The sequence below is a fragment of the Vigna unguiculata genome, chromosome 2, assembly GCF_004118075.2.
Source record: "Vigna unguiculata cultivar IT97K-499-35 chromosome 2, ASM411807v1, whole genome shotgun sequence".
NCBI lineage: Eukaryota > Viridiplantae > Streptophyta > Magnoliopsida > Fabales > Fabaceae > Vigna > Vigna unguiculata.
The window spans coordinates 9,056,284-9,128,372 of record NC_040280.1 but is presented as its reverse complement, the minus strand read 5'-3'; the positions used below and the strand labels follow the sequence as shown (position 1 = coordinate 9,128,372).

Sequence of the window (72,089 nt, the reverse complement as noted above, 5' to 3'; positions counted from 1 at the left end):
AAATGATGTGTGGCCATGTTTCTTTATCATTAAAAAGAAAAAATGCCATCCTTTGTTATTACCCCTTTGAGCCTTAAAGGAGCAAATATTTTTCTTTCAAATTACCTTGAACAAGGGTCACCTCACATCGATGGTTTGCACTTTTGTTTGACAGACGGTTCACCAATAAAAAACATTCATGAGAATAAAAAAGTTTGAAAAAGAGAAAAAAAATGATGATGATGATTTGGTTACATCAAGAAGAAAAAAAAAGGAGAATTGATGTTTAGAAAAACAGAGAAATGGTGAACACATAAGAGGCAAATGAATTTATGATGCAGCATTATTCAAAGATCTATCTTCCAAGATACCATCACATCTTTTTGAGTTTTTACTATCCACATTTGCTTTCATACCCTTAGCCTTGACCACGATACAAGCATAATAAAGCCCACACAGATCCAAGACTGATTGTCGATACCTTTCAAAAAGTTTAATTCATGGAAATCATATTGACGTGCTGAAAGGTTTGTCCAAAATCCAAAAAAAAGGGAAAAATAAAATTGAAAAGTATGTTTTGAGATTTACTTTCAGTGATTCAGACAGTTTTTCATTCACATGTGCCTAAAGCTCCTTAAAATAAGCCTGTTTAATCAATTAGATAAGGGGCATCCTCCTTCGTTGTTTCATTCTCACCCTCTTCATGGATTTCATCTTCATTTCCTACCATTTCCTTTGCTCTCAGCCCAAACCTTGTCCAACCTTTTCATACAATTGTCCAACATTTTTCTCTAAAATCCAAACTAGACAATTGCTTCATATCACCATTCATATGACCAGTCATGGTCACGCTAGGGGCAACTTTTGATGTCCCCATCTTTTTCAACCACTCCATGCCTTACCATAATTGGGGCAGATCAGACACAATTTGTGCGTCAATCCAGGTCCTCAAATCAGAGAAATCTTTGAACACCCTTTAATTTGTCTAACCCTTTTCATCATAAATGGAGCAAGTCAAACACATTTTGTACCCTGAGGCCAATCTATACTCTCACACTGGGTCAACTTTTGAAGTCCATATCATTTTCTTCATGTCATCAATAGCTGGGGCAAGCCCAAACATACTTGGTGCCCTAAGACTAAATCAAACTAGTTCAGCTCCCTAATCAGTCCTCGTCATCTCATCAAACTCCTTCTAAGCCATCGAAAATTTCATACATGTTGTTTACATAATGCTTCAAAAGAAATAAAATAAAAAAATTTTCAATAAATTGATCAGACCAAAGAGTTGATTTCAAAAGTGAAGAAAAAATGAAAGAAAAATAATGTCTCATGAAGAAGGGAACACCCTATTATCTGACCGAAGGCAAGTGAAAGAAAAATAAACCAACTGGGGCAATCCTTTTCACCCAATCCTTTCCATTTCCACTACCCCTTTTGAAACAACATCCCTCGTTCATTCAAATTCTTCTCCAAACACCAAAATTGGGGCAGTTTTGTGAGTCTCATATGAATTTCTCACCCCCAATGCTTATAAATCCCCATCTTCTGAAATAAAATCCATTGTTTGATCAAAATCTTTTGTGTATACCAAAACTGGGGCAGTTTCGTGGGTTTCGCGTGAATATCTCACCCTAACATTCATTGATCAATATCCTTATGCCCTTTTTCTCATACACCATAACTGGGGCAATTTTTTGGATTCTTGTGTTTTTCAACCTGATATTCACATATTGCTTCTCCTTTGAAGGGTGTGTGGAGACAACGTGCCCGCACGACTTTCTCAGTCTCCTTCAAACTCTTCCCAAACATTTCTAGCTTTCACCCACTTGTGAATTCAAACATGCGTGCACTAATATCATAAAAGAGAAAGTCAGAGATATACTCATTTCAGATGTTAGACCTCGATAAATGTGACATTCCTCACTTTCATGAAACAGTGAAAATAAATATGAGTTTGATGATTGCAAATGAAACAATTGGCTCATACTTGCATAGGATAATCAAAGGACAAAACATCATCAGGCATTCAACTTTTCATGCATATCTAGGTTTCGACACCCTCATCCTTGCATCAAGGTTTTGACACCTTGTTTCTCTTGCATATCGGGGTTACGACACCCTGATCCCTGCACTAAGGTTATGACACCTTGTTTCTCATGCATATCGAGGTTACGACACCTTGATCCCTGCACTAAGGTTTTGACACCTTGTTTCCGATGCATATCAGGGTTACAACATCCTGATCCCTGCACTAAGGTTTTGAAACCTTGTTTCTGATGCATATCAGGGTTACAACACCCTGATCCCTGCACTAAGGTTTTGAAACCTTGTTTCTGATGCATATCGGGGTTACGACACCTTGATCCCTGCGCCAAGGTTACGATGCCTTGTTTCTCCTACATATCGGGGTTACGACGCCTTGATCCCTACACCAAGGTTTTGACACCTTGTTTCTCCTACATATCGGGGTTACAACACCCTGATCCCTGCACTAAGGTTTCGACATCTTCTCTCTCTTGTCTAAGTTAGGGTTCCTTTGCTTTGCCAAGGTTCTACATCTTGTTTTTCTCCTTATTAAGTTGGGGTTTCAACATTCTGTCAAAGTTTCAACAACTTGTTTTTCTCTTTGAAAACATGGCTACCAATGTTTGAACGCCTTGTCAACTATCTCTTGCAATCATTACTCCATTTCAAAATAGGTTGATTTTCATCCTACATATCTCCACAACAATGAGTTTGATGATTGAAAAGAGAACAATTGACTCTAGCAAAAATTTTCAAAAGGCAGAGCATGACAAGTTTTTCATCATGCATTCATACATTTCAAGATCTTGATCTCTACAATAATGTTTTGATCCCTTGTGCTTGAAATAAGAAAACATGCTTTTTATCTTGAATAACCATTCGCATGATATATCATCGTTCATGTATTGACACCAGATTCGAAAAGCAAAAACCTTGACATCATGAACAAGCGAACATTTTCATGCATCATACATCTTCAACCATTGTTTCTTCTGAAGGAATCAATCTACAAAAATCATCTTAAGATTTCTCAAATTGAGGATCATCTTCAAAGACCTATATATCCTCTAAGCCCAGTCCCGTACTGGCCCATCAAGCCCAGTTTTGTCTAGCCCACCAAGCCCATATCCGTACTGACCCACCAAGTCCAGTTCCATACTAGCCTAACAAGCCCAGTTCCGTACTGGCCCACCAAGCCCAATTTCGTATTGGCCCAACAAACCCAGTTCTGTACTGGTCTACCAAGCCCAAATCCGTATTGGCCCACCAAGTCCAATTTCGTATTGGCCTCCAATCCTAGCTTAATCTAGCCCACAAAGCCCATCTCACTTGGCCCGCTAAGCCTATCTCGCGACCCTCTCCTTAGGAATGGTCAACTCTTGTGTTCTCCTTTCAGACAACGACCCTCTCCTTGGGATTGGTCAAGTCCAGATCCTCCTTTCATCGAGACCCTCTCCAATGGAATGATAATTTCTTTCTTTCTTCACATCAAGGCCCTCTCCAATGGAATGGTCATTGATTTTCTTATATTTACATCAAGGCCATCTCCGATGGAATGGTCATTGATTTTCTTATGTTTACATCAAGGCCCTCTCCGATGGAATGGTCATTGATTTTCTTATGTTTACATCAAGGCTCTCTCCGATGGAATGGTCATTGATTTCTTTATTACAGCAAGACCCTCTCCAACGGAATGGTCATTGATTTCTTTGTCACATCAAGGCCCTCTCCAATGGAATGCTCATTGATTTTTGTCACATTAAGACCATCATCTCCTATGAAATGGTTGAGTCTTTTTTTTACTTTCCATGTCATGACCCTCTTCACGGAATTGATCATCGTACCCGCTTGAGTTGGTTTCTACTCATCCTCTTCCTCCTTAAAATTCGGACAAAATTGGTGTCTCTATCTTTACTTATCTTTTACTGCGATAATTTTGAAATGTCACATTTTCATATTATCTAATAAAATCTAAGTAAAGAGGGGCAGTTGTCAACACCCAATTTTGTCCGGGTAATACCTTTTTTAATTTTTTCTAATTTATTTATTCTTATCTTATTTTACTTTTATTTTGATTTGTCATTTCATCTTCTTTTACTTTACTTTTATTTTTATTTTGTTTTATTCTTATTCTTATTCTTATTTTTGTTTTTAAAGTTAATTTTTTAATTTTCATTTTAATCATATTTTGTTTACTTTTTTATTTTTTATTTTTTTATTTTGTTTTATGCCTTTTTCAAAAAATATGTATATAAAAAAATGTAAAAAAAATGTAAAAAAAGAAATAGAGGAAGAGGTTAACGTAATATCTAAGGTCTCTGATAGGTAGGGATGGTAGCTAGCTGGCCATGGTCATGATGGCTGAACAAGGAAAGAGCAGGAAGCAACATCTGCTTTCAACCTTATCCCACGTCTCGAGGTAGGAAATGAACATAGGAGAGGCACAACAAATATCATCAAGGTCCCTTCATTCAAGGGGACCTTCCCCTTCTTCACTCAAGGGGGATTTTTCTCATTTTGTTCTCTACAAGATGAAAAAACAACACCTTCACCCTCTTCATTCCAACTAAAACACCATAACCCATTGTTTCCCTTGATTCACTGAACAAATTCACCTCCTCTCAATCCCTCCATTATCACTTTCATCTTGAACCTGTACAAAACCACCATAACAGAATAGTAAAGTAAGGTTCAGTGGCGTAGCTTCCAAACCCGGTGTACCTCGTGTGAGAAGAGGATCGAGAACCTTGGAGCACCACAGGGGGCCGGTGTCGCTTCTGGTATGGTTTAGCGTCGTCGTCAACGACTTTGACAGACTGGGGAGCTAGTGTCGTCGCGACCTTGGGGCTGTAGTGGTGGCTCGTGTGAAAGGAAGGGGTACCGTCATGTGGTCACGCGGGGGGAAGAAAGAAGAAAATAGGCGATTCGGGAGGCTTGTTCTCGCCAGCGACACCTTTGACGGTGACCGGCAGCAGCAGCGGCGTCTTTCGCCAGCGGTGGGACGTGCAGTGATGGCAGTTGCTGTTGGAGTCGTGGTGGTGGTGTGCGGTGATGAGGAAGGACGCTGTTTGTGTTTGTGAAGGAGAGCTCACTTCATTAGGGTTAGAAAAATTGGATCTGTTTTACTCTGCGCACCCCCTTTTTCCTTTATCTCGCACCCATATTTAATTTTATGCTGCAAGTACCCCTAATATTTACTAACCTCACACCCCTGCCACACTTGTTTCATGTTTACTTCATGCACCCTCACATTTACTTCACGCACCCCGCCTGCTTACTGCGTGCACCTCCCGTATTTGATAACTCGCACCTCCTATGTCTTTGTTTCTCATTTTTTGTCTTTGTGTTTATGCATTACTTGCTACACCTCCCACATTACTCATGCAGCCTACTATTGTTGTTGTTTTTTATACTATCTTTTTTGTTATTATTTTTTTTTCTTTTCTTAAAAAGAGAAAATGAAAATATTTTAAATTATATAAAATTACAAAAAAATAGAAAAATCTAAAAAATGAAAAATATTTTCTTTTGCTTTATTGTGTTTGTCCGATCGCTCGCACCGTGTGACACTCATTTTCAAAATACCAAAATACCAAAAATAGTTTTCTTTATATTTTAGTGTCTGTTCGATCGCTCGCATCGTATCACACACGTTTTCAAATAATTCAAAAACACCAAAAAAATATATAAAATTTCAAAATATAAAAACATCAACGTTTTTAAACAAGATATCTTTTTAAGAACTACATGATCCTTGATTCTTTACCGAGAAATACGTAGGAGCAAGGTCAATCCTTGTCAGGTTCACCTCTAAAAAATCAAATCTTTTTCTCAATTGTTTTTCAAATATCTTTTAAAGAACTACGTAACCCTGATTTCTCATTTGTAATGAGAATACGTAGGACCAAGGTCAATCCTTGTCGGGCCCAAAAATTAAAAAAATATTTTTGTTCCTTTTATATATTTTTGTCTCATTATTTTCGGAGAAAATTAACATTTTGAAAACCACATCAACTTTGCATTTTTAATTAAAGGTACCGCCCTCGGACGGGCGCGGTAGGGTGCTAACACCTTCCCTACGCGTAATCGACTCTCGGATTCAAAAATCGGGTTTCTTTCGCAGACTTGTCTTATTTTCATGGTTTTCCATAGTTTTCCAAAATAATTGTGGTGGCGACTCCCAATCTCTTTTTAAACCTGTTTGTTTTTTAGTTCGCCGTCCCGATTCCGGTTGCGACAAGTGCCACATAGACACAGTTTCAAATTGGTCCCTACATTTGTTTCTTATATTCAATTTAGTCATAATTTTTTTATAAAAATGAAGCAATATTGTCTCTATTTAAATTGAAACAAAATTTATTTTTTGTATTAATCTTATGATGTTATTTTTTTGTATTAAATATTCTTGAAAATATTTTTAAATTAATTTTAAAATCTATATAAATTCCTTAAAATCATGTTAGTTAGAGTTTGAATGTATTTATTAAATTTAATGTGAAACAGAACACAAATCATACAACAAAAAAGATATGAACAAATTAAATTATTAAGTTGAATAGTGTATATATACATATATATATATATATATATATATATATATATATATATATATATATATATATATATATATATAAAAGCATAAACGCAGAATATGATCTTAATATTGATTCTAATAATCAATCATAAGCAATATCCCATACTGATAATAATGTTGTAAATAGTAAACGGAAGCGTACCTGAATTAGGCATAACGATGTCCTTTAGAGCACTACTGATCAGTGATCTTCCTCCTGTAGAGCACCTTTATTTCCCTTTGATTTTCTCTCTTAATGGGGATAGGGAGAAAGGAACAGGAAGAGTACGTTATGACTTTGTATGTGCTCTCAGAAGGGGACCACGACCATTTATAAACTGAATTACTTAAGTTTTAGTATTTCTAATTTGGCCCCTCATCAAATTAGAAATTACTAAGTGGTCTCTACACAATATTTATTTTCATGACATATGCCTTTAGCCAAATCTTTAATTTAGTCAGATCACTTTATTATTTGGCTTTATAAATAATGGCCCTAACACATTTAATTATGTATCATATATATGCATGACCCAAAATTACTAACAATCTCCCACTGGTCACAAATATATATGTCCTTACAACCTCATAAATGTGTTAGACTTTATGAGCTCAAAATTGCCATTATATTACTCGAGCATACTTCAAAAGTCCCGTCCATTGATTATATCAGTATGTAGAACCAAACCAGTTTTTCATTGCATCAATCGCAACTAAAACCAACAATGATCATTAATCCTGACACAACCAAATGACATGGATTCATCATGAAATGTGTAGCATGAAAAATTATGTGAAGGTGATCTGTATATACATATCTATTTTCAAATGGTCCAAACTTTAACTTAATGAGATCAATATAAAAACTTAATGTACAAAGTGTAAAATTAAAACCACATATATAAATAACCAAATATGTCTTAAAGTTTAATGTATGCATACAAGAAATTAAACATAAAACATAAAACATATAAAAATCACTATCTCCCATTAAACCTTAGATTCCTCAAACTGTAAAACACCCATGTGAGCAACATGCTCATGAAAGACCTTGGGTGGAAGTCCTTTAGTTAGAGGATCTGCAATCATGGAGTTTGTCCATAAATGTTCTATGGAAATCTGTCCACTCTATACTCTTTCTTTAACAACTAGGAACTTAATGTCGATGTGCTTCGACTTAGTCGAGCTCCTATTGTTGTTGGAATACAATACAACTGATTTATTGTCACAATATAACTTAAGTGGTTTTTCAATGCTTTGCACAATTTTCAGCCCTGTGACAAAATTTCTCAGCCATATCCCGTGATTAGATGCCTCATAGCATGCTACAAATTCTGCTGCCATGGTGGATGAAGCTGTAAGGGTTTGCTTGACACTACGCCAAGAAACCGCACCACTTGCCAACATAAAAATGTAACCTGAAGTAGATTTTAAGCTATCTTGACATCCTGCAAAATCTGAGTCAGAAAACCCAGTGATCTCCAACTAGTCTGACCTCTTGTAAGTGAGCATATAACCTCTTGTTCTCTTTAAATATCTCATGACCCTCTTTGCTGCTTTCCAATGGTCCATTCCTGGATTGCTTAAGTATTTGCCTAGAACCCCAACTATGTATGCTATGTCTGGACGCGTACATACTTGGGCATACATCAAACTCCCTACAGCTGACGCATAAGGAATCTTCTTCATTTCCTCAATTTCCAAATTTCCCTTTGGACACTGATTGAGACTGAACTTGTCTCCCTTAGCAACTGGAGTATCCCCGGATTTACATTCATGCATGCTAAACCTTTTAAGAACTTTATCGATATAGCTCCTTTGTGATAATCCTAGAATACCCCGAGATCGATCTCGGTGTATCTGAATTCCTAATACAAAGGAGGCGTCACCAAGATCTTTCATTTCAAAATTCTTTGACAGAAATTTCTTAGTTTCGCGCAATATGTCTATATCATTAGTGGCAAGCAAAATGTCATCAACATACAAGATCAGGAAAATAAACTTGCTCCCCTTAAACTTGTGATACACACAATCATCAACAAGATTCATCTCGAAGCCAAATAAGAGAATTACTTGATGAAATTTATGGTACCATTGATGGGATGCTTGTTTTAGTCCATAAATGGATTTAGTCAATTTACAAACCATTTTTATGTGCTTTTGTGTCAAAATTCGAACTTGTTCGACTAAATTAAGAACCTATTTAACTATGTCTGCAAGAAACTTGGTTTGGTAAAGTTTTTTAGATAACTTTCAAATTAATTTCAAAAGCCATAAACAACACTACCAAATCCCTAAATAAGATCAGAACCTTAAATCCTCATTCTCTAATTGTTTTTAAAATTCCCAATCTCTTTAAAACCCTAATCTTGAGAAGTTGTAGTAAGTTACCTATATCCCTTTTCATTGTGCCATTTGAATTGTGTTGTTGTTGTTCATCCTTCTTGCAACCTTCATATGCTTTTGAGGAAGAAGAAGAGAAATTTGTCAGTGTCATTGTTGATGATGAGGAAGGATCTCCACAAGTTGAAATGTCCGATTAATGAATCTTGCTATCTATCTCCTTTTGCTTTCATTTTTGGCTTCATTTGGTTTTAATCTTTACAATGCCTAATCTAATTTGATAGTTGATATAGGGTATCTCTTTTGCCTATATGTTGTATGACCTGAATGTTGCATACATGTTTTATATCTTGTTTGTCCTTGCTATGCTGCATCTTTGTCTGAACAAATATTTGTGGTATTGGTATTGAATTTGTCTCATCATTTGCATAGTTTTCATTTTCATTCCCTTATTTTGTTGAATGCCCAAAAAGGGGGAGAAGTGTGTGTGTTGCTGCTATGGAATTGTTGTTCCTTTGATAAAAATCTAATAAAGAGATATGGTGAACACAACTTGCTTAGTATCATTCATATTGATTTGGACAACTCATCTTTTGGATTTATTGCATGTTTGTTCACTAAAACGGAAGAACCATGACTTTGACATACTAAACATAACTTACTTGAAGTAAAATGTGCATTTTTCATATTTTTCAGCATAAAATAATCAATTAGATAATCGACTAAAATATTGTTTTCTCTAAATTGTTGTGCTTATGTTTTTGCTCTATGATAATCATTTATGCCAAGTTCCAAATCAATTAATCTTCTGCAAAATTGATTACATGATGCTTTGATAATCCATCTCTCACCAACACTTTTAACATTTCAATCTTTGAAAATCTATGATGAGAAAGTACATATAGGTGTTGGGTGTTTGTTCCTAGGGGGAGTAATCATGCATCTAGATTTTAGGATCAAGATTGTTTTTTTGTGATTGATTGTACTTTGAACTAATATGATACAATTTGATGTTTTCGTTTGCCTATTAAGTCCATGATGTTCTTTTCTTAGTACTTGATTGAACAATGTTGCTTGAACCTTGATATTCCAATTTCTCCTATTCGCATCTGCTGCATTTTACTTTGATACCATATTATATAATGACATGCATTTCATAGTTATGACATTCTATGCTTTCAATGGCCTCTTCATCACATAAGGGGTTTCAAGTTAGGGGGAGCAAAGGTAGCCCATGGTTTTGAATGTTTTTGGCTATATACTGCATTATGATTGGCTATTTTCTACATTCTTTTCTCTTCATTTTTATCCCTGTTTTGATCATGTCTAAAGCGGGAGAAAGGTTTTGTTGTTGTATATAGGTTTGGCCATTATAAAAAAAGGGGAAGATTTTTGTTCCTATTTTTCAAAGTGAATCTATGTTATCTTTTATGATGTCCATAGGAAAAATGATAGCATAAAAATTATGGAATTCAAATAAGACATATGTGTGTGTGTGTGTGTGAACATGATGTGTGACATGTTGTATGTGGTAAATGCCCCACATAGTTGATTAGATCATTAGATCATGTTTGGTATGTGTGCGATGGTTAAAATTGTTATGTTGTCTCGCTTGTCGACTAGAATACTAATCTAGTCAACTAGATGTTGTTCTGGAACATGAATCTAAGCTTTTATAATCTAGTTGACTAGCCAAAAAATCTAGTCAACTAGGTACTTCCAAACAGTAGCTGATTTATATAATTAGATCACTGCACCTGTTGAGAAGAACATTTTTCAACCAAAAGAAAGAGGAAAGAGTGTTGGAAATTTTCTTGGAGCAGATTCTGCAACAAGGGCTTAAGTGTTCATCAAGAATGATCACCAAGATCCAATGAAGAGGGTGTAATCTTGACACAAAAGTTGTGTACTGAATTAGGTGTAATTGTTCCATCATTGCTACTATTTTTTCACTAGTTTCTGTAGTTTCTTGAATCTGAAATTTTGTGTATTATCACTGATTGTGGTAATTGTGTGTAATTTCTTGGAGCATTACAGTTTTCATATTTCTTGAAGGGGTGTTTCAATAAATGTGGTTTTGAAGTTTAGACATTTCATAGGTGTTTCTTGTATTCCTTCTATTGATGTTTTAGTGAAATTTCTAGTGTGGATAGCTAAAGACTGGATGTAGATTCAATTGAGTCGAACTAGTATAAATCTCGGTGTCTCTTGTGCTCTCTTTCCTTTGTAAGACCTAGGAAATTCATACAAATAATGATTAATAAAGTATAAGTAATGGTGGGTTGGAAATACCCTAAGGGATTTCCTTGATAAACCCTAGACAAGGAATAGTGTTAGCTTAAGTGGTTGAGAGCACTTGATTATGTTGAGAGGACTTGAGTTCAAGTTCTGTGTATGCCATTAGTATGTTTATTTAATTCTTTTTATTTTGCAATTATATTATGAATGTGGAAGAATGGCTTAAGGTGGTATGTATAAATCATGTGATAGCTTGTTGGTTATGCATAGACTTGGTGGGTGGAAGGGTGTGAGTTTGAGTCTTGGTTAGCATGAGTTATTCTTTTTAATGTTTAATAATTTTGCTAAAGAAGGAAAAACCTAGAAACTCTAGAGCACCTCTGAGAAAACGTAGAGGCAACTGTTTGTTGGTATCGCGCAGCAGAATGAGTAAAGAATGGTAAAAAATCAAGAGGGGGTGAATTGGATTTTTAAAAATCTTGACAGGTTTTAAAATTTTTCTCAAAATTTAATTAATTAACTTAAAGTAATAGTTACTTTAAATGCAAGTGCAGATAAATAAGGAGTTTAAGGGAAGAAGATGCACACTGATATTTATACTGGTTCGGATCAAAAGACCCTACGTCCAGTTGTTAATCTCTTAAACAAGGAGATTAACTCAATCACTATAATAATCAAAATTACAACAGATTATATAAGAGAAAAGATTAGAAAACACCTCTCTTGAACAACCACAAGAGATGAACAAAACTTCCCCTGAATCTCACAGAGGATGACCAGCTTTCCTAGCAACAGCACAACACTCAATCTTCTAAGAACTCACTTAGAAAAAGTTATCGCTCACTCACACTAGGTTTTTCAAAGCTTTCTTTAAGAATCTCACAGAGCAACACTTTGCAGTCACAGCCAAAGAACTCTGAATCTTAAAAAGGTATGTTTGAAGTTGAACTGTAGTTCCTTAAATAGAGTTTTCGAAAATTAGGTTAAAAAAAGAGCCGTTATGTTCCAACTGCCAAGGATAATCGATTATTCCAGTAGGTTTTCGAAATTTAAGTTAAAAACTGAATCATTATGTTCCAACTGCCAAGGATAATCGATTATCACTAAGGATAATCGATTATTCCAATAGGTTTCCTGAAAAGCAAATTTTGAACAGGATAATCAATTATTTCAGGAGATAATCGATTATTCCAGTAGGTTTTCGAAAAATACAAGTTCTGCACAGATAATCGATTATCACTACTGTAGTTTTTCTAAAAATAAGAAACCTTCTAGAAAGACGAATGCCATGCTGCTGATTCTAAGTTTAATTAAACTATTCTACAATACACTTATTTTATTTTACAAGATAACATTTGCATAATTGAACACTTTGTCTTCATTAGTGCTTGATCATCATTCAAAATCACTTGACTTCCTTCTTTTTGCCAACAATCTCCCCCTTTTTTATGATGATCAAAAATATGTTTAATGACTTGTTGCTTCCTGCAATTTAGAGACTTGCAAAGAGAATGGTTAAAATAAAATAATGTGTCTTTATCATTTCAACTTATTCTCCCCCTTTTTTGATCATATGAGAAAAGGGTAGAGCTCCCCCTAAATGAAATAATGCTTGAGGGCACACAGTAGGAGATAAAATACTTAATCATTTATTGATTCAGAAATTAAAAGAGACTACAAGCAGTGGTAAAACATATGTTAGAAATCCTCCCCTTAAAATTCTGCACTCATGTCATCATCATGAGTGAATTCCTCATCAAACCTATGTTCTAAATGGGAAATTCTAGTATCAATCCCCCTAATGAGCCCGACAACTTCTTCATGCGAGAGTTAGACAGAAGAAATAATTCTTCTAGTCGTTTGTTCATGTTGGCTATGTTGTCTTCTATAGAGAAAGATGAGCCAGCACCACTTGAAGAGCCAACATTTTGTGTAGCAGGAGGTATGGGATCAGTAGGAGGAAGTTCTTCATCTTCAGCGTCATAGTTGGGCATATCATCTCTATAGACATAGGTATCACCAAGAGGAACAAGCTTTAGCTGTTTGAGAGAACTTTCAACAATTTCATTTGTACGTAAGGTACTTTGACAAAGCTCCCCTGTGGTATCAACTCCCTTGTATTCGCAAATCCTTGAAATTAAGAGGGAATATGGGAGAGGATATTGTGGGTACCTCTTTGCTTTGAGCATAGTGTCAAGGATTAAACTAGACCATTTTATCGGAACACGATTTAGAATCGCATACATGATGAGAAGGTCAACCTCTGAGCACTGAGCATGATTGGTTCCTCTAGGACACAAAATCCAGACAATTAAGTAATGGATGAGTCTTTCATCCATTTTTAGTCCTCCAGCCAATAATTGTCTCCCAACATCCTGTGCTGGGTTGCGTAAGAAAGATTGATAGGCCAGGATTCGATTGAAGCCATCAATCCCATGGAGAATTGATTCCGCAGCATCATTGATGGGAAATTTCGCCACATTTTCCCAAATATCATTATCGATGATAATGTCCACTCCTTTCACCTTTGATAAAGCAACTTCATCTCTGATCTTGAGATTGTAGTAGAAAACTCGTACAAGATCAAGATAGTAGTTTCCTTGCATTTCACAAATGGTCTGATGCCTTGAAAATTAAAGAGAACAGGAAACTCAAAACCTGCAGTTGTGAATTTTCGAAGAGTGATGTACTTGGGAGAGATGAGTGCTTTGTTTTTCTAAATCTGAACGAATTCATCCCTTCGATCTTTGTCAGAGATCCAACCTTCAATGGATGCTGATCTAATGGAAGGTTGAGTTCGACGTGGAGCAGTTCGTCTACGTGTTAGAATCTTTCTGCAAGATGATTCTGCCATGGCACTGATTGTTAAGAGCAAAAGATGACATTGAAGGGGTCATTAGGGTTTTAAAAGAAAAAGAGGGCAAATGATGAGAGGAGTTCATTTTTTGCGTGAATAGTTGAAATTGGGACTCTTAATTTATAAAGAGTAGACTCCCAACGGCTAAAATGCGGAAATCAAGGCAAATCTAGCCGTTACAACGGCTAATTTTTCGAAAATTTTTACATAACGTCGTGCAATAATCGATTATCCTGAGTGATAATCGATTATTGTTTCATAATATGAATTCCATAAATGATTGGTATGAGCAAATAATCGATTATTGTGAGTAATAATCGATTATTTTAGAACGATTTTGAGTATTTTGATCAGGGTCATGATAATCGATTATTCTGCTTGATAATCGATTATTCCAGGAATTTAGAACTTATTTTGGGAGAAGATAATCGATTATCATGAGTGATAATCGATTATTGAGCGCTGTTTTACGAAAATATGAAAAATGAAGGTTATTGCTCTTTCAAGAGACTTCTAATATTCCTAAATCTCTCCTAAGCTCATAAAATCTGTCTTTGGCTAAAGGCTTTGTAAAGATGTCTGCCAATTGATGCTTGGTGTCTACATAGTCTATCACACAATTGCCTTTACTTATGTGATCCCTTAAGAAGTGGTGTCTAATTTCTATGTGTTTTTTCCTAGAATGCATTATGGGATTTTTAGTTAAGTTTATGGCACTATTATTGTCACATATTCTAGTATTGTCACATATTAGAGGTATATGATTTAGATAGATATTGTAATCCTCTAATTGTTGCTTCATCCATAGGATTTGGGCACAACAATTGCCAGCAGCAATGTATTCGGCTTCTGTAGTTGACAAAGCCACACAGGCTTGTTTTTTGGAGTGCCAAGAAACTAATGAGCTTCCTAAGAGGTGACAAGTACCACTGGTACTTTTTCTATCTATTTTACAGCCACCATAATCAGCATCAGAGTACCCTATTAAACTAAGTGATGCCCCAGAAGGATACCAAAGTCCAAAAGATATAGTTTCTTTAAGATATTTTAAGATTCTTTTTACTGCTATAAGATGTGATTCCTTAGGATTAGCTTGATATCTAGCACAAATGCATACAGATTGCATAATATCAGGTCTACTTGCAGTAAGATATAAAAGAGATCCTATCATACCTCTAAACATGGTTTGATTTACTTCAATACCTGATTCATCTTTATCCAAATAGCAGGAAGTTGCCATAGGAGTACTTGCTGCTTTAGCATTATCCATTTCAAATTTTTTAAGTATTTCCTTACAATATTTAGATTGAGATATGAATGTCCCTTCATCCATTTGTTTAATTTGCAAACCAAGGAAGAAGTTTAATTCTCCCATCATTGACATTTCAAACTCACCTTGCATTATGCTTGCAAAACCTTCACATAGAGATTTATCAGTTGATCCAAAAATTATATCGTCAACATACACTTGAACCAATAAAATTTGTTTACCTACTCTTTTAATAAACAAAGTTGAGTCTATTTTACCTCTTTCAAAATCATTTTCGAGCAAAAATGTGCTTAAGCGTTCATACCAAGATCTAGGTGCTTGTTTTAAACCGTAAAGTGCCTTTTTCAATTTATAAATATGATTTGGAAATTTGTAATCCTCAAAACCAGGAGGTTGTTCAACGTACACATCTTCTTTGATAAAACCATTTAGGAAAGCACTTTTGACATCCATTTGATATAATTTAAATTTCATAATAGAGGCATAAGCAAGAAGTAAGCGTATAGCTTCTAACCTTGCAACAGGGGCGTATGTTTCATCATAGTCTATACCTTCTTCTTGTCGATATCCCTTTGCCACAAGCCTAGCTTTGTTCTTAGTAATATTTCCATCTTCATCCATCTTATTTCTGAAAACCCATCTTGTTCCAATCACTTGAAGTGATTCATTTCTTGGAATCAACTCCCATACTTTATTTCTTTCAAATTGATTGAGCTCCTCTTGCATTGCAATGCACCATTGATCATCTTGAAGAGCTTCTTGAACATTTTTTGGTTCAATCTGCAAAACAAAAGCAACATTCGTGCAGAAATTGTTCATATTTCTAGTGATTACCCCTTTTGAAATATCACCAATGATGTTGTCTAGAGATAGTCCTCTTGGTGACTTCCAGCATTTTTCAAGATCTTCAAATTGATAAGGTGGATTCTCATTTAAATACATCTCATCAAGGGCCTCCTGAATATATTCTTCATCACCTGTAATTTGCTTATTTGACTCAAGAGGGTTCACCTCAAGGTCTACAACTTCATCAAAGACAACATGCATGGATTCTTCAACATTCAAAGTTCTTCGATTAAAGACTCTATATGCTTTACTAGTAAAAGAATATCCTACAAATATTGTCTCATTAGCTTTAGAATCAAATTTTTCTAAATTTTCTTTTCCATTATTTAAAACAAAACACGTGCATCCAAAATTTTTAAGATGAGCAATATTTGGCTTTCTACCTTTAAATAATTCATAAGGAGTAATTTTTAAAATAGGCCTAATAAGCATTCTATTTAAAACATAACATGCAGTACTCACAGCATCAGCCCACAAATATTTAGGAACATTATATTCATTTAGCATTGTTCTAGCTAGTTCCTCTAAGGATCTATTTTTCCTCTCTACAACTCCATTCTGTTGAGGTGTCCTAGGTGCAGAGAAATTATGCAAAATTCCATTTTTATCACAAAATTTTTCAAATGACTCATTTTGAAATTCCCCACCATGATTACTTCTTATAATCTTAATTTTCAAATCTTTTTCATTTTGAACTAATTTTGCAAATTTTTTAAATGCTTTAAAGGCTTCACTTTTTAAGGTAAGAAAGGAGGTCCAAGTAAACCTAGAGTAGTCATCCACAATAACAAGAGCATAATAATTTCCTCCATAACTCTTAATCCTAGAGGGACCAAATAAATCCATATGCAAAAGCTCTAAAGGCTTTGAAGTAGATAAAATATTTTTTGAATGAAAGGATGATCTTACTTGTTTTCCTTTTTGACAAGCAGCACATATTTTATCTTTTTCAAATTTTATTTTTGGTAAACCAATCACTAATTCCTTAGAAATCCACTTATTCAAATGTTTCATGTGAATATGAGCAGCCCTTTTATGCCACAACCAAGGATTTTCTTCTTTTGCAACGAGACATGTTATATCACTAGATGATGCACAATCAAGATCAATTAAATAGATATTGTTGTGTCTCATACCTTTCAAAGCAATTTCATTAGAATCCTTTTGGTGGATAGTGCAGTAATCACTTTCAAAGATAACTTTGAGACCTTTGTCGCATAGTTGACTAATACTGAGTAGATTGTGCTTCAGTCCTTCTACAAGTAGCACATCCTTGATCTCCAAGGTATCCCCTCCACCAACATCTCCAATTCTAATTATTTTCCCTTTGTTGTTATCTCCATATGTAACAAATCCTTGATCTTTTCTTTTGAGATTCTTGATCTTCCTTTTATCACCTGTCATGTGTCTTTAGCATCCACTGTCAAGGTACCACAATGATTTTCTAGCTTTGGAAGTTAACTACAAAATAAGAAAAAATAATTTCTTTAGGTCCCCATTAACTTTATTGGGTCCTTGGGGTTAGAGAGATATAAGAATTATCTAGCAATAGGCATCCAAGTATACTTCCCATTTGGAACATCATAGTGTTTAATATTGCATTTATTTGATGTATGCCCCTTTTTCATGCAATAAAAACAAGTAGCTAAACAAGTATTTCTATAGTGAGCAATTCCTTTTTCTACCACACTTTGCGAGTCCTTTTAATTTTATTTTTAGGAACATATTTATTTCTACTTAGATTCTTCTTCTCAAAAGCATGTTTTTCAAAAGATTTATTTTCTAAAGCATCTTTAAGTTTTTTTTCTAAAATCATTAACTCAAACATATAGCTTTTGCAAGATTCACATTCAACTGCCTCAATTTCTCTATTTTCTAAACTTAAGATTTTATTTTTCAAAACATTTTCTTCTTCAAGAGATTTTTCAAGATTGTCTTGTAATTCTTTAAAATTCTTTTTTAATTTTTTGTGAGCAATATCTAGTTTACTGGATTTAGCAAGCAATTCTTGAAAAGCGTCATAAAGAGAATCATAATCATTTTCATTGTCAGAGGAGCTTACCTCACTGTCAGAGTGATCATTATTGGCCATTAAGCAAAAGTTTGCTTCTTCCTCATCGGATCCTTCAGAGTTGGATGAACTTGAGGCATTATCTTCCCACGCTATGTATGCCTTTTTCTTATAATATTTCTTGCTTTTCTTTTCATCACTCCTTTTTGAATTTGGGCAGTCTACTTTTACATGACCAGTTTCTCCACATCCATAGCATTTAAAGTTTGAGGAGCTTCCTTGATTCTCCTTCTTATTACTCTTGAATTGATTTCTTCCTTTGGACTTCATGAACTTTGTGAACTTCTTTATCATGAGACTGAGATTCTCATCATCATCAGAATCTTCTTCCTCTTTTTGCTTTTTGCCTTTGATAACCTCGGTTTTGAATGCAATATTCTTCTTTCTTCCTTAATCTTCTTCATCATTCAGTCTTCCTAGCTCAAGCTCGTGCTCTCTCAGTTTTCCAAACAGAGCCGCCATGGTCATTGTTGCAAGATTCTGTGACTCCGTTATAGCCGTCACCTTTGGCTGCCAAGTCCTATTCAAAGATTTAAGAATTTTTATGTTAAGTTCATCAGTCTCAAATGTTTTACCTAGCCTTTTGAGATGGTTGACAATGTGTGTGAACCGCTTCTGCACATCGTAGATGGTTTCTCCCTACTGCATTCGAAACATCTCATATTCTTGTATCAAGGAGTTCTTTCTAGCCCGTTTAACATCGTCACTTCCTTCATGAGTCACTCGAAGGATTTCCCACATCTCGCGTGCACTGGTGCAGACAAAAATTCTGTAGAACTCATCAAGAGTTAGAGCAGATGATATAATGTTTCTGGCTTTAACGTCATATTGAGCTCGCCTGTTTTCATCAACAGTCCATTGAGCAAAAGGCTTTGGTTCCTGCACTTCATTAACAACGTTAACAGGCACAAATGATCCATTCAAAACAGCATCCCAAATACCCCTATCAACTGATTCTAAAAATATTTGCATTCTGACTTTCCAAAAAGGATAGTTTTCACCCGTGAAAAGTGGAGGTCTATTGATAGACGCACCTTCAGCAAAAGTTTGATTTGACCCTACCATTTTCGAAAAATTTGAATGACTATCAAAGCAAGCTCTGATACCAATTGTTGGTATCGCGAAGCGGAATGACTAAAGAATGGTCAAAAATCAAGAGGGGGTGAATTGGATTTTTAAAAATCTTGACAAGTTTTAAAATTTTTCTAAAAATTTAATTAATTAACTTAAAGTAATAGTTACTTTAAATGCAAGTGCAGATAAATAAGGAGTTTAAGGGAAGAAGATGCACACTGATATTTATACTGGTTCGGATCAAAAGACCCTACGTCCAGTTGTTAATCTCTTAAACAAGGAGATTAACTCAATCACTATAATAATCAAAATTACAACAGATTATATAAGAGAAAAGATTAGAAAACACCTCTCTTGAACAACCACAAGAGATGAACAAAACTTCCCCTGAATCTCACAGAGGATGACCAGCTTTCCTAGCAACAGCACAGCACTCAATCTTCTAAGAACTCACTTAGAAAAAGTTATCGCTCACTCACACTAGGTTTTTCAAAGCTTTCTTTAAGAATCTCACAGAGCAACACTTTGCAGTCACAGCCAAAGAACTCTGAATCTTAAAAAGGTATGTTTGAAGTTGAACTGCAGTTCCTTAAATAGAGTTTTCAAAAATTAGGTTAAAAAAAGAGCCGTTATGTTCCAACTGCCAAGGATAATCGATTATCACTAAGGATAATCGATTATTCCAGTAGGTTTTCGAAATTTAAGTTAAAAACTGAATCGTTATGTTCCAACTGCCAAGGATAATCGATTATCACTAAGGATAATCGATTATTCCAGTAGGTTTCCTGAAAAGCAAATTTTGAACAGGATAATCGATTATTTCAGGAGATAATCGATTATTCCAGTAGGTTTTCGAAAAATACAAGTTCTGCACAGATAATCGATTATCACTATCAATAGTGATAATCGATTATCACTGTAGTTTTTCTAAAAATAAGAAACCTTCTAGAAAGATGAATGCCATGCTGCTGATTCTAAGTTTAATTAAACTATTCTACAATACACTTATTTTATTTTACAAGATAACATTTGCATAATTGAACACTTTGTCTTCATTAGTGCTTGATCATCATTCAAAATCACTCGACTTCCTTCTTTTTGCCAACACTGTTGGGGGAGTAAAAACATTAGTTAATAGCCACAAACCTTAGCTAGTAATTAATTTTCGTTTTAGTATTTTTATTTATTTATTTTGGGGGCTGGAAATTGAGAGGGAGAAGAGAGTGAGTGAGAAAGCAGAAAGTCATAAAGTGTGGCAGCAAGGAAAGGCAGAGGGAGACAAAATTTACAATTGAGGGAGAGAAAAGGGAGTGCTGGAAAGGAGTTTTCAGAGTGGGAACAAAGGTTGAAGCGTTGGGGACAAGAAAGGATCAGTGAGAGTACATAGGGAGTAAGGAAACCAGGTAAGGAGAGCTATCTTTTTTTCCTTAATATTGTTTGATTATGTGCAAAACAATAATTGTAAGTTGAATTATAGAATGATAAAGTGAGTTTTATGGATGATTTTAATATGATCTCTAAGTTCTTCATGGATGAATCCATGGTGAAATTGTGAAATACAATTTTGGATTAAGTTTATGTGTAATGGGAGCTAAGTCTTTTTTTTTATTTGTTATAATTCAAACTAATTTCACTTATATTTGGGATTTCTTTATTAAAGGCAATATTTTTTTGGTGAAGGATTTCGTATATTATGTTAAGAAAAAAAATGGCAGTAGTGGTTTGTATATCTTTATAGTTTCCATAAAAAGTTGCCAAGATTGTTGTTTGGTCTTGTTATACATATATATGGCTATGGTGTTTTTCTTATATTATATAAGGTTTATGATATACTATAAGCATCACGACATTTTCATTGCGTTGGTAATTTTATAAGGCATAAAAAGTTAGATTAAGAGTTTTGCGGTGTGGAAACAATCATTACGTGATGTTCTTGTTAATTGCAGGTCCAATATTTTTTTATTTAGGAATTAGTGCACTGAGATAAAGATAAAAAGGGTTTTGTGATTGGAGTTGGAGGTTTGATATTTTGTTAAATTATTATGTTTGGGTAGTTTAATAAATTTATAGTTATAATTTGTAAGGCTGAGAACTATAGTTCGAAATTGTTGTGTTTGGTGATGTGAAAGTAAATTAAAATATTTAAGGTTTGGTGGTTATTTTTGCTTTGGGCTAAATGCATTTTTCATGGATGACTATATGCAGAGTTTTATATATATATATATATATATATATATATATATATATATATATATATATATATATATATATACATTGGAACTAATACTGGTTGATTTGCTTAATTTATATAATGAGGATAATTTTTGGAGTTTCGTACTTCTAGTCGTTTTATAATTCGGTATATGGTAAGCGTGGAGTATATTATTATTATTTTCGGTGCATGTAGCGTCTTTTAGCTACTTGACATACATTTAGTTCTTTTTTTTAACATGAGGGAAGAGTTTAATCAGATGAAGTTAGGGTTGTTTGGCATTTGCTTGGTTGAGTTTTGTTATAGATGTTTTATCATGACAACTTCTATGGACTTTCAGTAAACTTTTGGTAGTTTACGTATACTTGGATTATTATATTAAATTTAATATAATATAAAATTTTGAATTATTATATTATTTTAAGATAATATAATAATATAAAGTCATTTAGATATTGTGAGCTAGGTGGTTTGCAGCCCAATTTTGCCCAATTTTGCCCAATTTTGCCTGGCAGTGCTTAGGCAGTGTCAGGTGATAGTGCAAGGGCAGAGGTCCATTGTAGATGGATTTGCATGGATGGGTTTGATGGCTTGGTCAGGGATATGCTGGATTAGTTACGAGCGGGGAGGTTTGTAACAGAGATGAGAGATGCGTGATTGATGCGAGCGGGGAGGTCCGTATCTTTTGGTACTCTTGTGTTGGGATACGAGTGGGAAGACTCGTATGTTCAGTGCTCACACTTGAGGCTACTATGAGCGGGGAGGTTCATAGTAGGTGTTCACGCATGGTGGACTACGAGCGGACACGTTCGTAGAGTTGGACTACGGGCGGGGAGGTCTATAGAGCTGGACCACGAGCGGGTAGGTTCGTGGAAGCATGATAATCCCTAAGGACCAAGGTTGTGAATGGATCTTTCTCATATAGGTTATGAGATTGGGGTGTAATGTTATTAAGAAGTCAATAAACTAAAAATTGGCTAAGATAGATCGGGTGAGGGTTAATTTTTATTATTTTATTGATTGTATTATTTTTCTTTTTCAATTCACCCTTTCTGTTTGTGTTTGGCGATGATCGTGTGACTTGTCACGCGAAAGCAAATGTGAACCCAGGTGAGAACGCTGATGCATAGTGACAGAGCGGGGTAGACGATGGGAGATTTTTCTCTATGTTTTATTTTCATGCATTTTGTAATAAATTTTAGGTATAATTAGTCGCATAGTACCCAGTTTGATACTGAAGTTTCTAATTGGTACCCGGTTTAAAAAAGTCTCAATTACGTACCCAAATTAGTTTAAGTGCACCAATTGAGTCCATTTCAGTTGACGCCGTTAGAAAAGTTAACGTTGACTGATAGTGGTTGGTCTCTGAATTAAATTTGGAACATGTGGTGATTAATTTTTACTGACGTGGAAATGTGGGGAAAAATATTAAATATGTTTTGTAATGAAAAAATAAAAAAACAAAAGAACGAAAATAAAAATTAGGGGCGAGAAGTTAAAAAGAAGTGGCAGAAGGTTGTGATAAAGACGTGAAATTGGGGAAAGTTGAGGCAGGGGAGACGAAGTTGTTTGCGAGGTGGTGGAGAAATTGAAGGCAGATTTGGAACACTGAAGTGTTTTTCTAAAATAATTAGGGCACCACGAAGTGGTGCACGATTGTTCGCGAAGTGTTATAATTTAAGTATTTTTCTAAAATAATTTTAATATGTTCAGAAAGATGGAAGAAGGAAGAGGAGAGTGAAAGTGGTGGAATAGCAGAAGGGTTTTTGGTGGGTTTTGCTTCCCTCACTCACTCCATTCCCAGTCAATGCTCTGACAACACAAATTCCAAATGCGTCGCCGCCTTCCCCTCTTCTCCGGCCGCCTCCGCCACCTACTCCTCCCCAATCCCACCAATCCCCTGCGGCCAATTCCAGTATTTCCTATCCTACACCCTCCCCACTCCTCCTCTCGCAGTTTCTCCTCCTCCACTCTCTCCAGAGACGACGGCGTCTCCCTCTGCTGCCAGATGTGGATCGACGAAACGAAAACGAGGAGACGCTTTGGGAACCTCACGAAGAACACGAACAACCTTCTTTACGAGACATTGCAGAATTGGAAAACGAGTGGAAGAACAAACGAAATTAGGGCACCACTTACTGTGCGGATATTGATGAAGGAAAAATTGGATTAGGGCAGAAGATACGGGAGGAAGAAGACAACGAAAATGGGGGCAAATCTCCTTTAAATGTAAATACCACGTGGTCACTGTACAATTATAATTTCAACGACTCATGTGTTATTATTTGACACGTATCCCTTCTGCACTGCCACCTCACCACTTTCTAAACGTCGTTTCTGAACATTTAACGGTTTGAACTCAATTGGTGCACTTAAATTAATTTGGGTACGTAATTGAGACTTTTTTTAAACCGGGTACCAATTAGAAACTTCAGTACCAAATTGGGTACCATACGACTAATTATACCTAAATTTTATGATGTTTTTTTTTCTATTATGAACATGTAATAAAGACAGAGTAGTGTGATTGAACTACAACGATATAACTTTTAAATTTTCCCGCACTTGGGAACTTTATATAATGTTTTAATTCCAAAAGAAATTTTATGATATATGTTTTATCTAGTAATATCCATCTAGGGTGTTACATCCTTTATCTTTTATATTTTGCTAAGTATAAAGGTTAAACAATATGCATTTTTAAATTCCTCTTATCAATTGGTTAAAGATTTAATAGAAATTGATTTTCAAGTGTAAGAACAAATCAAAAGTTTGAGAAACCAATTCACCCTCTTGGTTGTGAAATATTGGTGCATCAAATCTAACATACGTCACAACTAAAAAATGTCTATGAAAAAACATATAGTACATAAGTTTTCCTTCTATATTCATAGAAAAAATATACAAAAAACTTGTGAGATGAAAAAAGTATTAACTATTAAACTAATATTTTACTATTAAAAGACAAAAGGATATTACCGTCTTTTATCTTCATAAAATTAATTTGTAACCAACTTTTCTTCTTATTTAAAAAACATGCAAGATTAAAAAATGAATAGAATATATAAGAAACTTACAAAACAATATGAGAAAACATAATAGATATATCAATAAAATATTTTATTTTTTATTATATTTAATTTTTTATTTTATTATTTATTTAACATTAAATATTATACTTCATAAAAATATACAAATATATCTAATTTAATTTTCATTCATATAATATATACTATATATTTAAAAAAAAAATTGGATGCCATACCCCTAAGCACCATAAAGATTGGCCCGTGCTTGTCCGTGTCTAACAAATATAAAATACTAGTATGAGACCCATGCCTACGCACGGGTCTTTAATTTTTATAATTTACATTAAGAAAATTAATATTGTATCGATTATATTTGAAAAATTTATCAATTTGTATCATTATATTTTATTTTATAATTACATATATAATATTTAAATAAATAAAAAATAAAAAATTAATATTTTTTATAATGAATTAACTAAGAGTATGTAGAAATTAATGTTAAAATTTTAAATAAAAGTGCATCTAGATATAATGAGTTTAAAAGAAAAATAATATTAAAAGGTATTGATCTTTAGAAAAAATATGAAGTTAAAATTAAATTGTTTTCAATAAAATGTAACATGCAAATATGAATAAAATGAAAAAATATCGTGAAATTACGGTTAGAGTGATTAGTTATATATTATATTAAAATGAAATCCATATGTATATATCGTTGTTGTTAAAATAAAATATAGATATGTTGTGAACTTTGGTCCCGTACAAAAGTATTGTTCACACATAAATGATTAACTTAAAGAAAAATGAAAAAAATGCAAACATATTGTGAGACATGGTCCCTATTAAAAAAGTTAGAGTAGCATGAAATTAATGTTAAAATTTTTAAACAAAAATGCATGCAAGTGTTGTTATTAATCTAGACATTGAGTTTATAATATCTAACTACGCAAGGTTGTTTTTTTTATATAATTTAGATTAAAAAATTAATATTGTTATTGTAATACTTGAATGAATTATTTATTTATATTATTATATTTTATTATTATATTTAAAAATATTATATTTAAATAATAAAATAAAAATTTAATCATTGATTACTATTATTTTTTATAATAAATTAATTAAGAGTACATATAAGTTAATGTTAAAATTTTCAATAGAAGATTGGGAGTTTAATAGAAAAATAATATTGAAAAATATTGGTATATAGAATCAGAAAAAAATTGAGGTTAAACTTAAATTATTTTAAATAAAAAGAAACATGCAAATATGAATAAAGTGCAAATATATTGTGAAATGTAATCTTAATTCAAGGTTAAAATAAAAAAAATACATAAGATATTGCTATTAATGTAAACATTGACTATGAGTTAATTATTTCATGTGTACACACATGTTTTTTTTTTATTTTGAATTATGAAATAAATAAAATGTAGATATATTGTGAACTTTAGTCCCATACAAGACTATTGTCCACACATGAACAATGAACTTAAAAAAAATAAAAAATGCAAACAAATTGTGAGATATGGTCGATATTAAAAAAAATTAGAGTAACATGAATTGATGTTAAAAATTTTAAACAAAAATACATGCAGGTGTTGTTATCAATGTAGATATTTGATATATATTAGTTAATTTTTGATGCACACACAATTTATTTATTTTGTTTAAATGGTAATATTAAGATTACTCAATAATATTAAGATATAATTTTGTTTGTATTAAATTATAGAATTGATATAATAATTTATTAATGATGTTTATATTAAAATAAAATGCCTATGTAGGCTCTCTTTCAAACTAAAATATAGACATATTATAAGATATGTACAAAATAAAAATAATAGGTTAATGTTAAAATTTGAAAATAGAAAAAAAATTCATAAATAAACAGATAAAAATATATCGAAAGATATGACATGTGAAATCAGAAATATTATTACTTTTATTGAATGATTAAAATTAAAAAATGGTTATAATTTTGTTTAAATTATAAAATTGATATATAGTAAACATTCGTTTAAGGTTTAAATCCGCACACATTTAAGTCATACTCATTTAAATATGTATTCTGCCTAAATCTACATTTGAAAAGGAAAAATTCTCAAATCAATAATTTTGGTAATTTTATGACTTTATATGTTTTTTATTTAAATTAATTTTTAGAAAATATTGTCATTTTAAAAAATATCTTTCAACATTAAAAATTAGTTATTATTGTTAATTAAAAAATCAAGATTGAGATAACATAAATATTTTATATTTTGTTACATTTAGTTATAAAATATAGTTTTAATTTGAAACTAAACTTATCACTTTGCTCAATATTTTATATAATATGTTGTAATATGATATGTACAAAATAAATACAACATTAAGTTCATGTTAAAATTTTTAAATAGAATCAAAGGTAGATTAAGACAACTTAAAAGAAAACTAGATATTTATTAGAAAAACTAAATATTTATTTTTTATTATATTTAATTTTTTATTTTATTATTTATTTAACATTAAATATTATACTTCATAACAAGTATACAAATATATCTAATTTAATTTTCATTCATATAATATATACTATATATTTAATATAAGGACGAAAAGAAAGTAATTAAACATTTTATTATAAACATTAATAACAAAAATTAATTATTAAAATAACTCATTTTTCATATCTTACCAAAATACACCCTTATTTTTAAATTCATTTATCTAAAGAGGTAGACAAACCTGTCTTAGTACACAACCTGGATAAGGTTCCATTTGGTTTTTTCTGTAAGTGATTCGTACAAGCACTCAACAACTAACCAAAACTATGCATTTATGACGAACGTACATACAACAAAATTGCAACAAACAAATCCGAAGATTTAATGGCCCCTACCATAATGTTCAAATGAGCTTCTTATAAAAAAAATAGAAACTATAGTTCGAATAACAATTACTGTTACAATATAGTAGCTTTATAGCTTCAACAATGGAGACACTATTTAATTAAATAGTTCTCTTGTTTATCAATGAAAACTGTTGTTTCATGCCACTAAGTCACAATTTTGAAGAAACGCACCCCCTTCTCCCACATGGAGAAGCCAACTAATTTATTGGAAGGAAACCAAACCCTACTAAAAAAAGAAGAAACAAATACCTATTTCTATATTCTACATCATCCTCGTACATGAGTGAAATTTGTTATTTTTACTACAATAAACAACAGAATTATAATTTTAGTATAAAAAAAATTCTAATTTCATCAATTATATTTAAACTTTAATATTAATTAAGATAATTAAATACATATTTTAAGATAATTAAATGCGTATTTCATCTTTAATATTTTGATCAAGTGTTTTTATTAAAAGAAATTAATATCGGTATGTAATTAACATTAAAAGTATATTTACTAAAAAAATTAACATTATTACATACCTAATATTGAATTAATACTATTCATTATTTATTACATATATTTGACAGAAAATTTTGGTGAACTCAAAGATTAGATTAGAAAATGTAGCCCATTAAAAATAAGATTAATTCTAAATTAATATTAACTTTTTTCTTTAATAAACAAAAAGTTAAAATATTACTTTCAAGATTAATGTTAGTTTTTTTAATAAAAAACAGCATAATCAATTACCTGGACTATTAACATAATAAACCTTTTGCATTAAAATATAATTTTTTTATTGTAATAAAGTTAAAATATGATTATTTATTTTCAAAACCAACTATTTACCTATTTACTTATTTTTAAATTGACCCTACAATAATAATAATAATAAAAACTAATATAACGTTTAAGAATTTAAAAAGACAATAAAGAAGAAAAATTATACAACTTCTTGCTATCCACACACCCAAAATCCCCGACCTCAAACTCAAACGGTGAATAACAAGGGAGAAAACTATGGAATCCAAACCATACAGTATTAGCATAGTTTATACTCATCTAGAAAATTTAAAAAAACTAACAAAAAAGCAAAAGGAAAAAGAGGGAGTGAGAAGTGAATGAAGCAGCCCCTCATCTTATTTACAAAACAAAGCCAAACAGAGTCATCTTAAACATCGTCATAATCATTTGTATGATGAATATGAAGTTTTGTGTTAAACTCTGATCAAGTAAATGCTGAGTTCAGGACCCCCAACTCCATCAGGGTTCATCATGTAGAAAGCCTCAGAATCTCTGGAACCCACCACCCTCTCATACCTTGCTCTCATGTACATAACCTCACCTTCTTCACAACCCTCCACCGGCAAAACCCCTGCTCCCATCGATATGGGCTCCACCGCCTTCAGTATCTTCCACTCCTCAGGCCCACACTCGCGCCTGCTCGCGTACCCGCACTTCCTCCCGTTGCAGTACGTCCTCCAAACACCCTCCTCCAGCAACCTTAAACCACTGTTACTCTTTTCGCTCTTCTTTTTCTCGCACTCCAACGCGATTCTCACCAGCCCCGATGCCATTTCGCGGACCAACACACTTGTCGGTGTGGCCAGCTGGATCAGGAACGCGGGTCCCACCTTGGGGTCTTCTTGGATGGCGAAGTGCACGTGGCCGCGGCGGTGCCCGAAGAGCGTGCCCACCACGCGCGTCCCCAGCTGGGTACGCTTGGTGAAGACTGTGAGGGCTGACTTCAACTTGGAAAGGTTGGGTTTTTTCTTGTGTTCGGCGGTTATTGTAGCATGGTGTGGTGGCATTTCAAGTGGGTGGTTGTAATCTTCTTGTTTCTCGTTTAGGCAGTGTGAGGATGAAGTTGAGAAGTTCAGGATTTCTTCCTCGTTATCATCGTCGTCTTCGTCCGAAGCTTTCTTCTTCCAGTGGAAGTATCTCCTTGAGAAGGAGAAGGAAGAGTCATGAGGGAATTTGGCTGCCATGATGGTCTTCATTTGGGGCACAGCACAGGGGAGTCACTTGAGCATGAGAGCACGAGCAAAAGAGAGAGAGAGAGAGATTTTGGTTGAAGAATGGGAGCAATGTGGTCGAAGGTTGTGTGGGTGATTTATTGTTTGAATGTGTTAGCTTTTTGTCAGGGTTTGTGATACCAAAGGACAGGCAAAGGATTCTGACAAAAGGAAGGTAAACAGCCCCAACCTACCTGTTCTTCTTGTTGGGAACAAGGAATGGAGATTTTTAGAGACAAAGAAAGACCGACCCAACAGCAATATTAATTAGATTTATTTTTTTAAAATTTAAAATATATTTTTATTAATTTTTAAAAAAGAAATATTAAAAAAACTAATGTATAATAGTAATTAAAAATTAATATAATACATTTTATGCTACAGCTTTATTAAAAAACATAATTATAGGAAAATCATGTATAATATATATATATATATATATATATATATATATATATATATATATTATATTATATTTAACAATGTCACATAATTTAGAAGTCGAAACTTAAAAGTATAAGAAAAGTCATGTTTCAAAAAGAACAATTTTTCTTATATATAATGATGATTTACATTAATTTTGTCATTAGACTTTAAATCGGAAATATATATATATATATATATATATATATATAAAATTTTATACTATAAATTGTTATTGAGTTTTTAAATTGAATAATATGTAAAAAAAATATTTTCAACTTACTATTTATAAAATCCTAAAAAATATTTAAGAAGTGGATCATATGGCTAGATGAGATATGAAAGGAGATGAGTAAAAGGTAATTAATTTATTAGTAAAAAGCTCAAGCAACAAATAGAAAGTTAATTTATGGGGTTTTATTTTATAAAAGTTACCATTTCTTCAAATATACTCTTCTCTTTACTCTCTTTAGAATTTTGACCATTTTTTTTCATTTGTTTGAAGATATAGGGGTCCTGATGTATAGGGGAGTCATTATAACCAATCAAAATCTGAATTAGAGTAAGTTCATTTTCTATCTTTTTTTGAGTCAGTTTGTGAGATGCTTGTAAGTATGGAAAAGTTGCTTGCATGTGACTCTTTTGGGTTCAAAATGAATCTTTGTAATCAATAATTATTAGGGTGTGTTTAGATCGTTGGTATGAAATTTTCTTTGTATAGATAAAACGTTTAGTAAGAGATCGAGTTTGAGGAGCTTGGTATAGAAAGTGCATGTAAGGAAAATAAATTGTTTTATTGTGTTTTTATGTGAACTTAGTTTATATTTGTTGTTTGGATGAATTTAAGTTAAAGTATGATAGGTTGAGAAGTTGTTTGGAAACTCATATTTGTGTATGTTGGTTGTTTTGTTGTTTTTGTTTGTTTCAAATGAATTAGACAAATCAATGTGGTTGAAGTTTTCTGTTAAAAATTTGAGATAGAAAATGTTGAGCTATTGAGTGAGTTTAATTCTTTTAAATGTATCAAGTGAGTCAAGTGGGTACACTTTAAGTAAATTTTAAACTAAATGTATGTTGTTTTAGTATAAGGAATGAAAAGAGACACCTAAAAAGACCACATGAAAAAGAAGATATTATTAAAGGGTTTCTACAATTGTGTAGAGAAAGCTTTAGAGGATAGGATGAGTATGTGAGTTTGAAATTATTTGACCTAAGGTAACTTATTTTAGAATTAGGCGATATTCTTTGAAAGGTTGAAAAGAGAGTAACCTAAATAGAAATCAATAATACCAAATTCTTATACTTATTGATTCTCTAAGTAGAGCAGACAATACTTATTAGACGATGTACTCACTGAACGAGCTACCGCTAGCAAGAGTGACAATTTAAAACTCCAAAGAAAGCTTCAAATGAGACACTCGTTAAGAAAGTCAGACTCGTCAAGAAAACTTAGTGGATTTAGCTCCCATGGGTTTGAATTGTTGGACGAGTGATAACATAGTTGAGAGTATAATGATATGAGTATAGTCACTCCTAGAGAGTGAATACTACACTGAGTTGATGTTAGATGACATATTGAAAAGTGATTCTATTGTGAGACTATCTTGACTCTACTAGTATCAGACTCACATAGAAGAAGATATTTAGTGGTGAAAGTCAAAGAAGTTTCCTATCTAGAGCTTTAGTATGAAAAAGGATTGAACTTCACAAATATAAGGAATTTACCCTAACCATACTTGAGATGGATTTTGGGTTCTAATATATAAATATATAGTTATAGCTTTTGAGAGGAGGGAATGAGTTGTGACAGGTGCAAAGTCTTTGAATTTATTCAACACACGAGTCTTCCGGAAGTAAAGTTAGATATTTATGTTATGTTTGAGCCAAGAGAGTTTTTTTTTTTTTTTTGTGATGCTAACGTTGAGCACCAAAAGGTGGTTCTGCAAGAATTCAAATATTGCCTTTGTAATTGAGCAACGATACCGGTGCTAAGCCATAGGACAAAACCTTCATCACAAATAAACCTCAAGCACTAGAATGGAAAGTTAAGCTTTAGAGGAAACCCTCCTAGGAAGGAAAGATCCATTGTTGACCATTAGATGAGAGGCTCAAGCTAGGAGAAAACAAGGGAGGAAACCTTAGAATTTGATAACCACAATTGGAATTGGAGCAATGTTGGATTTTCGTATAAAAATAAAGCCATGTTCTATTTTTAGTATGGTGATATGTAGTTTTTCTCTAAACACTCTCGAGACACTTTTGTAATAGAAATTAGGAGAGATATGAGAGAGGGACAAAAACTCCAAATATTTGTATTTAAATTCATCATCATGAGCAGTTAGACACTTTCTTATTAGGATTGATTGTAACTTCTCTGATTCTTTGTACTATTATTTATTTAATATGTGTTTTAGTGCTTATTTCGGTGTTAGTGGTTTGATTTGCATTTACTATTTTGATGACTTGATCACTCATTTTATTTCATCAACTTGAATTGAGTGGAAATTGGTTTAAGTTAAGATCCAATAAGATCACCTAATGTTGCTAGATGCTAGACATATATCTAATTGCTTTAGTTGGACATAAAGTCTTGTTTTTAATGCAAGAATTATTCAATCAAAGACTAAGGAATCATATGAGTTTGATAATCTTAGGTTTTAAAGTCAATAAATTGATTTAGAATTACCTTAATACTTTGTGGAGCACTAAATAATGAACTTGACATATAACAAATCAATAATAGAAGAAGATTAGTAAAGTTTAATCCTAATATTTTTATCAGCATCACTTACCTTAATCATCAAACACTTTATATTTTAAATCACTATTGTTCCATTGCAAATTCAAATAGATTACAAATAGGGATGGCAACGGGACGGGGCAGGGACGAGTTTCGCTATCTCATACCCATCCCCGTAGAAAAAATTCATCCCCATCCCCATACCCAAACTCAACGGGTATCAAACTTTTATCCCATCCTCATCTCCACCGAGTAACGGGTATAATCTCGTACTCATACCTGTACTCGTTTTCTTACTACTTCAATATAAATTTTGATTATTTTATAATATAATAAAAATTACGGTAAAGGAAACATAATATTATCAAATATTCAATATTAGGAGGATGATTGTTTCTTCGATATCAAATATTTGAAATAAATTATAATTGTTTACATTTTAGATTAGAATACCAAATAAAAATTCATGAGAACCAATACATTTATTAAATTTGATAAAATTTTAAAATATTTTTAAAAAAATTTAATGGAAAACAAATATTCAAATTAAATTATATTTTAAATGTTTGTTTACTTCAATTTTTTAAATTCTAATGAATCTCTTTTTTTATACACTAATAAAAATGATAATACATCACTTAATCAAAATGACGCAAATAACAAATAATAAACATAATAATAAAATTTTGATATAGATATTGTATCTTTTGAACTCCAATATATATTGGATGGTGATAAAACAATATTTATGACAATTACATAAAATTTTGATATTGTAGTAAATAAAAGTTATTTATACAATTATAGTGAAAAAATTATATTATAATTGATATAATGAGTTAGAAAATAAAAAATAATTAGATAAAATGTACTGAAATAGTATTCTACATGATGAAAATAAACATTAAATAAAAATATTAAAAAATTAATAAATGTGTGTCTTAGAAACAATTTGAGAAACTATTGAAAGAAATCGCACAAAGAAAAACAAATGTATAATTAAGGGTATGATAAGATGAAAAATACCTTAGACATCTAAGAACACTTTTCAAATATCAACATATATACTTAATGGTTGAGAAATAATTATTTTAGCGAAACAAAAGAGTAATTCAAAGGAAACAAAAAGTTAATAAAATAAGTAATTTTTTTATATTATCTAGTAAATAAAAGGTTTATGCTATTAAACACTGCAATTGAGAGTATTAAACATACTCATGTGAAAGGAAAATATATAATAAATAAAAATATTAAAAAATAATAGAAATATTCAAATATGAGATATAAAATTTTAATTGACATACATCATTTTAAAATAATTACAAAAATGTTATGATAAGATGAAAAATATATTGGAGATGCGAATGTATTTCATAACAAACCAAATAATTAGAAGAAATAAAAGATTGAATATATATATATATATATATATATATATATATATATATATATATATATAGGGTTACTTCATTAATTGTGAATATTTTAATAATTTAAACGATGACAGAGATATGACGGGGATGGGTATTATGGCGGGGATATGTACATCCCATAACCATCCCCCTAATTGAAAAAGTCGTGGATTTCCCATACCCATACCCATATTCATACCTAGTCAATGCCGGAATTTCCTGTCAAAATAAAAACGGGTTCGGACAATACCACGGGAACGAGTTTATTTGCCATCTCTAGTGATATAATATTTTTTTAATTAGGAAAAAAATATTATATTCATTGCAAAATAATCTAAATATCATCAAGAAAGAGAAAATTCAAAATTGAGAAAGAAAAAAATTTATTCTAATAAATTTTTAGTCCATTAAAATTATTATCTTTTCGCCAATATCTCACTATAGATAAAAATGATGAGAATCAACTTTAAAATTTAGATTGAAGAAAAAAAAAAACTTAAAAAAGTGTCTAGACTTTAAAATATTAACTAATTAAAATTCTAATGTATATACTCAACATAAAATTTAATTTAACTTTATCATTTTTTAGAAAAAATTATCTCTACTAAAATGGTTAGGAACAAATAATTAGAATGATTTCCTAGTTTATTTTGATAAATTATATAATTATTAATAAAATATATTTTAAAAGTTTGAAACTGATAATTTATTTATATAAATTAAACAAGTGTTCTATAAAAGGTTAGTTTCAATAAGCACCCTTTAATACATCTTCTTACTTTTTTTTTATTCCAAACCAATATAAAAAATACATGGTTGAGGCTTGTTTATAGTATGATGCATAAAATAGAACATTTCCAAAAGAAAAAAAGAAGAAAAAAAGAAGAGGGGCATTAAGTTGTGTGGATTTAAAAATAGGGAAAGAATTAATTAAAAGAAAGTTGATTTTGGTGGGTGGTAGTGAAAGAAGGATGATAAAGTGAGATATGTTTATGAAAGGAGGGATAGGTGGGTTTTGACAGTTTAGAGAGATTTGAGTGTGAGTTGCATCGGAAAGTGTTAAGAGCAGGTGAGAGCGCACCTACCATACCCACCGTGGACCACCACCACCATCTCAACCTCTTTCATTCATTTCAACACTCTCTCTCTCTCTCTCTCTCTGCACCATGCATGCCTTCAGCCACCATTGTGTTCTGTGTACTGTGCATCCCTTTCACACTCAAAACTTCTTCCGTCTTCCTATGCACGTTTTTCATGCCCCTTATCACTGCTCATCTTTCAAATATATAAAATAAATTCATTTTAACCGTCTAAATTTTAGACTTTATACTCTTTTTTTTTTCTGACTTTGTAGAATTATTCTTATTTTGAATTTTTAAAATAAAGTGAGATAGTTTTTTAATTTTTGAATTTTGATATGAAATTAGAATTTGTATATGAAATTTAGATAATTTTTGTTTTCAAAATTTAAAAATAAAAAATATAATTTTTTTAACGTAATTATGTTTGCTTGATGTGTTAAAAAGCTTATCATACTAATATTTTTATTGTTAAATTTTATATTAAGAAATGATTAAAGAAATAGTAGTATATTTTAAATGATACTGTATAATTACTTCTAAAATTTTAATTCTCTTCTAAGTTTTTTATGTTTCAAAATGCAAACTCGACTTTGTAAAAATACCAAAATTTTCACCTCAAAAGAACCACGCTCATTTGTAGTAAAAACATTAATGTATCATTACCTATAATAATTTTTAATTTACTTCGTTAAAATTATTTAAGTTATCGGTAAATGCTATTACTAATATATTAATTATTTAATATGCTAACTCAACTGAAATACAAAAAACTGTGTATCCTAATACACTAAAGAGATAAAAGAGTTTTGGGAAAAGTTGAATTTCCAAAAGCAAGAACGTCATCGGAAAGTTTATATCCTCATCATATCTAAAGAAACATTGAGGCAATAAACTACAATCCATTTGAAGAGATGAATGGGAATAGGGTTTTGGTTATATTGGGCGATTATTATCTTGCTATACAAAATTCATCGGATCCCATGACACTTGAGTATGCAAAATTCAACATTGTCCAAAAGAAACATCAAGTTATTATTATTATTTTAAGTTGGCTCGTGCTTCTTGCTCAGAAATGTTGATGATCAAAGAATGAGGTGCAAAGTCAAAACACATTTGAAAGTGTGGAAAGTGGCAACATAAGACTAGGGATTATGTGTTGTCGTTTTATTTGGAGTGAGGGACCGACCATTCTCACGGATCACCAAACCTTGACGCAAAAACCAACCCTAGGACTATGCATTATGCTCTGTATAAGCTACATATAATTTAGTATTGAAAAAAAAAAAAAACATATTGTGGACTACAAATAGTGTTTCATATGTTGCTTAGTGCAAACCGTTTACCTGTCTCTAGTTTACTTCCAATTATTCTAAGTTAACGGAAACCTACTTCGTCTGAGGTGTTTGGTTGAGTAACAAATGAAGTGAATCTGACATGAGAAAGGAAGATGGTCTATGTCATCAAAGAATAATGTTTTCTTCCTTAATTTATCATTGCCCTATTTCTATAAACTACTTTGACAATAAAAAGTACTTTGTGTGAACTTGTGTTTTCGGTGCATCCAATTATTAAATGTAAACTATTGTTATAATCTTAATTTAATTATGATACGTAAGAGACAGGAAGTGAGAATAAAAGTTAAGGAATAAGTGTAATGAAAAATCATTTTAGACTTGTGTGGTGGAGTTAAACGTACAAACAAAAAAGAAGTAAGGAATGAAAATGGAATTAATATAGAGGGTGATTATTGTTAGGAAGTTAGAAACAACTTTATATTACTCAAAAGAAATTTTCCTCTTTCCAAAATCTAACCTGCTTCTTCCTTTCTTAACTCTTAATTCTTTCTCTCCTTGTGAAGTTGTTGTTTACAAGACATTGTTACGGCAAGAGTAGATTACCAATTGTGAAAATTCAAATAAGAAAAAACTTTCTCTTTCTCTTTTTCAAATAACTCTTATAGTGTGTTTGGATGAGGAAATTTAAGAAAGTAATTCATTTATTTGAAGAATTTGAAATTCTTACAAGAAAAATGACATGTTTGGATGATAAAATTAAAAGAAATTTGAAATTGAGAAATTTTAAGAAGGTATTTCAAATAACTAAAATAGTATAATTTGAAATCCACTCAAAAAAGAAGGAAAATCAAATTCCACAAGTTGTGGAATTGCTTATTGGTTAGGACATAAGAGATTCACATGTCCTAAAAGTCGAGTCGGGTTTGGTAGAAGGTCGAGGCAAGTCGGTTTGCGCTAAAGGTCGAGACAAAGGTTGAGTCAGGCTGGTCTGGGTTAAAGGTCGACCTAGTAGGTCCAGATCGAAGGTCTTGCTGAGTCAACTTGGGCCAAGTGACAACCGACTCAGCCTAAACTAAAGGTCATGTCAAGTTGGCTCAGGTTGAAGGTTAAGACGAGATGGTTCTGAACCGAGTCATTTCGGGCCAAAGGTTGAGCCTAGTCGGCCCTTGTCGCAGTTACAAGTTCAAATCAGTTGAGGTCAAATCAATTCAAATTGTGCCGATATCGAATTGTTTGAATCGGCCCAAGTCTAACAACTTAAGGTTGAATTGACTCGACTTGACCAAAAATCAACACGAGTCGTACCAAATTGAAGGTCGAACTAAGTTAAGTTAGACTCAAAAGTAGTATAGTTGAGTTCGTCGAAAAATAGAAATTAAATTGTCTTATCTAAACAATAAAATTGAAATCGAAGATGTTTCAATTATTTTATCCAAACTAATTATTTAACAAATGAAGAGAATTCAATTGCAAGTAATTCAATTACTAAGTATTTTAATTTCTTGGAATTGTTGAAATCCCCCATCCAAACATAAGATTAAGAAATTTTCTCATTTCGTTCAATATTTTGAAGTCATTTACAACAAGCATGAATGGCTATTTTTATCCTCAAGCATTTAAACATTCAAATGATAAATGCATCCTAATTGAAATGAAACTCTAAAGCCTAAGTCACTAGTGCAGTTTTCCCTTTTTACCTCAAGCTTTAGGTCTCGGTTCCTGCGCAACCGAAGCCTATATAACCACAGTGGTATTTTTGTAATTAAATTGAACTTATAGGCTTCGGTTGCATGTAAACCGAAGCATATACCTGATGCTGGGAACCTATAGGCCTCGGTTAAAAGACAACCGAGGCCGAAACCTATACGAAAATTCAATATTTTATTTTTTAATAAACTAGTGGAAGTCATAGGCATCGGGTTACCAACAAACGAGGCAAAACTGAAATGGAATATGCCTCGGGTGCAATTTGAACCGAGGCCTACGGTTATATGCCTCGGTTATTAATTACAACTGAGGCCTATAGTTTAAATTAGGGATTTAATTTGGGGAAAATTTTTCTCGCGCAGACTTCGTCTTCTTCCTCGGCTCTCGCACGACTTTGTCTTCTTCCTCTCCACGCTACCTTCACCTTCATCTTGCCTTCTGCAACAGGTTCTTCATCGCGACAGAAAAAGATGGTTCTTCCTCCAGTAAGCCGCGACTCTAGTGGTGGTTTTCTGTCGACGACAATGACTCCGGTGACACAGTAGTGTGCAGGGGTTCTTCATCACGACAGTGGACAGTGATTGTGGTGGTAGCATCAAGAACGATGGTGTTGGGTGGTTCTTCCTCTCGTCAGCGGCGACTCTGGTGGTGGGTTTTTCGTCGACGGCAGTGGCTCTGCACGACACAGTGATGTGCAGTGGCAGTAGTCTATTCGTCTTCTTGGCTTTAACGACAACAAGTCCTCTTGGAATTCGTGGTGCTTCTTCGGTCACTTCTCCATTTCCCACATATTGGTGAATTTTGATTCCACTGGTGAGTGATTCTGTGATATTTTTGTTTTTCATATTACTGTCTATGTGCATTGGGTTTATTGTTCGTTTGTGTGCATTGAAGGTGGTGGCATGAATGTTATATGTTTTGAGCAATTTAGTGAAATAAAAGATGGTTGGAAGATAAAGTCCATGTAGTCTATTTTAATGGATTGGAATGTTATCTATTTTGTAGGTGATATTTAGTCATATGTTGTAGTGTGCACCAAGTTGGGAGTGCTAGCGGTTGGTAGTGCACCTAATTGGCACAAAAACGCCTTTTGTATCTTTATTTGTTGCTCACGTGTCACACTCGTAGGTGTATAATCTTCTAACCTTTATTTTTAATGCGATTCTAAATTTTTTTATGCCACTTATTTGGATGTTAGATATGTTATTCATTATATGCTTAAATATATCGTGTTAGCCTTAGTTTCCCGTTTGAGATTGAATACGATAATTATTTATTGTCTCCAATTTTTTTTTTTTCGAAAAAATTGTATTTTGTAACATATAATTTAAAAGGAGACATTATTAATAATTTAAATGTATTCAATCTTGAATTGTCTAGTTGGACAGTTTAAGAAGATTAATCATTTTCTAGTAGTTTATTGGAGCATATATATATATATATATATATATATATATATATATATATATATATATATATATATATATATATATATTAATATACATATCTTAAAATTCATGAATATTTGTCAATTGTATTTTGTATTGATCTTCGGGTGCATATTTGATTGTGGTTGATAATCACTTTCATATCGTGTATCTTGAAGAACAATGCGAAATGCTGGCAAAATTTCGTGAAATTTAAGATATGTATTTTAAAAGTAATATGTTCCAATAAAATAAAGAAAGTGAATCTTCTTGAATGGGATAGGGTCACACCTTCATTACGCCGTGAGCATTGATTCAAAGATTACTGAAATTGTTCACCAATTTCAGTATATATACGTATGGATCGAGATTGGATTAATTTACCACGTATCAATGCTGAGTATGAGAATGGAGTTGAAGAATTTATAAAATTTGCGCAACATTATAAGGGTAGAAGTGATGATGAGGTGAAGTTCAGATGTCCTTGTGTCAACTGTTTGAATGGGAGAAAGTTGAATGTAACTCAAGTTAGAGAACATCTTATTTGTGATGGTTTCCTTAAAAGTTATACAATATGGACATGGCACGACGAATTAATAGACTTTCCAACTGTTTCCCGAACTGAATATGTTATCGATTCCATCACGGAAGAGCGACGGGAAGAGCGAGTGCAAGAAGACAATATGGAGGACATGATACGAGATGTTGGCGCAAAAGCTTTTGCACAAGCGCATGTCTATGAGACAATGTCTGCTGATGCGGAAACTCCATTGTATGTCAGTTCAACTAAGTTCACGCGGTTGTCAGCGGTTTTAAGACTTATGAATTTGAAAACAACCAATGGGTGGATGGATAAAAGCTTCACAGAATTGCTCGTGCTCTTAAATGAAGTGCTTCTCGAGGGAAATACTCTACCCACTCGAAACTATACGCCAAGAAAATTCTTTGTCCGATGGGTATGGAGTATAAAAGGATACCCACATGTCCTAATGATTGCATATTATACAGAAAAGAATTTGAAGATTTGAAAAAATGTCCAAAATGCGGGTCATCACGGTACAAGCAGAAAAGAAATAGTGAAGATAGTGGTCAAATAGAGAAGGAAGGATTTGCTTTGAAAGTAGTCTGGTACCTTCCAATCGTGCCCAGACTTAAGCGTTTGTTTGCAAATCCTAAAGACGCTAAAAACCTTAGATGTCATGTAACTGAGAGAAGATGTGACAAACTCCTTCGTCATCCAGCTGATTCAATGCAATGGAAAAATATTGATAAGGAATTTCCCAAGTTCGATGAAGAATGTAGAAATATTTGTTTTGGCTTAGCTACCGATGGAATGAATCCATTTGGTAATTTAAGTACAAACCACAGTTGTTGGCCCATTATATTATTCATTTACAACTTATCTTCTGGACTCTCCATGAAGAGAAAATACATGATGTTGTCTGTGATGATATCTGGTCCAAAGCAGCCTGGAAATGACATAGATGTATATCTTAATCCTCTACTTGAAGACTTTAAGTTGTTGTGGGTTGATGGTGTTGAAGTATTTGATTTTTCGCTTCTGAAACTTTCATGATGCATGTAATGTTATTTTGCACCATTAATGACTTTCCAGCTTACGATAATTTATCGGGGTACAGTGTGAAGGTTCATAAAGCATGTCCTATATGTAAAGAAAACACTACATCTCATCAATTGAAAAACGGAAGTAAGATTGTGTATCTGCACCATCAAAGGTTTTTACAAGTTAATCATCCTTATCAAAGGTTAAAAAAAACATTCAACAGACACCAAGAAAATGACGAACCACCAATTCCATTGACTGACCTTCAAATTCTTGAAAAAGTTAATAAAGTACATCATGTATTTGGAAAAACATCCAAGAAGTCATCTACATCGAGTCCTTGGAAGAAAAAATCAATATTTTTTTATCTTCCATATTGGTCGAAGTTACAAGTTAGGCATTGTATAGATGTCATGCATGTAAAGAAGAATGTGTGCGATAACTTGATTGGTACACTACTTAACATTCAGGGAAAGACAAAAGATGGAGTAAATGCTCCTTTGGATGTGGTTGAAATGAAGATCTGAGAAGACTTGGCACCAAGGGAGGTTGGTAGGCGTACTTATTTACCTCCTACATGTCACACTTTGTACATACAAGAAAATATAAGTTTTTCCTTATTATTAAAGAGTGTCAAGGTACCTCAAGGATACTCTTCAAATATTTAGAGTTTAGTGTCCATGCAAGACTTGAAGCTTGTTGGCCTAAAGTGATGAAGGATTAACTTGTTCCTTTTTAAGATTGTTGAATATGGTGTGAGTCGTTTAAGAAAGCTAAGTGAAATCCCCACTGGACATTAAGATAGCAAGCTATCTAGATGTGAAGGTTCCTTTCACAAAGCTCAAGAGAAGAAGATGATGGATTGATTCAAAACAAAAAGGAAATGGAAAGCACATAAACCATAGAAAACCAAGAATAATTAAAGGAAGAAGAAAACATAAAATAGAAAGGAAAGAAATGGTAAGAAATGTGAGAAGCACGCCACTACAAGGCTAGGCTAGAAGCCATGGCAACCTTGAAGATGAGTGGATGTGTGCCGCCACTTGCTATGCAAGATAAGGCTTAAAAGTATTCACTCCCAAGGGAGTAAACTCTCACAAATGGTTGAGACACAAGAGTGTTTTTACTTCAAAATGTTCAACCCTTTTACATGTCTAGGAGCACCCCTTATATAGAAGAGTTTAGGGGTCTCTAAGCAAATAAAAGATACCTAAGGATGTCTCTACAAAAACCTAACCCTAGCTTCTAGAAACTAGGTCAAATAAGGTTACAAAAATGAGAGACAAAAGAGCTAACTATGGTGTGTGCAAGGCTAATTTCGTTCTAGCACAAAAGGAGACAAAGAATGTGTCTCATATGTCTCCAAAAAGTGGTCAAAGTATGCTAAAAACAAAGGAGACCAAAGGTACATAGGTACACTTGCTTCATGCCTTTTACTTTATGCTTTATGCCTTTGCTTTACTCTCTCCTCCACATCATTTATGCTCCCCAATCACCATGCGCCACCTAACATTGCTTTCTTACTCCTAATTAACCTACAAAGCAAATAAACATAGATTAGCATGTTGGCTTAAGTCAAGTCAACTATAGTCAACAAGTCAAACCTAGTCAAAGGTCAACAAGTCAACTAAAGTTGATTCAACTAAGTCAACTTAGGGAATCAAAAATAACAAACATAAATGAAAGGGATGAAGGATTAGTGAACTTCCTTTCTAAACATGCTTAGTCTTCTTAAGCATGTGCCTTCATCCTTGGTTGGGGTCAATCCTTCATCATCCTCCCATTCTTGGAGAGAATTTGACGACAAATTCTTTAAGCCTTTGTAGATGGAGCTTGACTTGATTTGGGGGAGGTTTTGCGCCTCCCTTTTATGAGTTCTTGTTCCATCTTTTCTAAGGGTACTACCCCTAGCTTTGATTAGGCCATCCCTCTTTTCTAGACCACTATTCTTCTCATACTTGCGCATTGGGTCTTCCTTTTGAGCCTTGCAAGAGAAGAAAGAATGGTGATGTCCATCTTGCTTTGAAAATATTTTTTTAGAGGCAAGTAACACTTTGGAGGTAACTTGCTCTTTTTCTTTTTCATCTTTTCTCTTATCTTTCACTTTATTTTGGTCCTCATTTGCTTGATTGGGTGAGAGAGGTAGGAGTGTGAACTTCTTGCCTTGGAAGGAGAAAGCATAGGTGTTAGCATGACCATCATAAAAGACTTTTCTATCAAATTGCCATGGCCTACCTAACAAAATATGAGTTTCTTCCATAGGCACAACATCACATAACACCTCATCTTTAAAATTTCCAATTGAAAAGTTAATGAGGACTTGTTGAGTTACTTTAATGTCTTCTTTCTTAAGCCATGATAGCTTGTAGGGCTTGGCATGAGGGATAGTTTTCAAGCCAAGCTTGTCCACAACCCTTGTGCTAGCCACATTTACACAACTTCCATTATCTATGAGGAGGGGACATAGTTTGTCTTTGATATGACACCTTGAATGAAAAAGGTTTTGTCTTTGAGAAGGGTCAAGTTCCTTGGAAACTTGTCTTAGTTGGTGCCTTATCATTAACAATCCACCTTCAAGGGGTTTAATCCTTTCACTTGAAGAAGAAGTGTGGGAAGAAGTACTTTTAGGGGAAGGGGGAAAAGAATGTTCACTCTCTACTTCTTTTTTAAGGTTTAAGGCCATGGTTCTTTTGGTGGGACAATTTGAAGCTATGTGCCCATATCCCAAACATTTAAAACATTTTATAGAACTTGTCCTTGTACCTTGAGAAGAATTAGGAGTTTCATTAGAAAGCCTAGACGAATTAGTCCTAGGAGGTGGGTCTTTGGAACTCTTGAGTGGTGATTTATCATGTTTTCTTTCTTTATCTTTCCAAGTACTAGAATAATAGTCATTGTATGAACCACTCCTCTTGGCCTCTTTTTTCTTTTGCAATTGAGTTTCAACTTTGATGGCCAAATGTAAAACTTTGTCAAGAGAGGAGTACTCATATAACTCTACTAAATCTTGTATGTCCCTCCTTAACCCACTCATAAATCTAGCTACCTTTTCCTCTTCACTTTCAAATTGGAGTCCTACTTGTAGAAGCATGGACTCCATTAACTTGTAATATTCATCCACACACATGGACCCTTGTTGAAGCCTTTGGAGCTTCAAAAGAAGTTCCTTCCTATAGGAGGGAGGAACAAATCTAGCGTGCATAAGAGTTTTAATGTCCATCCAAGAAGCCGCGGGTGGCCCTTGGTCATACTTCTTACAAACTTTATGCCACCAAGTATTGGCATACTCCAAAAATTCTAAAACTACTAGATCAACTTGTGCTTGATCCTTTACATGATTTTCATTGAAAATTTGATCAACTTTAGCTTCCCAATCAAGGAAGATTTTGGGATCACTTCCTCCATAGAACTTAGGAATCTTTGGAGTTTGCTTCTCTTGTGATGGGTTGCGCCTAGAATGCCCTCTTTTCCTTGCCTCTCTTTCTTGCTCTTTAGCTTCAAGCCTTTGAATGTGCTCTTGGATTCTTAGGTCACTTTGCTCCTTGTCCTTTCTCAATTGTTCAAAGGCCTCCTTCCTAGACAACTCCAAATCCCGAAGCAATCTCATCAATGTATTGTTTTTGTTTGGTGTAGGTGCATTTGATGATCTTGCCATGATTCCTACAACAAAAACACTCAAATCCGAGACAAAATAAATGGATTAGGGGTTAGACAACATGAAAATCGAGACCAAATCCAACCCAAAATGCAACCCAAGTGTTTAGATCACACTCCCAAAGTAACAAGGCAAGGCTAGCACTCAAAATCCACCAAAGGAGTGAAGCAAACACTTTTAAAAACTTGTTCAAAACCTTTCAAATGCAAGACAAGTGATTCGGCCACAACATCCCAAGAGTTTCAAGAAAAGAAAACTACTATGACACAACAAAGAACACCTAGTGACAAGCAAGAAAAGCACAAAAACAAGAAAGTTTAACTTCTAAGGAAATTTTGTTTTAAAGACAAAACTTGAACAAGACTAAAGCAATGAAAAACACTTTTAAAGACTCTATGGAAAACATTTGAACAAGCAAAGATTATACCTCAAATTATGCATACACCAAGAAAGATCATAACCAAGTTAAAGCATGGAACTAATTTGCCAATATCACCCAAAATCCAAGTATAAAATTTGGTAGCATAACACCTAGTAAAAATGGCCAAATGGATTCACCAAGCAACACATTAGCTCTCGGCCAAACTGCTTTTGGTCATGAAAATAATTTTTCTTTTCAAAACTAGGTACTTAAGATGATGAGAAGGATATTTTAGGGTGTCTTGAACACTTAGTTCCTTAAAAATTAGGTCAAAATCAATTTCAAGGAGCATGCTACAACAAAAGGCATAGATCTCATGCAATAGCTCAAATACTTAGAAACAAGAATAAGAAAACTCAAAGAAGCATATGACATATGACTCAAGCAAAAGTTAGACACATTTAAAGACTCAACATGACAATACACAAAGACACAAACATGTAGCTATCATGCATTTAAACTCATGGATTTGAGGCTCAAAGACTAAGCATCCAAAGACATGTTATCCAACCACATTTAGGAGTAAGAAGAGTAACAAAAACAGTAACCAAAACTGCCCAACATAACCTGAAAAACGTTGATTCGCGGTGATCTTGGCAGCTCTGACCTTTGCTCACTATTTCAATCATAACTCTCTCCACAGAACTCCAAATGCATTGGTTCTTTTTTTGTTAGAAACTAGACTCACAGAGCTTTCTTTTGATATCAAGAACATAATTTTTGGACCACTGAGCAGGTGCAGTTTAATCTTTTAAAATCGTGAACAGTTTCTGCCAGCATTGTTTTTATGTGGAGCATTCAAAGATAGCTACACAAGACAAGGTTAGAACATGAAAAACACCATATTCAAAATAACCTAGGCTCTGATACCAAATGATGAAGGATTAACTTGTTCCTTTTTAAGATTATTGAATATGGTGTGAGTCGTTTAAGAAAGCTAAGTGAAATCCCCACTGGACATTACGATAGCAAGCTATCTAGATGTGAAGGTTCCTTTCACAAAGCTCAAGAGAAGAAGATGATGGATTGATTCAAAACAAAAAGGAAATGGAAAGCACATAAACCATAGAAAACCAAGAATAATTAAAGGAAGAAGAAAACATAAAATGGAAAGGAAAGAAATGGTAAGAAATGTGAGAAGCACGCCACTACAAGGCTAGGCTAGAAGCCATGACAACCTTGAAGATGAGTGGATGTGTGCCGCCACTTGCTATGCAAGATAAGGCTTAAAAGTATTCACTCCCAAGGGAGTAAACTCTCACAAATGGTTGAGACACAAGAGTGTTTTTACTTCAAAATGTTCAACCCTTTTACATGTCTAGGAGCACCCCTTATATAGAAGAGTTTAGGGGTCTCTAAGCAAATAAAAGATACCTAAGGATGTCTCTACAAAAACCTAACCCTAGCTTCTAGAAACTAGGTCAAATAAGGTTACAAAAATGAGAGACAAAAGAGCTAACTATGGTGTGTGCAAGGCTAATTTCGTTCTAGCACAAAATGAGACAAAGAATATGTCTCATATGTCTCCAAAAAGTGGTCAAAGTATGCTAAAAACAAAGGAGACCAAAGGTACATAGGTACACTTGTTTCATGCCTTTTACTTTATGCTTTATGCCTTTGCTTTACTCTCTCCTCCACATCATTTATGCTCCCCAATCACCATGCGCCACCTAGCATTGCTTTCTTACTCCTAATTAACCTACAAAGCAAATAAACATAGATTAGCATGTTGGCTTAAGTCAAGTCAACTATAGTCAACAAGTCAAACCTAGTCAAAGGTCAACAAGTCAACTAAAGTTGATTCAACTAAGTCAACTTAGGGAATCAAAAATAACAAACAGAAATGAAAGGGATGGAGGATTAGTGAACTTCCTTTCTAAACATGCTTAGTCTTCTTAAGCATGTGTCTTCATCCTTGGTTGGGGTCAATCCTTCATCATAAAGTCTCACGATTGTCACATCTTAATGCAACAATTATTACCTGTAGCTATTCGTGGCATTTTACCCAAAAATGTTAGACAAACTATAACGCGTTTGTGTGCATTTTTCTCTTCAATTTGTAGTAAATTCATTGATCCTTTAAAGTTAGATGAACTTCAAGTCGAGATTGTTATCATCTTGTGTTAGTTGGAGATGTTTTTCCCTCCATCATTTTTTGACATCATGGTACATTTACTTGTTCATTTGGTAAGAGAAATCAAGTTTTGTGGACCAGTATACTTAAGATGGATGTATCCCATTGAACGTTACATGAAGATTTTAAAAGGGTATGTGAAAAATCAATATCGTCCAAAAGCTTCAATGATAGAAAGATATATTGCTGAAGAAAGTGTCGAGTTTTGTTCAGATTACATGGCAAAAGCAAAACCGATAGTAGTTCCTCAGAGATCATGGTTGAACAGGTGTTCTATAAGTAACATCATCCGAGGTGTGAGTGTGATTAGCAAAGATCATGAAAAGTTGTTGCAAGCCCACCTATACATATTGAACAACACAAATGAGGTCATCCCTTATTTATCTGCACACAAAGCCATTGTGAAAGAGAACAATCCAAGACAATCAGAGAAATGGCATTTGATGAAGCATAACAAAACATTCATGCCTTGGTTTAAATATGAGGTTTTGAAAGATTTGCAATCTTCAGAGACTTTGATGTGGTTAGCGAATGGGTTGAAACATGATGTCATCTGTTGTACATGTTATGAAATTAATAATTGCACATTCTATACAAAGTGTTTGGATGATAAAAGCACAGTACACAATAGTGGAGTCAGTCTTGAAGCTAAGTCGCTACAATTTTCTACATCTAAAGATCAAAATCCTGTATTTGGATCAATGACATACTATGGTGTAATACATGAGATATGGGAGGTTGACTATACCATGTTTACTATTCCACTATTCAAATGTAAATGGGTTGACAATAAGAATGGTGTCAAAATGGATGAATCAGGGATGACTATATTTGATTTTCAAAAGGTGGGTTATCGAGATGAGCCATTTATCATGGCAGAACAAGCATCTCAAGTTTTCTATGTTAAAGATCCTGCATCTGAACATTGGTTTGTCGCTCTTCATGGAAAAGAACAGATTGATCCTAATGAAGAGAATTTGAGTAATGTTAATATTGTTGTCACCCACCCATTTAGAAGAACGATAAATGTTGATGAAGTCCTTCTAGTTGATGATGTACATCCAATTCGAGAAGATCACGATGAAGGAATATGCATATGACGAATAAATAACTTTATGTATGAATTTCGCGTTCCTTTTAAAATTAAAGTGTTTTGTTAAATAATGTTTTTTATGTGATTTTATATATTGCTTATTAATGTTTTGTTATGTTTTCATTTCACAGATATATGGATGAGCATCATAGATCATCAGAGGATGAAACACTCACTAAGAGACCCACCAGAGGAGCCACTAGGTTGAGACAACTCTTAATTAGAAGAGCTAAGGGTTAGAAAACACCTGTCAATATTAACGTCGACACTGGAATGCCTACCGGTCCTTATGCGGACGTCTTCAAAAGCTATCCTGGGATGTTGGCACGATAGAGAATATCAATTCTTACTCCATCTTTTGATCATGTCACTAAAGTTAATCGGAACATGATATGGCAGGATTTTTTGATAATATGTTCAATATTATTGATGGCGTTTTCTACATTGTAGCTAACATTTGATATTCCAAATGTGGCGACTCTCAAACACAAATGTTTGTCATCAGTGGCTGAGAAATTTCGTGGTTTTAAGACCAAGTTGACGTCTAGGTATGTTTTTGGATCTAAAAAGAATGAAAATCCATTGTTGAAATACACATGGATTGATGAAAACACTTGGCGTCAGTTTGTTGAGCTTCGGACATCTGAGGAATGACAAGTATGTTTATTTGAAATCATCAACTGCTCAATTGATAATTTTGTAAGATTTGAACTAATTCATAAAGTGGCTTTTATATGTTATAGAAAAAGAGAAAAAAAAAAGGCTCAAAGTATAAGTGCTCAAAATCAAAACCTGCACATATTGTCTCGTGGTGGGTATAGAAAACTTGAAGAGAAGATAATGTTAGAAAAGAACTTGAGGGTCAAGATATTGAGCCTCCTTCACCACCATCACGTCATTAAAAGTGGAAGTTAGCTTGTCTACGCACATCGGGCAACTACACTTCTGAATCTGCACGAGAAATATTTGAGAAAATTGTAAGATACAATTCCTATCTAAATAACTCATTCGTGTTTTATATTGTATTATTTTTTATAACTCTTTTTTTTTACATTGTAGGATTCGTTGGTTGAGCAAAGCTCCCAAGGAGGATTCACTCTAAAAAGTCGTCATGACATACTTTCTGCTACAATTGGACGGCCTAAGCACCTTGGACGTGTGCGTGGTCCTGGATCAAGAGTCGGCATTCGCCAGTTTTTTGGTTCTTCCTCTCGTCAGTCTTCATTCAGTCATGGTCCAGATCATGAAGAAAGATTGACGGAAAGAATCACTATGAGGGTGAGAGATGAACTTATGCGCCAATTGGAGCATTATGACATTCATTCACCAGTGTATCCTCCACCAGAACCAGACCTATTTGTGCCTCCCATGGGTAAATCTGTTTTCTATAACTTATGAATTGAATAATTGATATTTAATAAAATAATTAAATAACATTAATAAATCGTTGACTCAAACAGGTAGAAGCGGAAAAGGGAGTTGTTCAGCTCCACTTGGGAATGACATGGACGGCACTCATCCATGTCAGCTATATATTTGGGATGGTATAGAGAAGACACTAGTGGCTCGTGGAAAAGTATTTGAGGCAGCCACAATTCTTCATGGAATGGAGTTATCAGAAGATGAGGTTAAGGTCACGGTAGAGGAGGTTCTTGTGTCGTTTGCTTTAGTTCGTATGCCAACAGATGAGGTATATATTGTGGCTCAGGCACTCCAATGTTTTCTCACCTGGCCTAGAGATTTGGATGTTTTTGACCCCCTGGTACAGACTCTTAAACACACCATATACTAAAATTTTAAGTTTGCACATGTTTATTAGATTCAAATTTAAATTATATTCCATTTTAACTAAAATTGCATCAATATAGGAAAATCCTCAACCAAAGAAGATTCCTCTCTCTTTGGAAGATCCTCTTGGTGCATTACTCCAACTTACTCAAATCATAGATGATAAGACGATGTAGGTTCCTTGGGATTCTAACACTTTTGGGAGAGACCTTGAGATCCCACTTTACTTGAATTCCCAAGATGTCTTGGAGCTTGCACGGGGACATCAGGAACTGAATATTACCATTATTCAGTTATGGATGATGTAAGTCTTTTAGTCATTATATATAGTTATTCGATATATTTATCTATTTACTTATATAAAATCAATTTTATGTTTAGGTATCTGTCTGGTGTCACTGAAACTATGGGGTTGAATGATCTATATGGGTTTATGGACCCCAACTCACTCATGAAGACAACAAGTTTGATGACATCCAAGCATATGTGACCAAATGCTTTCAATGCGGAAAAGAAATTTATTTTGTCCCTTATGTTGCTGGGTAAGTCATTTTTGTTAACTTATGAATACAATTAGTCATTTTTAATGCATAACAATGAATTTATTTTCTTATCAGGCGTCATTGGCAGTTACTTGTGGTTTCCCTAAGAGATAACCTTGTTGTGTGGTTTTGCTCTTTGCATTGCCCTCCCCCCAACCATCTTAGACACGTGATAGATTGGTAAGAACCTCAATGTCAATCTTATGAATATGACATGTTATATAAAAATATCCTAACTTATTCCCTATATCATAGTTCAATTGCTGCACATAACATGTTGTTAGGGAGATCAATGGCTAATGCAAAATGTCTTGTATGGTGTTCCTTCCAGGTTTGATATTTCTATCCATATCTTTATAATTGTTTGCTTGATTTTCTTCCTTAATTAATTGTAACGTTGTTGATATAATGTAGTGTAATAGACAAACCGGCTCATATAAGTGCAGTTACTATATAATGCAATGGATGACAACTGTTGTGCACACTCGTATTACAACAAATTGGGAAACGATAATATATATTTGAATTAAAACGAATACTTTGCAATATTGCCTTTTTATATACTAACTTAACTTAATCTCTTATTTTGTAGACATTTAAGAGTCCTGCCGCACTTCCCGCAAAGTCCATAAAGTTTGGTAGGATAGCATGTGCCAAATATATAATTGAAATGTACAATAGTATTGATTAGGACATGTATTTGGATTGTAAATGATTTATAATTGTCTTTTAAATGCATTTGAATTATGGATGTGTTATAAAATATTTTGTTCTGGTCTGTGCTGGGTGCTGAACAAAATTTGCAGGTTTAAATGTGTGAATAACACCAAAATAGAAACTGTATTTAGAAAAAACACTATATTAGGCCTCGGTTCTTACCAGAACCGAGGCAAAAAGGCTATATGTGGCCTCGGGTCAAACCAAAACCGAGGCCAAAAGATGATCAAATTTTTTAACAACTTAAAAATTAATGGCACATATGGCTTCAATTGTAGGTAACTCGAAGTAGAAGGTTGGATGGCTTCGGGTAGGTTTGAACCGAAGCCGAAAGGTGGAGAAATATGGCTTAAGGTGCTTTCGAACCGAGGTAGAAGGGTGCTCTATGACTTCGGTTCACAACCGAGGCCAAAAGTGTTCCCCTTTTGGCCTCGTCCCAATATGCTTCGGTCTGGGAACCAGTGCAGAATATTAAAACAAACGCTGCCAAAGCCCCTTCCTGCACTGGTGAGTCTTTCTAATGATGGTCAAAAGTTTAAAAAACAAAGGTGAGAATAATTCTTAATTTCAAAATTCAAGTCTGGATATAGATTAATGACTTAGTTTGTCCATGATTCCCATGCTTAAGTCTCACTTCCCATGCTAGTATTGCACTTGTTATCCCTAACTTTCTCCTTCACTTTTCTTTGACTTTATTATCTTTAGCTGAAATTGTATAAGGCTTCCTTGGATTTGGTTAACTTTAAAATACTTGTTACTTCCACACCCCTAAACTTTTTGGGCTTAATATGTTCAATACAAAATTAATATTTGTACCTATTTATCAAATGGAAGGATATGAAATTAAATTTCTAATTTCTAATATTTATATTCAAAGTAAATTCTATTTTATAGCAATTTTATTTCTTTAGGATTAGTTAAAATCATCCCTACACATGCACTCATTAATTTTTTTGAGAGGTAATTACCTATGCTGTAATCTATCTTAGCATGAGTATAGGGAGTATTGATGACAAAATTGACAATGAAATGATATATCTAAGTTTCATTGATGGTCTTGACAATGTACACGAAGGTATAAGGTGCTAAAAGGTCTATGGATATTTTTGCATGTTATTTTGTTGAATAAGTGTGCAAAGAATTACCTACCTATATGTGTGTTATTAATTAAGACAAAATTTGCTCACTTGTATCTTAATCATAGGTTTTGGATAGAATCTTTTAGAAGTTGAGTTATGAAATGTGATTCAATTTCTTGTTTTTAATAAAAGGATTTGTGGCATTTGATAAGATAAATAGTTAATATCTTTTAATTTTTTAATTTATTATAGTCGTATATAACAAGTTTAAATTTTTGCTAGCTTACCATGTTTGCTATGCTTTCATTTGCAATTTAATAACTATGTATTGAGATTCAAACATATGATACTACATGTGCAATATTGCATGTGTATGTCTATGTGTATGTATTTTCAATGTTGTATAATCTCATTGACATTTTCAAATGTGGAAGGAATTAACTTTGCACTATAAAATATAAGAATTATAATTGATTAGTGTATTTATATATCTATTTATAAATTAAAAAAAAAACAAAATAATAAATGAAACATGTCAAAAGCAGAAAATAAAAAAAATCAAAATAAAAAGTTATTAACAATTAACTCAAAGAGGAAAGAATGTGGGTTCTTCAAATGGAAGAATGTAGTGAATTGAAATGAAAAAGTGTGGCTTCTTCATATGAAAGAACGTGTCTTCTTGAAATGCAAAAATGTGGTTTCCTATAATATTGATGTGTGGGTCAAATCTCTCGTGCACGACTTTTTCTTCTTCCTTTATTTGATGTGTTTTTCAATGCACCACGGGTTCATCTATTCCTTTGTCAAAGCACTGCTAAACTCTACTTTTCCTTTTTTGTTGTGCTTCTCAATGCATCACAGGTTCATTTCTTTCGCTTTCAAATTATCACTGCTAAACTTTAATTTCTCTTTTACTCTATGCATTTTTTCCATTTTAGTTCATTACTTTCATAATCTTTGTTGTTCAAATTTGTAAATCATAGGCCTTGGATAAAATCTTTTAGAAGTTGAGTTATGAATTCTGATGTGGTTCAATTTCTTGTTGTTTTTTAATATGACAATAAAAGGATTTGTGGCCTTTGATAAGACAAATAGTTAATAATTTTTATTTTTTTAATTTATTATAGTCATATATAATAAATTTAAACTTTTGTTATCTTACCATGTTTGTTATGTTTGCAATTTAATAACTATGTATTGACATTCAAGCATATGATACTACATGTACAATATTACATATGTCACTACTAAAATTTCAATTTTTAACGTAAGTTAAATATGTTGTTTAATGGCGGTTTTAACCACCTCTATATATTTTTCCATCAGTTAGTCCACCTACATTGAATTTCGTACCTTAAAGATATTATAGTGTCGATTTGGCATAATTGTTGGAATAACCGCCACAAAAATTATTAAAATCGATTTTAACCGTCTTTAAATTAATTTTAAAAATTTTGTATTTAATATTAACGGCATTTACAATAGCCAGTAAAATGTTGAATGTAAAAAGTTGTATTTAATATTTAGTGGCAGTTGTAACCTCTAGTAAAATCGTGATTTTTTTTAACAAAAATAACATGAAAAACTTAAAAATATAACTAAAATGAAATTACGAAGAAGTGAAGAATTTAATAGAGACAAAATGACACCCTTTTTCGACTCTATTTCATTAGTGCACACAAATTTGTTTTTCTTTGTCTGAAGTTAAAGGACTTCACTCCAAACATGGGACATAATTTCGCGTTACAAGGATTTGAAGTAAACATATTTTAATGTTAAAATTGCATCGATTACTCTGTTAGTTTTGAAATGGCGAGTTTAGCCAACAAGGGGGGTTGAATGGGCTTTATATAAAACTTTTTTGAAAGCTTAAACCTCTTTTTAATTGAATCTAATGAACTGGAAAGTTTGGATGTAAATGCAGCAGATCATTACAATTTTAGTCGATTAAAATATAAAACAGCAGACAAAATTGTTCTTGATGCTATAAAACAGTCGATTAAAAAGACAAATCAATCGGCTAAAATACTGGAGAATTATGCAGAATGCAGAATTCGCGAATTCAACTCAAACAACAATCTTTTACATACAAGACATGTTCCAATTAGTATTTATAACCAGTATAAAGCCTGAGATTACACAAGAACGCATTAAATCACACCAAAGATCAAATTGCTTTGTTTTCTTGAATTTTTAAAGAGTTTCAAAGAGAGGGAGATGAGGGAAGAAAAATGCACAATTGTTTTTATACTAGTTCACTCAATCATAGAGCTATATCCAGTTTTCCAGGACAACCTGAGCATGGTTTCCACTATATTCAAAAGTTTTACAAATCACACAACAAGATTACACTTTTGAACACTAAAACACATAAGATTTTTGACATACACAAAAATCTAGACACATAACCTACAAGAATCACACTTGCAGACCTGAAATCACATCAGACAAACCATCCAGATTCGCACCTCTGCTCGCGAAAACACCACTTATATAGTCTGGTTTAAGTGAAAACAGTCGATTGAATTTTCCGTACAGTCAGCTAATTTCACCAGACTTAAGTGAAATCAGTCGATTGAAAAATAATGCAACTGACTGAATGCATTCATATAAGAAACTATATACAACAAACCTTTTAACCTGTTAAAACCCATTGTAACAGATTAAAAGAGACACACTAAGGAACACAAGACATCTAACCTATGTCATATAGCCTATCAACAATGTATAACACTAACATATTGCATTTAACATGTTATATACAAATTTAACACACTAAAACTTAATCTTCAAGAGGATCTTCATCAATCTTCATCAAACACATAAGATCTTCATGCACATGGCTTTATCAATTCTTTGCTTCAAGCTTGTTTGTGCCAACAATCTCCCCCTAAATTGATGAAGCCAACACCCTCAAGTTGAATTGATGAGCTAAGATCCATAGAGAAACCTGAAAAAGATTTTGCATACAAGATACAAATATTCCAAATACAACCAAGCAAAAGCACACACGCATACATACATATCACATATGCATATGCTCCCTCTGTCACTAATAATATGATTTAACTTCAAATTTTTGACTAAGTTTGCTGTATTATATGATTCCAGTAGATTTATTTTAGGTTTTCCAAATCTAACACACTTTTCCTCATTTTAACTCATTTTTTCTCCCCCTTTGGATTCATCAAATGAAAGTAAATGCATAGATCAATTTGGAAAGATGAAAATTTTCATTAAAACATTAACATAGGGGTGTACCAAGGCACCTGGTACGAATACAAACACACCAAACCAGAAACAGAAATGACAAAAATATTTAAGAAGGGTAAAAGTGAAAAACAAAAATATGGGAGTACATGAGTAATTAGTGGGGGTACATGAAATAAACACGACAGCAAGCCCAAAAACAATAGAGAAAAACATGGGGTGCAGGACTATCACATCTGGGAGGTGCGCGAAGTAAATAGGTGGGGTGCGTAAAGTGAGACAAAGGTGTAAGAAATAAAATGATGTGGGGGTGCATGCATTGAACAAAGGGGTGCGCTGTGTAAGCACAAATAGATCCAAAACACAAACTGAGAGGTGCAAAGATTGAAAGCGGGGGTGCACGGAGCAAAAATGTCTCAGCCTAAAAACAAGATGTGTGGTGCATGTATCAACTTGAGAGGTGTGACAAACAATTAACACAATCCAAATAGGGGGTGCAGAACGTAAATAGCATTCTAGCCCAAAATGAAATAATGGAAGGTGCAAGGTAAAACTATGGGGGTGCAAGGCGCAAAAACAAAAAAGTCAGATGTGAAAAGTGAAACCAATTGACCTAAACCCTAGCTGCTGAAAAAAAATAAGAGGCAAGCCCCTCCCTCTCTATCTTTCTCGACGTCAGCACGGGTCACTGCCGTCGAACCCCCAGACAGCCGGTTTTGTCGCCGCTGCCATGCTCTTGACCGAGACCGCCACCGACGCAGACGAGAAACTCACGATTTCTTCTTGTCATTCATTTTTCTTGCGCGAGACAACCCACTTCTTCCCCCGCGCGACCACAAGACGATGCCAATCCTACTCACGGCTGCGTGGCTCTACTCGTCAGAGACTACGATCAACGATTCCGGCCGTCATCGACGTTCACACCGGCGCCCATCCATCTCTAAACCCTAATTTTCTCCTTCTGCAAAAGAGAAAAGCACCCTAGGCCCTACGATTCGCTGCCACCGTGCCAACCACCAAGACTGGGTCCACGAGCACCAAGGAGAATGGGTTTTTGGGTGAGTGGAGTGCAGAAAATCGAGAACGGAAATGGCAGTTATGAGTGGGCTGCAATTATCGTGGAGAGAATGATTAAGCCAGAGTGGTGGCCCTATCAAGGTGCAGAGGCTCCAATTGTTTGGAGAGCGAATGGAATATGATGAAATGATGTTGAGTTTGAGGAATGAAATTTGGTCTGCGTTTTTTGTTTGCGTGAATGAGAGTATTGTATGATGATCATGGAAACTGTTTTGGTGTTATTGAGTGATAAGGCGACCAACATGAATATGAGTGCAGTGGATGTATACTATGTGAACAACAGGATGAACAATGCTCAACTCAAGACAAACTTCACGCATTTATTCCACTCATATATTCAGAAGCACATTCATAAGCACTAGTATCAATCCATGCAACAGAAGTTAAGAAGCTATCAGGGACACTTACACTCAAGATAAAACTCAACGCACTAACAACTTTGTTCCCTTTTCCAGTTTTGACTCGCTCTCTTCTCCTCCGATCTCTGCTGCCTTCTCCCTGATCTTACTGTGTTTCTCTCCTTTCTTTCCTCTCTGTTTTGCTTTCTCCCCCCCATTTAGTTTTTTTTTTCTTGATGGCTATGAAGGCCCCGCTTTCAAACGGCTCTCTCCTCCTTCCTATCACGTTTTCCCTCTCCTCCTACTCTAGCATTCTTGAGCCTTGTGCTAGATTGCTTCCTGCATCTTAGCCACCCTACCACTCCAAACAATACAATTTCCATTTTTGTGTATAAAACTCACTGCAGGTATAAACTCTAGACTCTGCATGCCTGATCCTTACCCAAATAAGGAAGAAGCTAGTATGCTGCTGCGACTGTCATGACTTCAGTAGTGATACAACTCCCAAACATTTCCTTTTCCTTCTTTTTTCTAGACCCCAAAAGTAGAGAAAAAAACAAAATTTGAACTTTTTTGGTTGCGTGAACGGAAAGAACAAGCCAGTTTGGCTCTCATTTTTTTTTTAATTTTCTTTTATACATTTTTTATATTATATATTTTTTTAAGAAAAATAAATAAATAAATAAAAATAAGATGACGCAAAAAAAAAAGATGAAAAAAAAGAAGATAAAATAAAAAGATAAGAATAAATAAAATTAAATAAAAATAAAAGATAAAGTAAAAATAAAGTAAGATAATATTAAAGTTAAAATAAGAAGTAAAAATAGAAATATATATTTATACTTACTTAAATATTCACTTTTTGTATTTATTTTTTTTAAATTATTATTATTATTATTTTTTAAATTAAAATTTATTTCTTACCCAGACAAAATTGGGTGTTGACAACTGCCCCTCTTTACTTAGATTTTACTGATAATATGAAAATTGACTTTTCGTAATATCATAGTAAAATATAAGTAAAGATAGAAACACTAATTTCGTTCGGGTTTTGATAAGGAAGAGGGTGAATAAAGACTGACTTAAAGGGATGTGATGACCAATTCTAAGAAGAGGGCCAGGATCCGGAAAGAGTGGATTCAACTATCCCTAAAGGAAAGGTCTTATCGAAAAAAGAAGAAATCACTAACCATTTTTTAAGAGAGGGTCGTGATGCCATACAGATGTTGAAATTTTATCTTTCTGTTTTCAATTTTTTTTTTGAAATTATTGTTTTTTTTTAAGATTTTTTTTATGTGCTTTCATATTTTAATTTTTTTTTTGAATTTTTATGTGTGGATTCGACCAATGCTAGGGAGAGGGTCTCTATGTAAAGAAATCGATAACCATTGCCTTGCAGAGTGTCTCAATGCAATCAAGAAATCAATGACCATTGCTTTGCAGAGGGCCTTGATGTAAAGGAATCGATGACCAGTCCCACGGAGAGGGTCTCGATGCAACAAAGAGAATCAATGATCATTCCAAAGGAGAGGGCCTCAATGCAACAAAGAGAATCAATGACCATTCCAAAGGAGATGGCCTTGATGTAAGAAATCGATGACCATTGCCTTGTAGAGGGTCTCGATGCAACCAAGAAATCAATGATCATTGCTTTGTAGAGGGCCTTGATGTAAAGGAATCGATGACCAGTCCCATGGAGAGGGTCGCGATGCAACAAAGAGAATCAATGACCATTCCAAAGGAGAGGGTCTTGATGTAAAGAAATCGATGACCATTGCCTTGCAGAGGGTCTCAATGCAACCAAGAAATCAATGACCATTGCTTTGCAAAGGGCCTTGATGTAAAGGAATCGATGACCAGTCCCATGTAGAGGGTCTCGATGCAATGTTGAGAATCAATGACCATTCCAAAGGAGAGGGCCTTGATGTAAGAAATTGATGACCATTGCCTTGCAGAGGGTCTCAATGCAACCAAGAAATCAATGAACATTGCTTTGCAGAGGGCCTTGATGTAAAGGAATCGATGACTAGTCCCATGGAGAGGGTCTCGATGCAATGTTGAGAACCAATGACCATTCCAAAGGAGAGGGCCTTGATGTAAGAAATCGATGACCATTGCCTTGTAGAGGGACTCGATGCAACCAAGAAATCAATGACCATTGCTTTTCAGAGGGCCTTGATGTAAAGGAATCGATGACCAGTCCCACGTAGAGGGTCTCGATGCAATGTTGAGAATAATTGACCATTCCAAAGGGGAGGGCCTTAATGTAAGAAATCGATGACCATTGCCTTGCAAAGGGTCTCGATGCAACCAAGAAATCAATGACCATTGTTTTTCAGAGGGCCTTGATGTAAAGGAATCGATGATCAGTCCCACGGAGAGGGTCTCGATGCAATGTTGATTTGACTATTCCAAAGGAGAGGGTCTACATCTGGAAGGATTCGATGACTATTACAAAGTAGAGGGTCTTAATATGTCAAACAATTTAGCCAATCCTAAGGAGAAGACATAGCAATCGATGACCATTCTCATGGAGAGGGGCTCGATACGAAAAATTGGATTTGACCATTCGCAAGGAGAGGGTCATAATCTGGACTTGACCATTCCCAAGGAAAGGGTCGTGAGGAAAGGAGGATCTTTACTTGACGAATCCCAAGGAAAGGGTCGTTGTCTGAAAGGAGAACCTGGACTTGACCATTCCTAAGGAGAGGGTCGTTGTCTGAAAGGAGAACCTGGACCTGACCATTCCTAAGGAGAGGGTCGTTGTCTAAAAGGAGCACACAAGAGTTGACCATTCCTAAGGAGAGGGTCGCGATGAAAGGAGGATCTGGACTTGGCCAATCCCAAAGAGAGGGTCATTGTCCGAAGGGAGAAATCTGAGGTTTGATTTTGATGTATCGACAAACAACACATGAATGATTAACATTGGTGAACATTGTGCAAAATAATTGTACAGATTGATTGAATCTATTTTTCGAATGATGAAGTAACATGATGAGATGCATGAACGCATGGATGCATATATAAAATTCATGTGAAGCTCCCTTTTTTTTTACACGATGATGTAATATGGTGAGATGGATGCATGGGTAAAATTCATGTGAAACTCCTTTTTTTTTCTTTTTTTGAGATTTTTTTCATACGTGAATGAGACCATTCCAAAGGAGAGGGTCATGACGAAAGGAGGATAGGGATAAGGTGTCATAACCTTGGTAGGGTGTCTTAACCCTGACTTAGAAGTGGTGGACAAGGTGTTGAAACCTTGGTGCAGGGATCAGGGTCTCAAAACCCCAATATGCAAGAGAAACAAGGTGTCGTAACCTTGGTGCAGGGATCAGGGTGTCGTAACCCCGATATGCATGAGAAACAAGGTACCGTAACCTTGGTGCAAGGATCAAGGTGTCGTAACCCTGATATGCAAGAGAAACAAGGTTTCAAAACCTTGGTGCATGGATCAGGGTGTCGTAACCCCGATATGCAGGAGAAACAATGTGTCAAAACTTTGGTATAGGGATCAGGGTGTCGTAACCCCGATATGCAGGAGAAACAAGGTGTCGAAACCTTGGTGCAGGGATCAGGGTGTCATAACCCCAATATGCAAGAGAAATAAGGTCTCGCAACCTTGGTGCAGGGATCAGGATGTCGTAACCCCGATATGCAAGAGAAACAAGGTGTCTTAACCTTGGTGCATGGATCAGGGTGTCGTAACTCCGGTATCCATGAGAAACAAGGTGTTGAAACCTTGGTGTAGATATCAGGGTGTCGTAACCCCGATATGCAAGAGAAAGAAGGTGTCAAAACCTTGGTGCATGGATGAGGGTGTCGTAATCCCAATATGCAGGAGAAACAAGGTGTCAAAACCTTGGTATAGAGATCAGGGTGTCGTAACCCCGATATGCAAGAGAAACAAGGTGTCAAAACCTTGGTCCATGGATCAAGGTGTCATAACCCCAATATGCAAGAGAAATAAGGTGTCGTAACCTTGGTGCAGGGATCAGGGTGTCGTAACCTCGATATGCAAGAAAAACAAGGTGTCTTAACCTTTGTGCAGGGATCAGGGTGTCGTAATCCCGATATGCATGAGAAACAAGGTGTCGGAACCTTGGTGTAGGGATCAGAGTGTCGTAAGCCCGATATGCACGAGAAACTTGATTAATAAGAACTTTGTATCTTGAAAAAGGAAACCTTAATGTATGTTGATCTTTTTGCATTTTTGAAAGGGGAGAATTTGATAACCATTCATATGAATGAAGAGGGCTTCAATCTGATGATTTTTTTTTTGGATTAATGTCAACACATGTTATGAAAAAAGGATTTTTCAAGTTCTTGCCACTAGGTGTCAAAACTTTAGTGCCAGAATGAGGGTGTCAAAACCTAGATGTGCATGAAAAGTTGAATGCCTGATGAAAACAATGTTGGTTGTGTCTTGCCCTTTGATTAATGAAAGTATGAGTCAATTGTTTCATTTGCAATCATCAAACTCATATTTATTTTCAATATTTTATGAAAGTGAGGAATGTCACATTTATCGAGGTCTAACACATGAAATGAATATATCTTTGACTTTCTCTTTTATGACATTAGTGCACGCGTGCTTGAATTCACAAGTGAGTGAAAGCTAGAAATGTTTGGAAAGAGTTTCAAGGAGACTGAGATAGTCGTATGGGCACGTGGTCTCCACACACCCTTCAAAGGAGAAGCAATATGTGAATATCAGGTTGAAAAACACAAGAATCCCAAAAATTGCCCCAGTTATGGTGTATTGGAAAAAGGGTATGAGGATATTGATCAATGAATGTTAGGGTGAGATATTCACGCGAAACCCACAAAACTACCCCATCTTTGGTATACACAAAAGATTTTGATCAAACAATGGGTTTTATTTCAGAAGATGGGGATTTAAGCATTGGGGTGAGAAATTCATGTGAGACTCACAAAACTGCCCCAATTTTGGTATTTGGAGAAGAATTTGAATGGACAAGGGGTGTTGTTTCAAAAGAGGTAGTGGAAATGGAAAGGATTAGGTGAAAAGGATTGCCCCAGTTGGTTTATTTTTCTTTCACTTGCCTTCGGTCAGATAATAGGGTGTTCCCTTCTTCATGAGACATTATTTTTCTTTCATTTATTCTTCACTTTTGAAATCAACTCTTTGGTCCGATCAATTTATTAAAAAAACTCTTTTTTTTTATCATTTCTTTTGAAGCATTATCTAAACAATATGTATGAAATTTTCGATGACTTAGAAAGGGTTGGATGAGATGACGAAGACTGACTAAGGAGTTGGCCCAGTTTGATTTGGTATCAGGGCACCATATGTTTGGGCTTGCCCCACTATTGATGACATGAAGAAAATGATATGGACTTCAAAAGTTGGCCTAGTGTGAGAGTATGGGTTGGCCTTAGGGTACAAAATGTGTTTGACTTGCCCCATTTATGGATGAAAGGGTTAAACAAATTAAGAGGACTTCAAAGATTTCTCTGATTTGAGGACCTGGATTGACACACAAATTGTGTTTGATCTGCCCTAGTTATAGGAAGGCATGGAGAGGTTAAAAAGTGATGGGGGACTTCAAACGTTGCCCCTAGCGTGACCATGATGGTTAGGGTGAAATTGCCCTATCTTGGGATAAATGACATGTCATATGAATGGTGAAATGAAGCAACTGTCTAGTTTGAATTTTAGAGAAAAAGGTTGGACAGTTGTATGAAAAGGTTGGACAAGGTTTGGGCTGAGAGTAGAGGATATGGTAGGAAATGAAGATGAAGTCCATGAAGAGGGTAATAATGAAACTATGAAAGGAGGATGCCTCTTATCCGACTGGTTAACCATGCTATCTTAAGAAGCTTTTGGAACTTGTTAATCAAAAAACTGCCTGACTCACTGAAAGAAAATCTCAAAACATATTTTTTTAATTTTTATTTCCTTTTTTTCAAAATTTGGGACAAACCCTTCAATACGTCAAAATGATTTCCCGTGACTTAAAATTTTTGAAAGATAATAACAATCAATCTTAGATTTGTGTGGGGGTGGCCAAGGCTAAGGGTATGAAAGCAAATATGGATATCAAAAAATCCAAAAAGATGTGGTGGTATTTGGCATAAAGATCTTTGAAAAATGCTGCACCCAAAATTTATTGACTCTTTTGTGTTCACCATTTTTTTTCTAAATATCGTTTCTCTTTTTTTTTCTTGATGTGACCAATCATCATCATTTTTTCTTTTTCAAACTTTTTTATTTTCATGGATATTTTTTTATTGGTGAACCATTTGTCAAACAAAAGTGCAAACCATCGATGTGAGGTGACCTTTGTTCAAGGTAATTTGAAAGAAAAATATTTGCTCCTTTAAGGCTCAAAGGGGTAACAAAGGATCACATTTTGTGTTTTATGATAAAGAAACATGGCCGCACATCATTTCCAAAACATGATTATTTTCTCTTTCAAGAAATTTTAACTCAGGAAAAAATTTGGTTTATGTTACAGTTTGTCCCTTGCTTTTATTCTTATCTCTTTCTTTTTTTGCCTAAACCACCCTTTCAAGTTTTCAATCTAGGAGACATTTTTCTTTTCTTTTTCATTTTCATGTTAAGAGATTTGCTCACAGTAAGTTTAGGACATGTTGCTCCTTTTATGTTGGTCCTCCATGGAATAAAAGAAGTAGGTTTTACGATGAAAATGTAATAGAGTAATGATGAGCTTGAAAATTTCATGTTATTCGAGTCAGATAAATGCTTCAAAAGGAATGATATCAAACATTATTTACTTATTCAAAATACTGATTTGACCAAAGAATTTTTATCTTTTTTGCCTAAACTGCCCTCTCAGGTTTTCAGTCTAGCGAACTTTATTTTCTTCTTCATTTTTCTTTTCTTTTTTTTCTTTTTCTCCCTTTGAATTTTTTTTTGTCTCGACGCATTCAGGGACCACCCAACCAATGTAGGCAATGATAAACTAGTCAATTCTACTCAATGAAAAAGTGTGTTTATCAATTTGGGTAATGGTAGTGTTGATAGGGCAAATCTTTCATTTTGGGAAAGTCGGAGGATGGGCGTTTTCAAACCGTGCACACGAATCTCTTAAAAGAAAAAGTCAAGTCATTGTTCTTGATTAAACATTTGACCCCATAAAAGCGTGACACCCCATTATTCTTTTTTTTTAAGAAGTGAATTTGACGATTTGCGAGAAAGACAAATGACTCAAAATGTGACAACCTTTTTTATTTCCTTCCTCTCATTTTTGCAGAAAACTATGTACATGCCACTATGAATAAAGACAACAATTGCAACGCAAGTTTGTGCCCAAGAGGCACTTACTCACTTGTATGTCGATGCGATTAAAGAGCACCATGCATGATATGCAACTAATTAAAAAACCTACATGAGATGTAATGCATGTGCCTCAAGAGGCATTTATTCCCATGATATGATGATGAAATATGATACAATTATTTGGAAACACCATGCATGATATTTGGAAACACCATGCATGATATGCAGAGTGACATAATGAAATTCATGTTTATGCCTCAAGAGGCGCTTATTTTCATGAGATGTGATGTATGATATAAAAATGCTATGCGTGATTGTGCCTCAATAGGCACTTATTCACATGTACATTATGCACACCAAAAGATGATGATTAAAGCAAGCAATCTCCCTTTGTGCTTAACAGAGGTTTGGCGCTTAAGGTCTAAGGTGAAGTACATGCGCTAACAAGGATGGTTTCCTAGTACCTAATGGTCGAGGTCATTAGAGCTATGGCCTACTCCATGGCATTTCTCACAGCAGTTGGTAGTCAACAAGAAGTGAGAGTACCAAAGGAGCAAACAAACTCTACTTGGGGTTCTCATAATGACCACTTGGGAAGTTCATCCACTGTGGCACTGCTACACAATCCCCTCTAATTCTAAGTTACACAAACCCGGGTACAGGGCCCCACTCATGATGTGCATAAGGTGTGTGTGTGTGAAGGGAGAATGATGCATACCCAAACCCACCTGCAAAACAATAAGAAAATTTCCCAGGCAGATATATAACAAAATAAGGAAAACAATCCACACCCAAATATTCCAAGAAACAAATATATACAAATGCGAATAGAGACAAGAATATACAAACAAAAAGAATGGGGAAAGAAAACATCAAGGAAAACCATATCAAGTTTGCATATTTAATTAAATGGCTTGACTCTCTAGCTTCCACAGTGGAGTCGCCATTTGTCGCAACCGGAATCGCGACGGGACGGTGAACCAAAAAAGAAAACGGGTTTGAAAAGAGATTTGGATTCGCCACCATAGTTATTCTGGAAAACTATGGAAAACCATAAAGATAAGACAAGTCTGCGAAAAACTAGATTTAGGATCCGGGAGTCGGTTACGTGTAGGGAAGATGTTAGCAACCTACAACGCCCGCCCAAAAGTGGTACATTTAAATAAATATGCAAATTTGGTGTGATTTTCAAAATGTTAATTTTCTACAAAAATAATAAGACAAATAATACTAAAAAGAAACAAAATTATTTTTCAATCTTTTGGGCCCGACAAGGATTGACCTTGGTCCTACGTATTCTCATTCAAAATGAGAAATCAGGGTTACGTAGTTCTTAAAAAGATATTTGGAAAACAATTGAGAAAATGATTTGATTTTTTTGGAGGTGAACCTGACAAGGACTGGCCTTGCTCCTACGTATCTCACAGTGGAGAATCAAGGATCATGTAGTTCTTAAAAATGACTTTTTGCTTGAAAATTTGATATTTTTGTATTTTGAAAATTTTATATTTTTGGAATTTTTGAAGTACTTGAAATACGTGTCACACGACGCGAGCGGTCGAACATACACTAAAAGAGGAAGAAAAATATTTTTGGTATTTTTTGGAAAATAAGTGTCACACGGTGCGAGCAACCGGACAGACACAATAAAGTGAAAGATAACATTTTTATTTTTTTAGATTTTTCTATTTTTTGCAATTTTTGATAATTTTATGTATATATATATATATATATATATATATATATATATATATATATATATATATATATATATATATATATATTATAAATAAATAAATAAAAGGATGAAATTATTTAAGAAGGGTAAAAGTGAAAAACAAAAATATGGGAGTACATGAGTAATTAGTGGGGGTACATGAAATAAACACGACAACAAGCCCAAAAACAATAGAGAAAAACATAGGGTGCAGGACTATCACATGTGGGAGGTGCGCGAAGTAAACAGGTGGGGTGCGTAAAGTGATACAGAGGTGTAAGAAATAAAATGATGTGGGGTGCATGCACTGAAAAAAGGGGTGCGCTGTGTAAGCCCAAATAGATCCAAAACTCAAACTGAGAGGTGCAAAGATTGAAAACGGGGGTGCACGGAGCAAAAGCGTCTCAGCGCAAAAACAAGATGTGTGGTGCATGTATCAACTTGAGAGGTGTGACAAACAATTAACACAATCCAAATAGGGGGTGCAGAACGTAAATAACATTCTAGCCCAAAATGAAATAATGGAAGGTGCAAGGTAAAACTATGGGGGTGCAAGGCACAAAAAAAAAGTCAGATGTGGCAAGTGAAACCAATTGACCTAAACCCTAGCTGTTGAAAAAAAACAAGAGGCAAGTCCCCCCACTCTCTATCTCTCTCGACGTCTGCACAAGTCACTACCGTCGATCCTCCAGACGGCTAGTTTTGTCGTCGCTGCCATGCTCTTGACCGAGACCGCCACCGGCGCAGAAGAGAAACTCGTGATTTCTTCTTGTCATTAATTTTTCTTGCGCGAGACAGACCACTTCTTCCCCCGCACGACCACAAGACGATGCCAATCCTACTCACGGCTACGCGGCTCTCCCCGCCAGAGACTGCGATCAACAATTCTGACCGTCGTCGACGTCCACACTGGTGCCCATCCATCTCGAAACCCTGATTTTCTCCTTCCGCAAGAGAGAAAAATGCCCTAGGCCCTACGATTCGCTGCCACCGTGCCAGCCACCAAGACTAGGTCCGCGAGCACCAAGGAGAATGGGTTTTTGGGTGAGTGGAGTGAAGAAAACCGAGAACGGAAATGGCAGTTACGAGTGGGCTGTAGTTATGGTGGAGAGAATGATCAAGCCAGAGTGGTGGCCCTATCAAGGTGCAGAGGCATCAATTTTTTGGAGAGCGAATGGAATATGATGAAATGATGTTGAGTTTGAGGAACGAAATTTGGTCTGCGTTTTTTGTTTGCATGAATGAGAGTATTGTATGATGATCATGGAAACTGTTTTGGTGTTATTGAGTGATAAGGCGACCAACATGAATATGAGTGTAGTAGATGTATACTATGTGAACAACAGGATGAAAAATGCTTAACTCAATACAAACTTTACGCATTTATTCCACTCATATATTCAGAAGCACATTCATAAGCACCGGTATCAATCCATGCAACAGAAGTTAAGAAGCAATCAGGGACACTTACCTTGAAGATAAAACTCAACGCACTAACAACTTTGTTCCCTTTTCCAGTTTTGACTCGCTCTCTTCTCCTCTGATCTTTGCTGCCTTCTCCATGATCTCAGTGTGTTTCTCTCCTTTCTTTCCTCTCTGTTTTTGCTTTCTTCCCCCTTGTAGTTTTTTTTTTCTTGATGGCTATGAAGCCCCCGCTTTCAAATGACTCTCTCCTCCTTCCTATCACGTTTTCCCTATCCTCTTGCTCTAGCATTCTTGAGCCTTGTGCTAGATTGCTTCCTACATCTCTGCCACCCTACCACTCCAAACAATACAATTTCCATTTTTGTGTATAAAACTCACTGCAGGTATAAACTCTAGACTCTACATGCCTGATCCTCACCCAAATAAGGAAGAAGCTAGTATGCTGCTGCGACTTTCATGGCTTCAGTAGTGATACAGCTCCCAAACATTTCCTTTTCCTTCTTTTTTCCAGACCCCAAAAGTAGAGAAAAAAAACAAAATTTGAACTTTTTTGGTTGCGTGAACGGGAAAGAACAAGCTCATTTGGCTCTCATTTTTTTTAATTTTCTTTTATACATTTTTTATATTATATATTTTTTTAAGAAAAATAAATAAATAAATAAAAATAAGATGACGCAAAAAATAAAAAAAAATAAGAAGATGAAAATAAAAGAAGATAAAATAAAAAGATAAGAATAAATAAAATAAAATAAAAATAAAAGATAAAGTAAAAATAAAGTAAGATAATATTAAAGTTAAAATAAGAAGTAAAAATAGAAATATATATTTATACTTACTTAAATATTCACTTTTTGTAATTATTATTTTTTTAAATATTATTATTATTTTTTTAAAATTAAAATTTATTTCTTACCCGGACGAAATTGGGTGTTGACACCTTAGGTTGTCTCTGTTGTAGACATTGGAGAGGAGGTCATGAACATTATGGAGTTGGTCATCCAAGTCTTGAAACCTTATTGTGCAGTATGCATGATGTGCATTTTGAGCCATATTGAGGTCTTGAAGTTGATTGAGAACCATTCTCTCAAACTGGGAGTATGCAGGTCCAGTATTCTTAGGAAGGTTGTACAGCTCAATTGCCATTGGCTGTGGTTTGTAAGACTAGTATAATTTAATTAATTAAATAATTAATTAATTAATAAATGTGGGTAGGAAAAGCCTATATGGCATTAAATTCTAATTTGTATGATGTGGAGAAGTACTAGCTCAATTGGTTGAAAGTACTTTATTGTGTGAGAGGAGGACTTGGGTTCAAGTCCTATGTATGCCAATTGTGTGTTATTATTTGTTATTGTTTTAAATATATGTTAATCATACTGTGGAATAATATAATATTTGAATTATATTAGTTAGTATGAAATATGAATTGGTTGAATGGTTTGGCATTGAGTTGGCATTATTATATGGTTGTGGGTTCAAACCTTGGAGAACCTAAATTAAACTTTATTTTTGCTAAACTTTAGTTTGGGTTTGAATGTGAAGAGTTGATGGAAAACCTAGATGAATGGGCAGCCTGGAAGTGGCTGAAAAACAGACCATAAAGGATCATTGAATGGTAATAAACATTACCATTAAGCCTATTTTTCGTTTTTGGTAATTAAACAAGCATTAAGGGCAATAGTGAGTAGGGAGTGGAATTTAGGGCGAATTCAGAGAGAAATAGTGAGTAGGGAGTGGAATTGAGGGGTTGGACAGTGGAAGAGATTAGAGGAATTGTTGGAACTCAAACACTATATTTTAAGCATAGGAATTCTAGGTTAGGGGAGTTTTAACCGTTATATTTTACGATTAAATAAGAAATTGTATGATATATACTGTGAAATGCATGAATACCCCTCGCTTCTGATTAGATTTTTGAGTTTCTCGAAATTTTCTAGAAACCGCCTGGCGGGCTATGCATAGCCGCCAGGCGGCACATATCTTTTTGCCTATTTTTGGGTTCCTAAAGAGGAACCACCTGGCAGTAAACTCCCAACCGCTAGGCGACGCGTGTTTGAAAACCCAGTTTTCTGGGTTCTGGTTGAGTTGCCCAGCAGTGATGAATACCCGCCAGGCGACGCGAGCCATGTTGGCTCGATTTTTGTGTTTTCTGGGTTCTGGGAAAGTTCTGATAGGTGGGAAAGCGGTAACTGCTAATGGATGTTTTGATATGAAACGATGTTTAATCTCACATATTTGAAGGCATAATTGGATGGAACAGTGGGGAATATGTTTAGGGTGGTAAATTAGGGTTTTGTAATCTTAAGGAAGAATTTGTGATTTGTTGCTCTAGAAAGACGGAGTGAATGTGTTTGTAACGAGAACTTTATGTTATGGAATTGGGAAATTGATCGAAATTAAAGTTGAGTGTGTGGGATGAGATACATAGGTGCTAGGAAGAGTTCTGGGTTTCTGGAATCACAGGAACCGACTGGCGGCACTCAGTTTATCGCCGGGCGCCATAATAATGTTGTGAGTTTGGTTGAATTGTGGTATTGTGATGGGTGGGAAGTTCTTGAGGATCATTTGAGGTACGAATTTTAAAAAGACTAGAAGTATTATAGGGAGTGATATTAGTGGAATCTTGTGATAAAGGTTGATGAGTGAATTTGTGATATAGGAGTAATTTGATGACTTTAAGTCACGAGGCATGGTAATTAGTTAGAAATTGATTAGACAATGTAGGGAACCTAATGATGAAGGATTATCTTGTTCCTTTTTAATATTATTGAATATGGTGTGAGTTGATTAAGAAAGCTAAGTGAAATCCCCACTGGACATTAAGATAGCAAGCTATCTAGATGTGAAGGTTCCTTTCACAAAGCTCAAGAGAAGAAGATGATGGATTGATTCAAAACAAAAAGGAAATGGAAAGCACATAAACCATAGAAAACCAAGAATAATTAAAGGAAGAAGAAAACATAAAATAGAAAGGAAAGAAATGGTAAGAAATGTGAGAAGCACGCCACTACAAGGCTAGGCTAGAAGCCATGGCAACCTTGAAGATGAGTGGATGTGTGCCGCCACTTGCTATGCAAGATAAGGCTTAAAAGTATTCACTCCCTAGGGAGGAAACTCTCACAAATGGTTGAGACACAAGAGTGTTTTTACTTCAAAATGTTCAACCCTTTTACATGTCTAGGAGCACCCCTTATATAGAAGAGTTTAGGGGTCTCTAAGCAAATAAAAGATACCTAAGGATGTCTCTACAAAAACCTAAACCTGGCTTCTAGAAACTAGGTCAAATAAGGTTACAAAAATGAGAGACAAAAGAGCTAACTATGGTGTGTGCAAGGCTAATTTCGTTCTAGCACAAAAGGAGACAAAGAATGTGTCTCATATGTCTCCAAAAAGTGGTCAAAGTGTGCTAAAAACAAAGGAGACCAAAGGTACATAGGTACACTTGCTTCATGCCTTTTACTTTATGCTTTATGCCTTTGCTTTACTCTCTCCTCCACATCATTTATGCTTCCCAATCACCATGCGCCACCTAGCATTGCTTTCTTACTCCTAATTAACCTACAAAGCAAATAAACATAGATTAGCATGTTGGCTTAAGTCAAGTCAACTATAGTCAACAAGTCAAACCTAGTCAAAGGTCAACAAGTCAACTAAAGTTGATTCAACTAAGTCAACTTAGGGAATCAAAAATAACAAACACAAATGAAAGGGATGAAGGATTAGTGAACTTCCTTTCTAAACATGCTTAGTCTTCTTAAGCATGTGCCTTCATCCTTGGTTGGGGTCAATCCTTCATCACCTATGGTGAGGAACTGCTACTGTGAGAGTTAAGTGTTAATCAGTACTTTTACAAGAGATAGATGGATAAGCCTGAATGGGTTAGTTAGGGGATAAATCTATATTTCAAGATAAACTGAATTAGAAGTTCAATTGTGTGGTATAGTGGCGCCTGAATTAATTGTAATGGTTGGTTTGGATGAACGGGATGAGGTATGGAATTAACTCAATAATAGGAGCCACTAAAGAGTTTAAGGAGATTATGGGGAGTGAAAAATTATGTGTATAGTAATTATGGGTAGGATAGTGTACTGTAGGTGCTTATATTGAGCCACGAAATAAGGACTGGACTGGTGGAGTAAATATGTATGTAAGAGACTGAGATACAACCCCTGATTCTAAACCAGAACCAGTACTATGCAAGTACTGGTGTGGCGCCTGACGACAGGATGTGGACCGCAAGGTGGAATCTGCTTAAACAGAAGCAGACTGGAACACTAGACGCTTGGCGGCAAGGCATGTTCTGCCACGCGACAACGACAAGAGTAGAGGCATCAGAGGTGTGAGGCGCTTGGTGGCCAGGGGCATACCGCCAGGCGACACCTGCAAACAGTGAGCATCAAAGGCACTATGCGCTTGACGATACGTGTCACCCGCCAGGCGGTCTAGAAGCTGGTAGCGCTTGGCGGTACGTGTCCCTCGCCAGGCGATTTGACTACTGCAGCCTTGGGTGCTGGATTTCTGAATGTGTGATCTATAAGGCTTTTGGTG

General features: G+C 34.4%; 1 protein-coding gene across 1 annotated transcript; it reads right to left on the bottom strand.

The window, feature by feature from the left end:
- Positions 1 to 28,372: 28,372 nt before the first annotated feature.
- LOC114173091 (protein MIZU-KUSSEI 1) lies at positions 28,373 to 29,588 on the bottom strand. Its single transcript, XM_028057314.1, has one exon. The coding sequence runs from the start codon at positions 29,411 to 29,413 to the stop codon at positions 28,631 to 28,633; it is 783 nt and encodes a 260-aa protein (XP_027913115.1). The 5' UTR covers positions 29,414 to 29,588; the 3' UTR covers positions 28,373 to 28,630.
- Positions 29,589 to 72,089: the final 42,501 nt, after the last annotated feature.

What these genes read in the sequence shown, in the direction of transcription:
- LOC114173091 (XM_028057314.1), bottom strand. Translation starts at nt 29,413, where the DNA reads ATGAAGACCATCATGGCAGCCAAATTCCCTCATGACTCTTCCTTCTCC.